The 72,089-nt window shown below is 37.0% G+C and overlaps 2 protein-coding genes across 8 annotated transcripts; one reads left to right on the top strand and one right to left on the bottom strand.

Moving 5' to 3' along the window:
- Positions 1-19,006: 19,006 nt before the first annotated feature.
- CEP44 (centrosomal protein 44) lies at positions 19,007-31,776 on the bottom strand. Of its 6 annotated transcripts, none has more exons than XM_041479967.1 (11): positions 31,645-31,776; positions 29,987-30,094; positions 29,250-29,397; positions 28,180-28,326; positions 27,180-27,287; positions 25,612-25,755; positions 25,040-25,249; positions 22,283-22,352; positions 20,289-20,416; positions 20,000-20,037; positions 19,007-19,207 (listed from the first exon to the last, which is right to left on the bottom strand). In XM_041479967.1, exons 2-11 carry the CDS (start codon positions 30,073-30,075, stop codon positions 19,099-19,101), a joined length of 1,191 nt encoding a protein of 396 aa, XP_041335901.1. In that variant the 5' UTR covers positions 30,076-30,094; positions 31,645-31,776; the 3' UTR covers positions 19,007-19,098. The 6 variants fall into 6 exon arrangements, with proteins under 6 accessions (XP_041335901.1, XP_041335902.1, XP_041335900.1 ...); XM_041479968.1 differs by having other exon boundaries at positions 29,987-30,091; positions 31,645-31,760; XM_041479966.1 differs by having other exon boundaries at positions 29,987-30,128; positions 31,645-31,690.
- Positions 31,762-46,372, top strand: FBXO8 (F-box protein 8). 2 transcript variants are annotated; one of them, XM_041479972.1, is made up of 6 exons: positions 31,762-31,998; positions 33,781-34,120; positions 36,298-36,424; positions 43,225-43,343; positions 44,806-45,002; positions 45,733-46,372. In XM_041479972.1, the coding sequence occupies exons 2-6, from the start codon at positions 33,792-33,794 to the stop codon at positions 45,918-45,920; spliced, it is 960 nt and encodes a 319-aa protein (XP_041335906.1). In that variant the 5' UTR covers positions 31,762-31,998; positions 33,781-33,791; the 3' UTR covers positions 45,921-46,372. The 2 variants fall into 2 exon arrangements, with proteins under 2 accessions (XP_041335906.1, XP_041335905.1); XM_041479971.1 differs by having other exon boundaries at positions 31,822-31,998; positions 33,784-34,120.
- Positions 46,373-72,089: the final 25,717 nt, after the last annotated feature.

The following is a 72,089-nucleotide window of genomic DNA, read 5'->3' as shown; positions in this document are numbered from 1 at the left end:
TTTATATTTAAAGGCATATACTGAGCAGGGGGAAAGGAAGTATAACACAAAATGACAAGCTGACTTTCACAGCTGACCTGCTCTGCCTCTGAACAGGCAAGTGGCACTAGGCTGCAAAACAAAGAAGGATGTTCGATTTCAAGAGGTCTGTGGAACAGAAAGAAGAAGACCCTGTAGCTCAGCTCTAGAAAGGAAGTCAAACAGTCATATTGAACACAGATCGAATCACTAAACACCACAAAACACAAAACTCCTTTGAACATGCACCAATCAATTGCAGAAATGCTATTGTTTAATTTAGGGGGGAAAAAAGCTGTAACTTTTTCTTAGGAGCACTGCATTGCATTTCACTAGGAATAATGGAAAAAGAGAGAACAGGAAGGAGACCAAAACTATTTTTCTCTGCACTCTCTGATAGGAAAGCGGGGATGTGTTCTCTGTGCTACCAACAGAGATTGTCAGATCACGCATCCTCTAAAAAATATTTGTCTCTATAGCTTATTTCACACTCCAGCATTGTACTGCCAAGTACCACAGGACACGTAAGCAGAACTTAAATGAAATCAAATTGACAAATCCCTTTTAAGTGTTCTGGTTTAACACAAAAGAATTATTCTGGTGTGCCACCAAGAAGGTCCTTCTTCCATAAGTTCACTGTACAACCACATTATTACAACGAACAAATGGAGATAAGGTTCACAATGAAAAATGCAACTGACTGTATTATTACATATCAGCTGTTCAATTCTAAGCTTAATAGTCTCTACTTATTTTTTTTTTTTAATCCACAAAGAAGGTAAGACAACAAAGCCTGGTGTGGAATCTGAAAACACTCTCGGAAGGAAAGGAATGCACATGAAATTACAATTTCTGGAGTACTGAATTTTGTATCCAAAACAAAGCTTCTCGGCATCTTGTTTAAAGACATCTTGCCCAAAACTTTCTTCACACATCTAGAGGAAAATCCTGTAAACACATCTTTCACGTGTGGATAGAGAACAGAAAACTTCAATTGCTTTCAAAAACATTTTTGAAGAAAGATAAATTTTCTTTTGCTCTCAAGTTTACACACAGAACCATGGTCTTTTCAATAGGTCTTGTATGTCTACCCTGACCAGGCCACAGACTCAAAGTACGGCGTAAAATGTTGTCAAATGGCATTTCCATATTTCTTCCCAAAATGCATTTTGTTTATAAAGAAAAATAATCAAAAGATGTCCTAGCCCTCCAATGGTCTCCTCACCAAGCTGACATACACACTTCCACACCAGTTTCTCTAAAGATGGAAGGATTCCAGAAAGTCTCCAAGGACAGATTTTAGAAGGAGGTCCTAGTTAAAATATTGGCAGCACATATATTTGTCTTTTTAATGGCAACCACTTTACATTGTTTAGCACATCTAGCAGGATTTAAAGATGAATTTAATATACTGACGAACTTTCAGAAAAAGCCTGTGAGGTGGAAGGCGGAAAAATGGTGAGAGATGAAACATATAGTCACTGCCAACAGGTCTTGAGCAAGCACTGCATGAGCAGGTGAAAAAAAATCTAGTGACTATGAAGAGCTTGATGACAGCTCTGGGTCTGCTCCCCTTATTCAACTGTTTCCACTTATATTCACTTCTGCATCTGTTATATATTATGGGGTGTTTTTATTAGCAGCTTTGGATCCTCTGAAGCAGGTGAGCATGTGTTCAAAAGACAACTGAAAGAATATAAGACATTAGAAAGAAAACATGAAACAGTTCAGACAAAAACAGAACAAAGTGTGATCTTTGCAAATAAAGGCAATTTCATTTTAATTGTTTGTGCCATTTGAAAGGAGACAAAATTAGTAAAACACTTTAAATTAAATCAGGGAAAGTAGTTGATGCATATAAGCTCTCTTGGGCAAGGACTGCTCAAGAAGAACAACAAATATACACACTTACCACCTGCAAGTATATATCATAAAATTATATTCCTTAACTAATTTTTCCCATTTTCCCATCCTTCTTATTGAAGCAATTATTTACAACTCACTTGCTAATCTTGCCTGTTTTCCTCTGTATTTATGTGTTGACAGAGGTCCCAAGTCAGAAAAGCATTTGAGATCCAAGTGCATGGTGGCAGGGGGAAGAGTTCATTCCCCACAAAATGTCTTCCCTGAATATAAACTCTTTGGCCAAGGATGATGAATTTATGCTTTTGTTTTAAAATGGTTCTTAGAGGGAAAAAAAGAAAAAAAGTAACCAACAGACTGTATCCAACGTATTTATCTCTTGGCCTATATGCAACTTGGGTTTTGTAGAGGTTGTTTGTTTGTTTGTTTGGGGTTTTTATCTATATTACTTATATTTTAATACCTTAATTGCTGATTATCAAAATATGCAGCTTTACATTTGGGACTATATGCAAAGGTATTAAATAAAAATGATTTATTTTTTTTTTTTTTGTTCTGCTAAGAGTACATAATTCTGATAGGGACTGTGAAGCACTCCACAGTCCAATAAATTGTAATTTCACATCTAAAAAGTTTAGAGGTGCTGCAGAACTACTTAAGCACTTGACCAGCTCCTCCCTCAAAGGAATACAAACATCTGTATTAGAGTGTAGTTACATGATTCATTGTCTTGTCTTCAGACAGTAAAGCCAGTTTAAGATGTTCCCATGCATTTCCTCCCTGACCCCAGCCATTCCTTGTTTCCTTTAAGCTGCTCCCTGAAATAAACCAATAATAGAAAACTCTCGTAAAAAAAAAACTTTGGTGCTTAGGTGTTTTACCTCCAGTTAAATGCTTCTTTCTATTTGTGATCACAGAAGAAAACACTCCATTACAAGTACTTTCTTATTATTGGAAGGAAGATATTTTTCTCTTAAACAATGTGGTGATGACATCTATAAAGTAATCCAGAGGAAATTGTCTGGGCCACAATGACAAAAAAAATCCATGAAATTCTGGTCTAGTCATCAGGAAGCTCTCAGAGAGACAGTTTACATTCCATTTGCTTTTCCCAAGACTGCTTACCTTGTAGCTGTACATATAACGCAGTAAGTGAAAAATTTTGTGAAGCAGGAAAAGAAACACCAAACCACGTTTCTTATAAGACCTTTTCTATAGAATGATGTTTAAGACAGTTCCTGAAAGTAGAGACACATATTTGCATTCCCACCATTGAGAAAACTACTACATGTCCTAAGCCATAACACAAAAGTCACAAAATCAGAACCATTTAAGTTGCAAACGACCTCCAGGATCACCAAGTTTAACCTCTCACCAATCACCACCTTGTCAACTACACCAGAGCACTAAGTGACACATCAAGTTACTTCTTGAACACTCATCACCACCCTGGTGGTGTTGTGTTCCAACGCCTAACAACCTTTTCCATGAAGAAATTCCTTCTAATGCCTCATGTCAACCTCTGCTTATGCAGTTTGAGGTAATTTCCTCTCGACCTATCACTTTTTCCTTGGGAGAAGAGGCCAACCCCCACTTGGCCACATCCTCCTTTCAGGGAGTTGTAGAGAGCAATAAGGTCTCCCCCTGAGCTTCCTTTTCTCCAGACTAAACAACCCCAGCTCCCTCAGCCACTCCTGACCATACAGCCAGTTTTTAACTCAGTGAATTGTGCATCGGTCCAGTCTGTGGGATGCCAGCTTTTTCCCAGGAGAATGCTGTGAGAGACAGTATCAGAGGCTTTGCTGAAGTCAGGTATACAATATCCACAGCATTTCCCTCATTTAATCCTGCCGCCAGCCTTGCTTGATCAGGGCAGTAAGGGCTCCAAGGACATCTATCAGACCAATCCCCAAGGAAATATGTGTAAATGAGCTGGTTGGTTTTGGATAATGACCGGGTGAAAAGCTTCTCAGCACTGGTTAGGACTGGACAAAAAGAGATGTTCAAGTTTATCGCGCTCTAGATTATATGAATTTATATTTTAATAATTCTTTTGAATTCTGGTGGCTCTTGAGAGATGGCTTTGTGCTTAGGTATCCTTATTTAAGTTGATCATAATTTTGTTCAAACTACAGTCACAGTGTAAAACTAAAAGCACAAACAATTACAACGTTATAATGTATATCAAAATAATTTATAGCACTTTTGCTGGCATGCAGTTAGTGCAAAAGTTTTCAAGGGAAACTAGAGTTGTTTTCATTTTTTGTCACTTATTTGGCAAATTTACAGATACCTCTGATTAAATTTAAGTGTGGGTCAGATTTGATAAAAACAAGTTTGCCAGCTGCTGGATGTGGGAGAGCTAAAACACTCAAACTACTGACAGGTATTCAGTCTATTTGGACAGATTGGGTCTAACCCAAATTGAAGCATGCAGACTGTGACCACCATAGGGTTACATTGGCTGCACAGGAATAAATCCTGTTCAGAGCACAAACGAGGATAGGGTCAGAAAGAATACAGGTTGAGAAGACAAGATAATGTATGAATGAGTCATGGGGATTTAGGCAAGAAACAAAGAGTGTATAGCCTGTTTAGATAAGATTTGTCGACTTTTGTTAGGCCACTCTAATACCTGAAAAAAATTTGGGTTTCTCCAGAACATATTTATTGAGGCAGACAAAAATAAGGCATCACAGCACCGTCATAAAAATAAATGAAAATTCAAATACATAATTTTTCATTTATTTTGTGGAGATTTTTAACAGCAAAATTTTTATCATTTTCAAGGAAGTTACAAAAGCAACTTTTGCTGACTGTCTTAATAGAATTTGCTTGCCCCTTTTGTGTAACCATAATTCATCACCTTCATTTTGAGGTGCAAGACATTTCGTGCTGCAGAAACACTAGAAATACTTGTTGCTTTCAAGTTCCTGAAGGCATTTTAAACAAGTATATCTCAAAATCTCTTTTCATAAAGAAAAGATCTTGAATAGAAGAGACTATCCCGAGACATATCTGTTTCTTATTCAGAAGGTAACCCATCTTGCTTAGTCAGAATATTCAAATCCATGAATGGACACCTCTAAATGGTGCTGTGGTGATTAAATCTACATTCTGCTGCATAGAAAGACAAGCATTATATTCTTAACAGATGTAGTGTTGGAATGGTTTTATATTCTTGAGAGAAATTGCAGAGTATGATTTATCACCCTGACTCAAGTGAAATGATACTGAATGGAGTGCTGTCAGTGGTGAACAACAATTCCAGCTGATTGAAATTTTCTAAAGAAAGCAAAAGATGGTATCATTTCACTATTTAACAGTTTGGAAAAGCAGGCTGGAGTGCTGAAACCTGCCAGAACTTCTATAACTCGTGGCCTTCTACTATCTACTTTAAGCAAGGGAATTACACAGTGTAGATTATGGGACCTGAGGCTACACACTGTAATTTTCATCATCTCTGAGAAAAGATTTGTATATGTGTACAACATTATGCAGACACAATTTTTCTAAATGATATAGCACTACTATACAGAAGTACTCAAAGCTAGATGTTTTCAAATCCTTCTAGCTTGAAATCTAGATTTGTAACATACTGGGTCTTGAATCTCTCTGGCACAAGAAAAGGCAACCAAAGGGCAATTTTCAATGAGATATTCCAATTGAGAAATAAACTTTGAAAAATCAGTTTCAAAGTCTGTGACTGATGCACATAAACTGTCAGGCTTTAAAATATTCACATACTTATTCCAGTGAAATAATTTCTATGGGGACTTAAGGTCTTTACTTTTCATACCAGATCAGCAGCAAATAAAGAAGCAAACTTTGTTCACATTACTATAATGTCTCACAAAAGTTTTAAAACTTGACTATTTCTTAACTAAAGGAGAATAAGTAATTTCCCAAGAACAAGTATTTAAACTTACTCCCCCTTCCTCCTCCCTTTTTTTTCCTTTTGACATTTTAACATTAATATTTGAGGGGGTTAAGTTCTAGTCAGCATTGCATTAACTGTTGCTCTAACAAGTGTTAATGCAGTTCCTGCCTTTCCTCTAAAGAGCTATAAAAACAAAGTACTTTCAAAATTTAGGTAAAGACATAAATCTTGGCTCCAGGTGTTCCTGAATCACTCCATAATCAGAAATTAAACTAGTCTTGACCAACTCTGCGCAAAGTTTGAATGCAGTATAGATTTGTACCAAGTTGAACTACCTGAAGAATGAGTATATAAAACCAACCAAAACTTACTGACATATTTACTTTCTGGAAGGCATGTTAAATGAACTTTAATACCAGATTTGAAAATCCAGCTGTAAAACGGGTATGCAAACATGATTAATGAGTGCTGAACACCATCCAGATCACATACTTACTTGTAAGAACTACAGCAAGCAAGAAAAATTTCCACCCTTAGGTAACAATTCAATTTAAATTAGAATTGCAGTTACTCTTCCATTTTAAGCCAGTCGTTATTCTATAGTTGCCATATATCAGAAAAACCTGCTTAGTGAGAGAATAAAACAGTTCAGTACAACAAATATAAGCAACAACCTTTTCAAATATCATTCCCGAGTCCAGAGTGCACAACTTCTTCACTGCCAAATCCTTCTGAGTCTGTACCCACTAATTATGTTTCTACTTTCAAGGAATTTGTGAATGTATCCCCTACCCCCCAATCACCACTACCACTCACTAGAAAATCTTCCCTCATTATCTTGACTGATTGCTTCAATTAGTGAGCAACTCAGTCACCTACATTATGTTCTATGTTTCAATTCCAGGAAAGTAAACCTTCACCGATACATTTCAGGTTTACTTAATTAGAAGGAAAATTAACTTAAATGCTCTGCGGACGCGGCGCTGGGTTAGACTGCCTGAATAGCGCTGATAAACTGTTTGCCAAGACCTTCCTTGATCACAGATTGCTTTCTCTGGTTGACAAGAAGCTCAACATGACCCAGACACGTGCACTTGCTGCCCAGAAACCAAGCACACCCTGGGCTGCGTCCAAAGAACTGTGACCAGCAAGCTGAGGGAGGGGATCTGCTCTGCTATGGTGACACCTCAGCTAGAATGCTGCATCCAGCTCTGGGATCTCAAAATAAGGACAAGGACCTGTTGGAGCAAGTACAGTGGAGATTACTAGGCTGCTCAGAGAACTGGAGCACCTTTCCTATGGAGACAGGCTGAGCGAGTTAGGCTTGGTCAGCCTGGAGAAGAGCAGGCTCTGAGGAGACCTTTAAGCAGCCTTCCAGTAGCTCAAGGGGGCCTGCAGGAGAGATGGAGAGGGACTTCTTGCAAGGGCATGTAGTGACAGGACAGGGTGGAAAGGCTTCAAATTCAAAAAGGGCAGGTTTAGATTAGATATTAGGGAGAAATTCTTCACTCTGAGGGTGGTGATACTCTGGGACAAGTTTCACGAGAAGCTGCGGATGCCCCATCCCTGGAAGGTCAGGCTGGATGCGGCTTTGAGCATCCTGGTCTAGTGGAAGGTGTCCCTGCCCATGGCAGGTGGGCTGGATCTAGATGATCTTTAAGGTCCCTCAGGATTTCTACCTACATGGTTGAGAAATTAAGGATTCTCATCGTATATACTCACTTTTCAAAAAAAATCCTGCCTTATGATGTCACAAGAGAGATTCACTCCGTAAGCAATTGCCAATTTAAATTGTTCTCAAGAGTTTGTAGATAGTGCTTGAAACAAAGAAGCAGGGATCCCTACAAAAAGGCTACAAGAGAAAACACTGGGTTTTTGCAATATAAGAAACACATAAAATTCAAATTTGAATAACAAAATTAACAACAGTATAATACATCTTCAGGTTCAGCAATAGTTTTAACACCTAGGTATTTACTTTAAAACTTTTTAACAGTAGCATCATTTAATAAAAGAGGAAAAAAAATGAAACAAAGATCATGTTTTCTGTGGGACTGAATTTTATTTCCCAAGACAACTCTAAGATTCAGGTGACTATCAGTAGAATATCAGTAATTACAAGGTGACATCCATCATGCTCTATAAACAACTGTTAATGGCCTTTCTTATGCTTTTTCCAAGTGAATGAACTATCCCATCTCGAGTCAAGAGCAGCAGTTAAGCTCTCTGTTGAGGTGACAATGATTATCCACTGTTTTGTTAAAAACAGCCCTTCACTTTACCCCTTTTGCCCTATTTGGAAATGCAAAATGAAATGTACTTATTTCCTAGTACTCAGCTTTCAGACAAACCTGAGCTTTGAAAAACTTCTAGAAGCATCTGAGTGCCTAAAAATGTGGGAAATCTAAAGGAAATAAACCCATCCTGTGACAAAGACTGAATTAGCAAACATACACATTACAGCAGAGGAAGAAGTCACAGGGAATATAATGGATAAATAGTGGAATATTGACCATTTTAAAAAAGGAAGGAAGGGGGTGCTGCTGCCTTGCTGTAGTACATAAGTATGGAAAGGAGATCAGAAGTCTTCTACTTATCTCAGAATTATTAAATGTTTAATTGCTTTACAAGTGAAAACTAGCACTTTAAATTTGAACAGTTTTAAAGAAAGGCACAATACATTCAGATGCAGAATTTTTTTATAATGTGAAGATAAACAACAAGGCCTAATGAAGAAGAGTTAATCAGACTGCATAAATGAGGTTGGACAGATTATTTCTATTGTCATAAGTGTGGCCTACCAATATATCAAAGAAGTGCTGAAGCTTTGTCTAAGCAAAAGCAGTTTGGACCAGGTGCCCCTCATTATGGGTTTCTAGCTTAGCTGAGGGTTAGACCTCAAGTCTCTGCTGACAGATGTTTGAGTAATACTTTATTTGGTTGCTTTGCAAGAAAGGGCTTAAGTGACTGCCTTTGCTGACAGGAATCTTAACATTAACTTGAATTTGCAGTGATACCTGTTTCTCGCAGGTCATCTGATGCAATTTTAGCTATGTAAGGAGCTTTGAATCTTCCTCAATTTCTTCAGACATTTCTGTTCAGCCCTAAGGTCTCAGGCAGACAAGCTGTTAAAGAAAGGGCCAGAAAGGCCCCAGAAACCCAAAGAAAAAGGAAAAAAATTCATTAAGTCCTTCATAGACAGACACCATGGTTAAGTGAGCTGTGCAGTCAGTTTAAGGTGTTTATCTTTTTAATGGGAATCTAAATGTAAAATCATTCCCTCCAAGTTAAAGTTGCTATTAAGTACCAAGTAATAAGTTATGTTACACTACTGACAGTATGAAATTCAATTCCCTTTGAAGGATGCTGCACTCAAAATTGTGCTGCAATTATGTGATAGCTATGCTCATTCCCTAGAATCCATCAATTTTTTTCTGTGGCAAATGTCTAATTTTCTTCATGTCATATAAATATTAGGTATACAATACCCTCAAAGGACTCAAAAGGAGAAGCAGAACCCTTCTTCAACATCTTCATTTGAATGGGATTTTTAGGTGAGAACTTCTTTTTAATATTATGCTTCCAATATTCTCCATTACAAGTCACATTTCATATATACCTAACATGCCAAAAAGAACCCAATGTTTGACCTAAGGAAGGTAAAAAAGAAAGGGAAAAGATAAAATTGTTTTGTTTGGATAAATCAGGAGGAACAAGTAAAGAAAGATAAATATAAGGATACAGAAGCCTGTAATTTCAAAGAGGTTCTGATGATTGTAGACATTCCTGAATTTGAGGAATTTTTCATACAGACAATTCTCTGAAATTTCTCAAATGACATTTTATTAAGGGTCAGAAAACAAAAAGCTGAAGAAAACTTAAAAGAGGCTTTTAGTACAAAGATTTAATGTCTACTGCTCCTACTGTTATAGTAGAAATATCAAATCCAAATCTAATAATAAATGTTCTGGAAGAGGTGGTTACCTTGTGGTATAATCATTTTGGCTGACAAAATTCAGGCTGTTAAGATCAGAAATACTGAAAAGATATTTACGGAAAATATTGAGTGAAAAAGCAATTTGCTGAAATAGTTCAATGCTGACAAACATTTAACAAGATATATGACAAATCTAACTTTGCAATGAGTTCTCAGCTAATGTTCCCTATGCAAAAAAGAGATACTGGATGTACGGAATCTCACTGCACGGAGGCAAAATAGTCCCTTTGGAAAATATCAGAGACATCCCATTTTGCTTTGAAGAATCCAGGTTTCAAACAGAATACAGAAGACAAGAATGTATTTGTATGATTATACAGAATCTCAAGCTAACTTCTACCTGTCCAAATAACATTGGAAACACTCAGGTTCCTTTCCTATTGACCAGTTCCTGTTCTACAGACATTGTTTTCATACTTGGTGTTTGCTGTTTTTGGTTTTTGTCTCTACTGTTTCCCTTCAGTCATGCTGATTATGCAAATATAGTCACAATCTTACTAGTATGCTCATCTACAGCTTCCATGGAATATTTCCCAGATTTACCTTTTCTAGACCATGACCTCTCTCATAGTACACATTCTGCCAGAGCCTGCATAATGTCCCCTGTGGACATTTTTGAAAAATTATCCTAATTGATATAGAATCTCTACAGTAGAATGGAATGAGGTAAGAAGAACAGCACTTTTGCCATGGCACTTGACTGAACCTGTTAATTTATTCCCTCCCATGTTCCTACATTCACTGGAACACAAAATCCATCACAACTATATGTCTCTTTCTGAAATTCAAGACATAAAAGAAAGTATTAGCAAGTAAAATACTCACAGATTGACCTGACACAGTAATAAACACCATTAAAAATTTCTTCTTTACTCAAGGAGAGAAAAATTGCTTAAGGGTAATACTACTCAAAAAAAGTTAACACCAGGGCTTGGAATAACAGGTACGTGTTAAAGCCACGTTACAATAATACAGCCAAAACAGCATTTCTGACACTTCTTAATGCTCCTGCTTTGGGATATTTTTATTTTTTAATTTCACATGATCAAAAAATGAATTCTGCTATTCTGCTTATACTGGAATATGAGCAGTGTTGATCTTTTTCTTTTTCAACAAAATGCAAATATATGAAGACAAAACTAGAAAGGAGAATCAGCTTTAGCACTGGTAGCAAAAGCAATGAGCCTGCTCTTCTCTCTTTCCCCAGATATGTAATCCAGACATTAAAGTGAAGAAGCAGTTTCTGAAACAGAAAAGCACAGCTTCAATTTGTAAAGAAGGAAAACATTAGTAGGCCAGACACAAGGAAGGAAAGTGAAAGGGGAGTAAAACTCCCTTTCAGCTACAAAACCAGTTCTAACTGAACATGCAGAAAGGACGAAATGGCATACATACTAATAATAATAGCAAGAGAGCTGGAATCATGTGCAGTAATGCATTCCTGACTGACATCAAGAAAATCTTGGCTAGCAGGGGAGTACATACAGTAGATTTAGAGATGCAAGAAATGTAACCCAGAAATTTCTATAGAGATCTTAAGGCTATATTTTTGGGTATCTTTTCTTAGACATTGGAAAATATTAAATTAGAGGGATTAGAGGGAACATAGACTCAATGTTACAAATAAGGGCCCACATAAACAATGAATATTAAATTGAATTTATCCTATAAAAACCACATCATTTTGAAATATTCTTTCTATTGCAGGCAGCCTTATAACTTTAAAGATTAAAAGCTTAAGATTTTCATATAAAGCTTTATAATTTAACATCTTTCTCTGAAGTTCATATTTCTAAGTGATTGAGAAATTTTATGTGAGAAAAAAAGGCAGATTGTCACATTATTGGGAAGTTTGGTGTTTCATCTTTCTCAAACACAAGGACCTTGTGGAGCACCACTGCTTCATTATTCAAAGTTGTTCTTATCTTCTCCATGACTCACAGAACTGCAGCTAATCCGTTTCCTGATAAGACAACTGGCTACTGTTATCTGGAAAAAGCAGCAAATGTCAATCTTTGCTGAAAAAAAATGTAGCTTAAAGACTAAACTGTTTACATTATAGTAGACAAGTCTGTCCACATTTTCCGGTAAAATACACCAAAATAGAAAATACGTATCCTACTTTATATGTTTTATTTAGGATCTCTTTGGTAAGAGTCAACTTTTAATTTTGTGCAATGACTAGCACTGGATCAACAAAAAAGAATGACCCTTTGCCAAATTGTCTGACTTAATGTTCAGACTTAAAAACATTCGGCTCTTGGGAATGGTCCTTCAAAGGGCCAGGATGATGATCTTTGTGGGCCCCTTCCAAGATTATTTTTGCTTGAACTATAGACTTACTTTACATGAAAACAGGATACTATTTTGTAAATCACTCCAAGCACTACTTCAATTTTTAACAGGAAAGCACTGAGCCCATTTAAAAATAGAAACCTTGAGTTCAGGTTATCCTTACCTGATTTTACCATTTCTGTTAAAAACTAATATTAATTATGTTTCAAATATTTTATTAATATTTATAAACATATTCACCCCTTCAGTTCCCATAGGTAGACAGAAAAGCACGCATACAACAGTCATGGTGGGATGCATAAGATAATTCAACTGCACAACATGAACACCATTTAACTTCAGCTCTCACATCCAGTTTGTGATGTATGTGCTGCTGTCCAAGATGTTAAGACTGGAGTCACCAAACCAGCCCAGTTATCAGCAAGAGCGCAGTTACGCAACAGAGATTGGCGTGTTCTGACTCACAAACTTCTGGGTCCTGCAGCCTCTGCTGACCTCAACATTAGCCCCAGCAACAAGTCAGGACCTGAGCTCCTCAAGTTACTGATAACTTAGGAATGCTCACACTGGCTACAGTTAACAATTTTTTTTACATGGACTTAGAGTGATTACCTGAGCGACCATATGCCTCTGAGTACAGCTGTGGTTTAAGTGTTCACATTAAACCTCACTCAGGTAGACAGAAAAAACCACACCAGTCATTCTTCACTCCTCTCCTCCCTCAAACATTAAATGCATAAGCATAACAGAAATAAATACTGTTAGCATGCCTGATGGGACTCAAATGGTGATAAAAATGCAAGACACTGTAAATGAGGAGCTAAATGAGTAATCAAGACAGCTCAGTTTAGGCGGACATTTTAAAGTTAGCTGTGTGCCAAAGCGTGTTGCTGAGATCAGTCAGCACAGGTCTGGAATTACCAAAAGCTCAAAAACCCTCTCTGACACATGTGCAGTTTTATATTAACCTGACAAATGAAGTTGTCACCTCTCATTTACAGGTCTGTGATTTGTACAAGAGTCAAGATACTGTCACATTCCATCTCATTTTATTGATTAACCGTTTATGAAACCATTTGCTGAAGCAATGTTTCTTTCTATGCTGGTTCCAGCCAGGACAGAGTTAATTTTTTGCAGTAGCAGGGAGAGGGTGTGATTAGGACAGAGAGGTTACTCTATATCACCTCACCTCATTGCTGAAGGCAGGGAAAGGGACACTTGTCCAGGGAGGAGTTCCTTCTAGGCTCAGTGAGCATTTTGCATGGAATCACTCTCTCTTTTGAACCCTTTGGTTATTAATCCTGTTGCTATTACTGTTTTTCTTATCATTGTTTCTAGTAAATTGTTCTTGTCTCAGTCCATGATCTTTGCCTTTTTTTGCCTCCAATTCTCAACTCCATCCCCCCCAGCAGGAAAGGGCAGGGCAAAATGGGGAGAACGAGCAGCAGCGTGGTTTTGGAGACTCTCAGTGGGGGCACTGAATTGGGGAATACCATTCCTAAACCAGGACAGCCTTAATTGGTGCCCAATGTAGGGCATGAAGAGTTGAGATAACAACAAATCTGCCCAGAGGATGGAAACAATTTTGATCTAAGCATTTGTGTATTAGGAATGGAGCCACTGGTCACAAGGTGGCTTGGTGTGTTCATATGGGTATGGTACCTAACCCTGTCTTATGCAGGTGACCACCATACTACAGTGTATTTTTCCTACTCATTTGAGCTGTTTTAATTTCAAATGGTTCTCAACATGAGTATACTTTTAATTAAATGCACCCCATTGGTATTTTGTGCTGCTTGGTTGCCAGACACATTACATTCTGAAGGTAACTTTTAAAGCATGATTTAAATAAAATATGTCCTGCTGATACCCATTTTTAGATCATCCAGAGCCTTTTCCTGCTTCCCTTTTTTATCTCCTCCAGATAGTTCCATTTTTATCTCCTCCAGAGGAATTTCCTATGGACCTTACTTCAATAAGAGGAAAGTTCTCCATATTCTGGGTTTTGATATTTCAAGGCCTCACCTCTATGAGGACTTTAGTTTGCTCTTTACTCAGGACAACTTCTCTCCTTAAGCAAGAAACTATACCTGTACAGCAAAGCTCACAAACTCTACTAGAACCCAGAACACCTACAGATCACTGGTGCTGCTTGTTCTTACTACTAGCACATATTTATGTCAATCTTTAAAATGAGGGCAAAACCATCATAAAACTCACTTAAAATCCAAACACTTATCAAAGACATTCCTGTAACAAAAATACTTTCACTTAAGGCTGAAGCCTTTAAAAGAACAAAGAAATAACATTAATCTCAGTGCCTTCTCAATCACTAGCCTGGAAAGAACAAAAGGTAATTTTTCTAAAATAACGTAACTATTGTATCCCTTCCCTCTGTATATTTTATATCCAAGACAACTTATGATCAGTGCATCAACACAGTCCAAGTCAGTTTCAAACAAAAATATTTATGTTTTGATTATGACATTCAATCACAAAATACTTAAAATAATATATTGTTTGCTGGATTATCTTCATGAAAAGGCTAAGTATAAGAAGAATACAGAAATGTTCCAACAGTAATACAAGAAAAAACCTACAAAAAAAAAAAAAAATTGAGTCGCTGATCTTAAATTATACCTCAGCTTAAAATGCAACTTGATAAAGCGTTCAGGCTAGTAATCTTCTGCCATATCAGCACCTATTTTTCTGTAGTTCACACAAAAGCACACCTATTTTAACTGAAATTATCACAGCTGTCAACCACTTTTGTAACTACAAGGAGGTGGACCCTCAGTTACCACTAATACATAAGCTCAAGTTCATGAACTTATCCTTAGTTCCTTCAATAGGTTCCAATGGGATGGTTTCAATTACAAGAAATTTTTTTCCATTGGCTTTTTTCCTCAGTAATTCTTAAAGTGGGCATAAACAATGAACCAAAACACATCATACCCAAGAGAAAAACAAGGGGAATCTCTTAATTTTGCAGTTGGAGTAAGCAGGCAAAGAAATTACTATCAGTGTCTTATGCAACAATACAGGGACAAAGACTATGCAATTCCAGACCATCAGTCAGCATGACGGGAAAGGTGTAGTGCTTACATTCTATTAGATCACCTGTGGAGCAAATGAACACACACTGCTAGAAATAAATGACGAGTCTTCCTGCATATTGAAACTTGCTTATATTGATAGCAATGAAATGCTTCAAAATCCATGAACTATATTGCCTAGTTTATCACTACAGTTAAACTAAGGTTGTAAGGAGAATATGTTTCTTATTTTTATAAATACAGTGATTGCCTATGTGAAATATTTTAAATGTGTTACATAGTCCTACATATTTATTCCTCAATACAAAAGATTACAAAGAATGTTCCCCAAGGATTGGGTTTGTATTTGCCTGTATATTTTATGGTCATTTTACACAGCAAAGAACGGGTTGAGTTTTTCAGGTATTTTTGAACATATGAAAAATATGCCTCTAAATCCAAGAAAACTGGCCAAGGGGAAAAAAAAAACAGAAAACAAAAGCACGTGTATTAAACAGAGCTATTTCAGCTCCTGAAAACTGACCCAATTCCAAATTGTAGATTTAGATTTCCTTAAATCCTATTTTCCATGTTTGTTTCAGACACACATTTGCTCTTTCAATCAATTCAAAAATACACTAAACAAGCTTTCATGAATATGTACACTGGGACTTTGCACAGGAACTTCTTCCCTTCTACTGCTCTGCAGACTCAAGAGAAAGATATCTTTCAGCAGTAAAACACCAACTTGATCCATTATCTCTCCTCTTGCACAGTTACTTGCTGACAGCATAGCAGGCTGCTCCAACTGAAAGTTCAGGCACAAACATTTGGATGCAATGTCATAAGCTGATCACAGAGCTGATGTAAATGAGAAAAAAAACCCTAAAAACAAGACCACCCAAAAAAATATAACCAATACCCCCTCACTATTTATTTTCAGAAGGGTATATTTAAGTCACATCAGTTACAAAACACAGTTGATAACACAGACAGATGGGAATGATCAGCACTGGGAGGAAATCCCTTAAGCTGCCAAAAACTTCAGCTTTGTGAAACTATTCTCAGCATTCATGGAAAGTATTCAAGGCTCTCTAACTCTTAATCCCAGTTCATATTTCAACATGCACTCAATGCAGTGCAGCAGCACCAGGTAAGAGAACAGACACGCAAGTGTGAAAGTTTATGAAGACCTAGCAGTATGTTTTAGAAACAGAATTTCACCTTTGATTAAAATACCCTGAGGCATAATATTCTTTGACATTGCTTATGCTAAAAATTTATCTTTATAAACCTAACACTGGAAAAATTATATTTCTGTTGATTTTGAGTTTATCAAGTGATTTTGCTTTACAGCATAAGTTTTCTTTAAAATAACTGCATAGGGAATGGGGAGAGGAAAACCAACACACAATGCTGCATTAGAACATCAGTGCTCCACACTACTGCTAATTGTTGTGAACCTGTAACTAGAGCAGTTTGCTCTTGGAGAATAAAAAGCTTCACCACTTCCAAATCAAGCATCTGCTCTAGATTGCCTAAAGAGAATGAGTTTTGCAATGACTGATACAGCTTTTTTCTATCAGATAAGGTCACATTGCCTAAACAGAGATACCAACTTTACTACTCCTCATTAAATAAGCCATAGGATGCTCAGGGGAAGGAATATCACAGTTGGGGAACAACTTCTTTTCCCCATTTGGGTCACTCAAGTTAAAAGTGTTTTAACTACTATCCTTGTATTGACTGCTCATCTGGCATAGGTGACACGAGTGCATCATCCCCAGTATCCTACAAAGACCACAACACAGATCTCTATCACACAGAAATCTGCTCACAGATCGCAGAGGCAAAATAGTATCATTTTATAACCATTTCTGCAGATATAATACTTTTCCTGAGGAAGGATAATTTGCTGTCTGAGGATTGTAAGTTATTTTCACCACACAGAGTTAAAAAAGATCCTAAAAAAGAAAAAAAACTGAACAGAAACTATACGTGGCATAAAGTGTTTGAAAAGATAACTGTAAATAATTAGCAAATAAATAATTTTAAGGTGGAATACATTACAACTGCAACTGCTTGCAATGATGCCTAACTTGTCAAAACAAGTAGTTGATAGAAAAAGGCTGTTTCAAGACCTGTTCACTAGTGATTACTAAAGAATTTTAAGCATCTGTTCTACAAAGTAACTAAATAATTCCCACAATTAGTAGTTTCTAATATACTTTGATTATCTTCCATTTCTCCAGAAAAATTAGCCTTTGCAAGACAATAATGCACTGCTCAAACTTCAGTTTGTCTTTATCCTTGATTTTAGCTTTTCACTACTATGTGTGTTGCTGGAAGAAGTAAATAATTGAACAACTTAGGATTTTCAATTTTATAGCACTAAATAGAGATGATATTGAATTGCACACACAGAGAAAGAGCTTTTTCTAACACTTGATGCATTCCCCAAATGCATTCAATGATAAGTCTCTGTAACTTGAATCAAGTATACTAACACTTCTCATTTTTGCCATGACATCAATAAACAAGTCATTCCTCTTATTCCTGCCATAAACTTTATCAAATATCACAGAGAAAAAACATCTCACTGAACATAAAAGCATCTTTGACTTCAAGGCAAAGAGGAAAATTAAGAGAGAGATTATTCAAAATATTTGATCATAGTGACTTAAAGCAGACAGAAATATTAATTTTTACTTCTTGGATGACTTTATAAAGATTTCCACAAGATGGTGCTGCAGTCTTATTTTAAGACATTAATTGTTCTAACATTTAGATGGAAACCTCATTTCATTTCATTGATAGAATAAAGAACAGTGATTTGCAAGGCCTATTTTCAATTAAGGAGCAAAACACATTCCTACGATCCAATCTTTATAGGTTCTTTTATTTTTAAACAACTGAAAAAGTAAGTCCAATCACAGAAGTCTAAAAACCCCAGAACTAGTTTATATAACGCAACAGATTGCCGCAAGCTCTTCTGTTTCTGTGCAAAATAAATTTATATTCCATATGGTTATAGAAAAAAAAAATCATAATTATTGTAAAACATAGAAATCACTTTTTACAGCATGTTAAACAGCTGCTTTTACCTTCATCTGCAAACTTTGCCCCCCGAAAAATTCCGATTGGTCTGTAATATTAAACTCCAAAAATCTTTTAAAGTGAAGTATTAAAACACAAAGGAACCTTGATATGACAGGCTACCAATTTATAAAAAGCAATAAACAATTAAATAAATCTAATCAAGTCTCACACATCTTTGGTTTGATCATATGTTTATGGAAGTCTTACATCTACTTATGTCTCTAAACAGAAATATTAATATGGCTTCAAATAATGAAAATGTTGTGTTTCTTTGTATACTGACTGGTCTCCATCTGTGCTGCTGGTCTTAAAATGTGTTGGGTAAGAGCACTAAAACACTCAACACATCTCTTGCAGTCAAAGTCTGTGGAGTTCCTTGCACATTTTTGTGTTTAGGATCAAACTGACCCTCACTTTGTCAGTGTTAATGGAAGCCATAAAGTGTTGGCGCTCTCCAGCTCAGCATGAAAACTTATATTTAAAAATCCAGCAAAAAAGGTACGTATTTGAAACTGTGTATGTAAGTTTTTTATTAAGACTTATTCAACAGTACAGATGGTAAGATGGTATGTAAGAATGCCTCTTGGGTGTAATATGCAAGCTCCAGCTGGAATGTTTCCAACAGGATGTAAACCACAGTCCTCAAGCCCACACTTTAAAAAACATATTACTTAGCACACTGCTAACAAATGTCAACACAAGAATACACTGCTGTAATGACTTCAATTTACAAAAGTGCAAGGAGGGGGGAAGAAGCTATTTGAACAGTCTTGAAAACCAAAAATTGTGATCGTGGGGAGGGAAATCAATACACAGATGCATGAGTAAAATATTTATTCAAGGCAATAAAAGCACTGGTGATCATTACAAATCCAATATATTAAGAATTGAACGCTGTATAAACATACAGATTATTTCGGGTATCCGTAGGTCTGCAGAGACCAGGTCTGAAGACCTGTGCTTCCAGGTATTCCCAGAGGTGGGCTTGGTGTTTTGAACAATTTGAAGGTTTCTTCAATTCTAAAAATAAATTTTGTTTACATACACTTAATAAAATAGGGTACAAAATAATTGACTAGATTTTAACTCCCTAATTATTCAAAATACTAATAAGCAGCCTGACCCCATACGTTTTCTCTCATCCCTCCCTTTTCCTCTGCAATTGTTTTCTATTTTAAATGCCTACCATATATCAATAAACCTCAAGCAGACAAAAAAAGAAGTAACCCACACAATAAAATTAAAATCACAGAAAAGGCTAGAGCTTTTTATAGGCCACACACTTAGAGAAATCTCTTGCTAGAGAAACACAGTAAAGCAACACATTTCTCTTCAAGTATAATAAAAATATAGCAAAAAATGTTATTCTAGATCTCAGAATTAATATCAAATACATCTTAATATAGTTATTATAATGCTTAGGCTGAAATTAGTTTTACTTTTCCTTAAATAATAAAAAAACAGTTAAGATAACAGGTATTTTTCAGGAAGAAAAATTGCAAGCACCAGGGAATTTCAATCAGGAAATAAATAATATTCCTATTTTTATCAACCAAATTCTAAACACTCTTTAATCTCTAGTTAACACTCTTAAGAGTGCTTTCTATTGCTTTTTAAAAACCAAAACAGTGACTCATCCCACAAATACAAAATTGTAAGTGGATTTATTATCCAGTAGAGCCATAAGGAAATGCCACACCTGATGCAGAGACCTTTGAGGTTTGGAACACATATGTACATTCTCTGTGTGCCTTAGTCCAGTACAACTCCCTCCTGGGAAATAAATTCCTGTTGCCCTTTCCTATTACTTACATTTTACTTATCTTTTCCATTCTTTGTCTTATTGTCTCCTACAATTTAAAAGCAACATAGTTAGTGAACTCTTCAAAGCTTACATTCTTCAGATGAACTTTCAATTTCAATTCAGAGAAAATGTGACTTTAGCACTGTTTACATATGAGAAGTATTTTTAAGAAACAGATCTAGACGTAGTTTTGCATAGTTTCCTTGTTTTTCTATCAGTATATACAACTAAAACCAATGCTTACTTGTTCTCTTGACCTCAAAGGAAATCAACCGAGCATTCACCAGCTTTACTTACCTTTGAAATGTCTGTCAGATCATGAGAATTAATGGTCATGTCTTTGGGAGACTGGTCTGTGGGTAACAGTGAACTGCATCCAGACGACTGAAGATGACTTTCTGGCATCTCCTCATTCCTCTCTGTATCTATAGAGAAATGCTCAGTTTTATGTCACCTTTGCCTTTTTGCTCTCTTTTGCAAGGTCAGCTATCAAATAACTTGATTTACAGTAGGCAATACCAGAAGAGAATGCATTGTTTAGAGAAGGGAAAGAAAAAGCTACTATGAGAGTCCAAAATAGGCTTCTCATTTTTTTTAAAACAAGTGCAATATGACACTATGTATAATATATTTAATATACAAAAAGCAAATTCCAAAGATGACTACGAAGATTATTTGCTCCTAATTAGAGTAAAACCAAAACTTATGAAGATCTGATTACAGTGCCAAGCATTTAATAGTAATTTCATACAGTTTACATTATTTTTATTGTGAACAGCCATGTTCACATCAAACATGTCTTCAATTTGTGCTAAGTAAGCTGTCTTCTAAATAGCAGAATTTTTGTCTTTTTTTTTTTTTTTTTTTCATTTGGAAGGCTGTGATCTCCTTTGCAATTTTAGATTATTATTGTCAGGGAAGAGAACTTAGTATCTTGAAAAAACACATGTTGCCATACCCATTTTTTAGTAAAGTCACCATCTATATATCATACCTTTGGACCAAACGTAGCTACATTATTTTGTATCTAAAATTCATATTAAACCATTTTAAAATACCTAAAATTAAAAATTTTTTATTTGGTACAGCTGTGATTTCTGAAGAGTGCTACAACCACAAAGAGCCTGAAGGGATTCCAAGTACTATACTCTCACATAAAAGAGTCCTCATACCTTTTTTCTGAATTTTAGGAAAGCAGAAATAACAAATTCAGAATTGGGGAGTCTGAAAATTCTCTTTCAAAAACCATCTGCCTGTTTACTTATTGCGAAGTCCTCAAGTATCAGTAACACACCACTAAACTTATCACAGGAAGTAAATATGTTGCAAGCTTTCTGAGTCCTGTAAAATGAAGGTCCTTTTTCTGAGACTCCACGATAAAAACAAGCTTTGATATAACCAAGAACTGCCTTCCTAATTTCCATGGAAACTGGATTACTGTGTCTCCTTTTTAATTACAATTCAAAAGCCCAACACTGGACAAAAAAGCCTAATATGTGAGAATGGAAAATAGAATATCCTCCTTACCACTGGTGGTAGGAATAACAGCTGCCACAAGGGAAACAGGCCAAATCAAGGAAGAGAACAGAGGGAGCTAATAGAGCTAAGGGCTAAAGAGCTACCATTGAGGAAGACAGAAGAATTACTCATGGCCTGAGCAGTGCTTTTAACTTCTTTCCCACTCAAATTTGCTTAATTTACTTCTTGTAGATTATCAAAATTAAGCAGAAGTTGGAAATGGAAGAAAAAGATTTTGACTTTTGCTTCAAAACAAGAAAATTTATCAAAAATGCCAGTTGGACAGCTGCTAACTGCTTCAGAGATGAAATACAGAAAACATTCAGCAGTGAGTTCAAAACCAACAAAGATTATGAATCATGATTTGTCTGAGCCCCATTAAAAAAGAAAACAGCAACCTAAAAGATATTAGTGGCAGCAAAAATAACTCCATTTGTGCTTGAGAACAGTGCATTTTTAAAACATGATAACTGCTTTGAAGTCCAGATGACAGTATTGTTATTCATAGCTTTAGTAACAGAACCTTAATTAAAGTTGCATCTTTGATATTTTTAGTAGCTATTTTAAACTATTATTTACTATGCTATAGTAACTAAATCATCTAAAGAATAAGTTAGAAACATGAAATTATGAGGAGGTTAACTTCTAATCTGCAGTATGGTTTTAAATTCAGAGGTGATTAAATTGCAGTTACCTACTTAAACTATTTTAGTCAAGGTCAATAAGAAGTTTTTAGCATATTTACATTAAAAAGGAAAATCATTAATACTCACCAAAAGAAACTGGAATGCTACTAGAAGTTCTTTTTTGATTTATATTGCTGAAGTCTTTAGGTAAGTCTCTCTGAAATACAAGTTTACTGCATTTTAGGCATACACCCTGTTTAAATCACCTTCTGAATGAACAAAAGTATATGTAAGTACTAGGTATGTATGTATTTGCTTGCTACACCATCCAGATATGCTGGCACTGCACCAACATCTTCACAGGACTAAAAAAATTCAACATTTCCATAAATGCACTTTGTCAAAAAACTAGTCTATTTAATGGCTTTTTTTTTAAATATCAATATTGCTGTTCATGAAGAGGTTGAAACCAGGCCAAAATACAGTCCATACAACTCATTTATGAGTAGAATGGACAATCAGAATGTTCTTAGCCTTTACTAATCATTTCATCTCAACGCTGGTTGCCATTAGCTTAAAGTAAGTGTGCCTTCTTCTACTGCTGGTTGATATTCAAAAATACAGTCCTCAGTCCTAGAAAAATAGCCTATAGACTAACTGAAATTCATTGCACCTAAGTGCTTAGAACCCAGAAGACTATTTTAAGCTTGTTTCCCAGGCTCCTAAATGAGAGAGGGCTCTTTAAAGAAACATTCTCAGTTTAACTTGATCTAACTTTAAAAAGGTTGTTCATAAACAAGGAAACAATAGTTTTTTGTAAAAAATGCAACACTCAAACAACATCTAGACTTTTTTTACCAATGAGTTATCATTATGATTTGACATCGCAGCCTTTCAAATATGTCACTTTATATACTGGAGTAACTGCATCAGCTAACAGAGGAATACTACAACCAAATAAATCAATGAAGGAGAAATAGTAGGTATTGTATGGGAAAATGCTGGAAAAAAAAAAAACTGTATTAATCTCTATCTCTAAAAAATACAAAAATAGAATCTGCACAGACTATGTCTGTTCAATTCCTTTCATTGAAATGGATTTGGTAGCTTTCACACTTTCCCAGAGCTTAAATGCACAGCTGCTGCTACTCTGGCAACAGCAAAAGACAGATCTTAGTGTTCCTGCTATGTTGGCTAGATGCCAAAAATTCCCTGTAAAGTGCAAGAGTAAGAGAGCAGTAATTCTGAACTGTTTCTGTATGTGTGAAGCACGACTTGGATGCAATTTCATTAAACAAAAAAGCAGCAATTCTGTGGCCCAAAGGATTATTTCTTAGCAGTTTTCAAATGTCTATTGCAAAACAGTTAGCTTTGAAGACTATGTATACATATAGATACAGTCTTATATATTTGTATATACAATGCCACACAGAAACTATAACTGAACTTGTTTCTGCAGGTGAATTCTTTCAGTAACATACAGTACAGAAATATAATTATCTCTGGAAATTTCTGAGTACTTTTTGAGAGTATTTTCCAAATATTGTTCCAACCATACGAACAATTGCAATAAACATGTTAGTGAAGCAGTAATAAACCAAATTTTAAAAACCAAAAGAACTAGTCTAGTCTGAAACATAAGCTATGAGCTTTCCCATGTACTACAGTAATTTCTTGAAAAGAATACATTTGAAACAGGAGAAAAACCGTCTGTGGCTGTTCACCTGAAGGCCTCTTGAGACTGCTGCCAGAAAAAAACCATTATCATTGGTGGTATTATTTGGACACATGTCTACTGATCCATAAGAATCTGATTTCAGATGGCAAAATCACAGGAGCTACTACTGACCTAAAACTTTTTTTTTAAGTGATTGAGAATATCTATCCTTATTAATTGAGCTACAGCTTTTAGAAATAACCTAGTGATCAGTCTGAACACCTGTCTATTCCAAGATTTGCATAACCACCACAGTTGCAAGGCACAAAGTAAAACATGTAAGTACTAGCAAACATACAAGTATTAGAAACATTTTTAAATTTGTGGGGTCAGCAAAATGTACAGGGCTCCTGGTTGTGAATAAATTCAACAGTTTTACAACTGCAAAGAAAAATGCAACATCCATCAACTATTTTCCACAAGGATTTTCAACTTCTGGAAAGCATCTGACAGTATCCGAAGGATACACAAGATGCATGAGAGAATAAAATTTCTGGATCACATGACTAACTTCAAAGTGATGCTATGGTTCACTGCAACTCAAAATATTTACATGTGTACATATATCAAAGTACATTATGTGCACACAAGGAACTTTCAACACCATGAAAAATAACCCAATCTTAATGCAACAAGAGGCTTTATTTGCTATGCCAAATGTAGCCACATCACAACTGTAGTGCTTTCACACATTCAAAAATGCAATGAACATCACTGACAAAAAACAAGAAGTGGGGGAAGAGAGTGGGAATAGGAGAAAAAACCCCATTGATTAGACTAGAAATTTCAAGGGCCCATAAATTACACATAGGACTAAAATAAGAAATAACTCTTTGATTAACCCTGTATTTTCCACCGTGCATGCCATCTATTTTTGTCACTGTCTGTTGTAGAGAATGAAGACTCCATGTTCAAAAACGTTCTTCTATAACTTTAGTAGCAAATAAAATGACACTGAATGATTACTAATGAGAACAGATGGAGAGCTTTGGTTCATAGAGGCTCCGAGAATAGAATTTAACAGTTAAGAAAAAAACCTCATCAACTTCATAAACAGCACTTGCATTCAGATTGTACCTTTAAAACCAGTGAAAAAAACACATCAGGAGGCAGGGAGGGCAGAAACAGACCAACAAGATTGTGTTTGCATAATTTTTGTTATAGAATTAAACAAGAAGTTAACACACCTTTCTGGATTGTAACAACAGTTCTGTTTCAAGAAGCAAAACTCGATTCAGTAAGTTATTCCAGTCCTTCTCATCTATGATCACCTTTCCTTGCAGCTTCTCTTCTAAAATTTGTAGCTTATCTTCCATCCAATCTAGCTTATGAAGCTTTTCCTGGAAATCCGCAAGCTGATTCTTTAAAAACTCAATTTGTGAATTTTCTTCTATGTCCTGAAAATACCGATAAGAACATATCTCTAATTTCAAAACAGAAACAATTCATTGTTTGATCAAACGAATTAAGTGCAATCTTCAAGTTCAGTAAACACATCCTGCTACATTAGAAAATTATTTTTCTTCCAGAATTACCAAAATATGCCTACTCAGGAAACACAGCTTCTAAAATAAGCTGTTGACAGAACTGTGTCTTGAAAGAGACAGTACAATTTAACTGACTTTTCCTTTTTCCAACTTTTTCAATACATTTATTAAATATCAGCTGCATGCTCTTGAAGCATACATATAATGTAAAAATTTTTATCCTTTTAGACAAATCCTGTAATAAAAAGACATCTTAAAATAGAAGTTCTTACTTGTTCACATTTAACTTCCACAATATCATAATCTGGGCACAATTCTTCCTCAGTCTCATCCTGTGCTGGAAGGGGTAGGGGACAAAGATTACCACTAACTTCATTTCCTGAGTGCCGTTCGACTAGAGGCTTCTTCTGAGTGTGCTAAAAAACAAACAAACAAACAAACAAACTGCTGGTGTTATTCATAACAAGAATATTTCAATTCATTAGCCAAGTAATAACACATAAGATCTATTATTTCAATATTTATTTAAATCTAACCATCTTATCCCAACTGGTTACAAAATACAGAAAGGAATAGCAGGCAGTTTAATTTTAAAAAATCACACAGACTTGAAGGAACTGTAAAACAAATATGCATGCACTTTACCATACATACTGTGTACCTTGTTTCCTTTCCATAAAAAGCAATGAAGACATGAATGTCCTCCCTTAATTTAAAGGTTGTTAGATTTCTAAGTGTGGACTGGAAAATACGTTATTACCTACAGCAAAATTCACATGTATAGACAGTTTCTACATCAAAACCATTACTAAAACATTAAGAACAAAAAAGGCTTAACTAGGAAAATGAGAATTCTTCCTTTTTCTTGATAATTGTCAGCAAAATAGCCCTATGAGAAATTCATTAGTTTCCCTTAGAGAAAACAAAGAGAAATTTTGCAATTCCTTCTAGGTGGATTAAATCTTATCATACTATCACAAAATGAAACACTTAATGAGTAACAATGCACAATTACTGGTTCTGTGCAGCATCTTAACATGTACAGATTCCTCAATGTTTTAGTTAAGCTGAAACTCTCCTCTGCTAAGGAATTCTTAAAATACACTTATCTATCCCATTCAGTGCTACTATTAAACAACTAGAAAAGATAGAGAAGCCATTCCAAATACTTTCTTCACAAAGTTTTCCTTGATAAAAGCAATATTTTCCTTACAAGTAGAAACCACCAACTATTAACAGGCAGTCATAGTCCTAAAAGTTTTCAACAATTTTATTCCGCACCCTTTTAGCAGATAATATCAGGAAAGCTGCCTCCTTCACACATCAAGAGTGGCATAACGTATAGACATTTTTACTTAATGCATAATCATTTTACCTTTGTAAAACCAAAGCCAAAAGGAACGCTACATTATGAAAACTTGCTGAACAGATCCAGATAAAACACCAGTGTTTTCAAAGCTGTGTTGAAAACACGTGCTAGGCCAAGCACACTTCACTCTTCAAACACCATACAGCTTCTTTGTCCCCTTGTATCTTTTTTCATCGCTCTCCCTTACACTTGATTTAATTCACATATAGCACTAACAACGGCACTAGGTCATTACCAGCAAGACTTTGAGATCAACTACTCAGTTAGAGAGAGGCAACATCCTCCGTATTTCAGCTATTATTTCAGCCAACCACACTTTAGGGAAAAACAAACAAACAAACACCAGTTCACCTCAAAACTGGTTTGATTAAGTATTAAAACCTAAATGAAAGTAAAAAATTTCAGCAAGAGCTTGACTAACTACCAACAAGATTAACCTTTAGACATAAAACATAAAAATTATTTTCATACCTGTTTGGAATTCAGAGCACTGCGACTTGGATCAGCAAGACCTTTACCACAATTTGACCACACTTCAATTTTAAAAGGTTTGATTTTTTTTCTCGTTTGGGATTTAACCTCCAAAGTGAACAGAAGAAAATAAACAGGAAAATTTTCAGGATTCCACATCCCACTTTCTAACACCATCACTGACTGACAGGAATATTTCACGGCGCCCCCACACAAACACATTTAAACCTCTGTAGTACAATAACATCTAAAAAAATTAAATAAGACCCCTATTTATAAAGAATACAGATCCAGAAGTAAATGCCATACTTTTACACTCATTAACACCTATGCTAGGTTGCATCAATAGATGGTTATAAATAGAGAAGACAACTTGCACTAGAGTTGAAAGTAAAACAAATTTCAAAAATGTAGTTATGTCTTCAAAAGTGACAAATTAAGTATGCAAAAGTCCTGAAGACTTGTTAAAACCTCAAAGGAAACAAAATCCTGTAAAATATAAAGACTGGAAATTCCTTTCATTAAAACAGAGACCGATACACTACATACACTGATAAAAAATAATGCCATTACAACTATCGTTAATGAAAATAATCAGATTTGAGAAACAAATACAAGTGTCATTTTTGAATTGTTACAGAAATTCAACATGTGAGATTATTTTGTTTTGCCTTTAAATTTATCTGATAAGTTTATTAATTCATATGTTCACTGCATCAAGAAGTATAAAAGAAAATATATCACTTACTGTAAAAACAACAATTAGATTTTTCTTCATTCTAATTTTTTTTCTACTACTACATTCTAATTTTTTTTATACTGAAGTATTGGCAGCTTCATGAAAGCATTCAAGCATCTTACAATGGAACTTCATACTAAGTTTCCATTATTTGGTCCCTGAGCAATGCTGCATCTTCAAATAGAAGCTGAAGACCAGTTTATCTGCAGCACCAAACATGTCAAAAGAAATTTATAGAAAAGATAACCACTTGATCAGTACCTTACTAGAGTTACTCAACTCCTTATGTTTCTTCACCACACTGTTGATAATGTCACAAACAATTTGCATTTTTCTTTCTGCAAAGCCAACCTGAAGAAACTGCTCTTTTGTTAAAATTGGTTTATACTGAAATTGATCCCGAAGAAACTGCAACAAAATAAGAGTTTACTTCACTTTCAAAATCACCTCACAATTTGCTGTAGAAATGGCATGCCCATATTCTTATTTTACTACAGTCCTGTCTTTCATTCTTCACTTGAGAAGTTAAACATTCTCTCGTATATATAGCTGTTTCTTTTAACTAGGCCTTAAACATATCTCCTCTATCATTCACATCACTCTTGTAAACTTCAACTCACAGTCTTTAGATTCAAGAAATAACTGACTACAGAATTTAATACTAAAAAACCTTAAAACTAAGAGGTTTTAAAGTGAATTTAAAATAAAAAGTCACATTAATCTCAACAAGTACATCAGAGGGCTATATAAGGCTCCCAAAGAAGCCTGTAAAGCAGTCTCTCAGATAGAAAACTAGTCTGAATAAGACACTATTTCTTAATTCATCATTCCACCTTTCATAAAGACATGTTTTTGTATATTTTAAGGATAGTTCAAAATTATTTTCAATCAGTTAAGATATGATTCCGATTTATAAAAGGTTAATATTCAACTTTATGTATTAAAATGGTATAGTGTTTCAAAATAGCTGTATTTCTAAACTGTGCTTACAATTTTTTGAGTTCCTTGTGATTTTTTTTGGTGGTTAAGATTTTTGCCAAGGTCACTTCTATAAATCTTATTGTCCAATAAACATTTCTGTGTTCTTCAAAACTAACATCTAACAATATTACTGTTTCTGCAAATGTCTCAAAACTGAGATTTGCCTACCCCCACCTATCCTTATTTTCATTAAAATCTTAAAAACTTGCACACAGTGTCTTACTACTCACCTTAAATCCTAACAGAACTAAAATTCATGTTCATTACCAAAAACTTTAGGTTTCTAGTAAAGCTCATAGTAAATGTTTAATTTCTGTGAAGTTTCTTTAGCAAAGAACATGAAGAGATACCTTATAAACAGCTTCGATAAAACGCAAGTCGCTCTTGGCTGTCAGTTCCACATCACACTTTACCAAAAGCTCTGCTATGCAAGTCGAAAAAGATGTAAAACAATAGCTGATGATAGGTAAAAATGCAGCTGGATCACCCTTTACTAACCTATAAAGAAACAAAAGTATTTTACACCGCAGAAGGTAACAAAAGCTTTTCATTACATGAATTCCAACATTTAACTAGAAAGGAATAAATACACAGCATGTTCTGTCTAAGTATCCTTCATTAAGGCTTGTTTGTCCAGGCGTCTCTCACTCAGCCATCTTTGCTGTTATCTGTAAAATGCTCAAAAAAAAGTTTTTGTGATCTAAATACAATTTAAACATTGCCAAGTCTAAAGCCCACCAGCATTTCCAGCTCAACATTAAGACCATTGTTTTTTTGTTTCTAATCTTTATAGGATGAAATTTCCTGAAGGAAGTTTTGCAAGCACTTCTGAAGAAATCCAAAAAGTGAGAGTAACCAAAACAAAGAGAAGAACAGCAGAAGAGGAGCAAGACAGCCCAGGACTGTTCTCAGGATTGCTCAGAAGAGCAAAACTGCGTACTTTTATATTCCAGTTCACACAGACCACACCCCAACTTCCCAGTTATGTTCTGCTTATCACTGGGTGCAATGCTAATACTTATGCATATCTTGTTTACACATCTTGCTGTCACCATGTATTGGCATAAGTTTTCACACTGCTACTTACACTGTATAATCCACATCTCTTGGATAATTTAACAAGCGAAGTCCTTGTTCAATTTTTCTTAAACTTCCATTTAGGTCTCCTGTTGCCATTATTCCAAATGCTAGTCTTCTTTCAGATTATGAAATAAACGCAAAAAGTGCATCAGTTCAAAAAAAGTATGTACACAAAAATTACAAAATGCAATAATCACTTAAATTCAACTTTCTGCTAGAACCTGGGAGATAATTACCTGTCACTATCTTCACTAAATTTCTTTTCTTGCTACAAAACAAGTATTTTGAAGCCTACCAATGCAAGGAGTGAAGAGGCACAGTCACACAGCTTTTAAACTGTGGTCTCAAGAAACAGTTAAAGCTTCCATTTACAGGAGGCTGAGTTTGTTGAGGGTGTTTTTCTTCTTGTGCTTCTATGGTGTTTAATCAGCAATCTTCAAGATTAGGCTCTTCCCATGTGTTCTGCCCTTGTTAAAAGGATTTTCTTCCTACTTAAACATCAGGTTCCTTTATTTTAATCATTAGGTCCTGGATTATTAATTGCACTAAACAGAAGTACACAATACTTACTTTTCAAAGCTTGGGAGAATTTAACCAATTATTTGAAAATTGAGGCAGCTATGCTTCCTGCATTATGTACAATGTGATCCATTCTACAGTTTTGCAATTTTAAATAGTTATTAAGACAAACCTCAAAGAATCTGACATAAAACTGAAGATCTAATCTGCAATGCAAATTGCAGATTAGACACTCTGACAGGATTTTGTCTAATCATATATAGGCTGTTTCCCTAAAGTATCAAAAATCCTTTCTTTTTACACCAGACCTCTGGATGTAAAAACTGGTAACTACTATCACTAGAAAACAGCCTAAGAGATCATAAAAGTAACAGTCAATTTGGTAGCAAATCTTGGGAAGGTGAACCCAGTAAAATGGGATACATAGCTTTTGTCTGTAGAAATCCATAGCAGAAGTTACAGTGGTAGCTATCAAGAATAAAATCGAGTATAACAAAGTTTAATTAATTAAAGAGACAATAATATGGAACTTTGAGGAAGTAGCTCAAAGAACAGCTCTCAAAACTGTGCATGCCATTCAAAGGATCAATGTAAAAACCTAAACAAAAATACCAAAACAAACAGAAACTAAAAAAAACTACCCCATGCAAGTTACCAAGTATGTCAACACTGTAAACGCTGTCTTTGAAATGCCCAACAACCAGACTTTTTATTTCTTCCAACTGAATCTAGACTCTCCTGTCGCACAGGGCGGGGAGCTGGGGGAAATCGCACCATTACGCCGAGCTGCACAGAAGTCACCGACAAATACGGCACCTCGGCGCCGTGCCAGCCGCGGCACCCTTGGCGCAGAGGCCACCTGCACACCAGCGAAGGGCACAAGGGACTGCGCGTCCTCGGCTGGTTGCCCTGGGCACCAGCGGCAAAAACGCGTGTCCCAGCCAGGACACGGCAAGGCGGGCTGCGGCAAGCTCGCCAGAGTGGGACCGGGGCCAGCTCCCCACCCGCCTTTCCTCGCCCCTACAACAGCCGGAGTCCGGGCCCTCCCCAGAGCTCGCCGTCTCCGCGGAGCGGGAGAGTCCCGGGCTAGGAGCCGGCCCGCACGGCGGGGACAGAGCCCGGCCCGAGAGCGATGCTGACGCTCACCCGCGCGGCGGGAGCACCGCTTTCCCTGGCAGCGCGGCGGCCCCGCGGCCGCTCCCGCTCCCGGAGGCGGCGGGCGCAGACCGAATCTGCCGCCGCCGAACCCGACGGACACTTCCGCTCCCCGCGCGTCCCTCCCCGCGGACGTCACTTCCAGCAACAACAGCAGACGTCAGAGCTGCCCGGGCAGGAGTCGGGGCGGCGGCGGCGGGCTCGGCCTCCCTGCCGAGGCTCCTTCCCTGGGCCTGTCCGCCTGTCCCCGCCGCCGGGCCCGCGCAGTCCCCCCCGCCCGGCGCGGCCCTCGCACGCAGGCGGGCCGGGCTCGTCGCGGCGGCGGTTGGAGCGGAGCTGGCACAGGTAGGGCCCGCGGGTGCCCCTCCGCGGCGCGGACGGACGGGCGGCGCGGCCAATCGGCAGCCGGGGCTCCGGGGGCGGCCCAGTGGGGCCGGGGGGCGGCACCCGCCGGGCCGCGATCGCCGGTGCCCCGAGAGCGGGGCGGCCGTGCCCGGGCCGGGTCCCGGTGCCGCTCTGCGCGGGCAGGAGCGGCTCGGGGGCGGCACGGCTGCGGAGCTTCTCGGGACGCGGTGCGGCCTTGGGCGGCTTCGGGCCTCGGCTCCCGGGGGCGGCTCTGGGCCTGCGGGACGGGCTGTGCCTCCACCCGCCAGCTTGGTTCCCGGAATCGGGATTGAAGGGTTTTCACGTTACCGGGCCGGGGGGACCAGCCGGCCTCGGTTGCAATGCAGCTGCTAGGGACGAAGCTTCAGCTTCGATGGGCTTGCGTCGAACGTTTTCCTGTTGGGATAATCGTGGCTGCAAATCAGCAGCTGTAGGGCTCAGTTACTGTAAAGTGGAGAGTGTTTATATCTAGAATGCATGTTGGTCTTTATTGAATAAAGTAGAATCCAGGACTAATGCAGCATTAATCTAGATTACTTTTAGCATCCTATCATGCTTGTCAGCACTGCAAAAGAATTTATTATGCAGTAGCAAAGTAACATGAGGAAGACACAATTAGAATTTAAATCAGAGTTTGATAGATAGCAGACAGAGCTAGAGAAGATCAGCAATTTATAAATATATAACAAGCTCGATGTTATTTTTGCTGTGGTAGCTGCTCCAGCCAAGCTATCAAGAGGTTTAAATTACTAGATAAGATTACATTATTAGAAGTTTGAAAACATGCTTTTGAACCGTGTACTAAATCTGAAGATTGAAAATACAGGTTCAAAATAATTTTAAAATATAGTCTTTGACGCCATTACTTAAAAGGCTTCATAACAATGGGTTTACTCATCTTTTATTATGAAAGCATTCATCCTGGATTATTACAAAGCTGAAAGTAATTACGTGATTGGGAAAATTATATGTGTTCTAGCAAATGGCATATAAGCTGCTGAATAGCTACACAAATAGCAGAGCTTGTGGATTTTTGGCAGCTGGTTCTAGGCTGTTTTAAATTCTGTCTCATTTTGTTTCTTCTGTGAAATTTCTTCAGTTTGTCCTTAAAATAGAAAATATTTTTAATTTATTTTTTTTTACATTACAAAAAGGCTTTTTACACTATTTCTGCAGCGATATTCTCTGTATAAGTATGTGTGTGTCTTATTATCAAGGCTTTATGTTACACCACTAGGTAAGAAAGCTTGAAAAGATATTATTCTCTTGTTTCTGAGCACTCAGAATTCTTACTGCATTATCACTGAAGTCATTCAACTTTGTTTCAGTGTCAGTGACTGTGTTATCTAATCACTGACTCTAAAGAGTCCTTCATTGATTCTCAATAAGGTCTTTTTATGAAATTTTGAAGGAAGTCTGAAGGTTCCAAATGTTCTGAAGACTAAGGTTTCTTAACCTTCCATGTGATATAGATAATATTTGGTAGTCTTTGAAGAAGCTTATTGTTAGCTTTGTAGCTCTTCAATCGTGGAAACTTTTGAAAAAAATCTAGGTTTTTTTAATGGGTTTTGTTTTCAGTATTTTTCAGTTCCCCTATGAAGACTGATTACTTGGTCAACATAACTTTGCCAGAACTCACTTTCTACCTATTCAGATCAGTCGTAAAATTTTACTTACATGCTGAGTCTGTCTTACAAATGTTTACGAATAGCTGTCAATGTCTAATTTGGATTTTATGTCCAGCAGGCTCGCAGATGGGTCAGGGACTCTGGAGAATTGCTAGAAACCAGCAACTGCAGCAGCAAGGATACAGTGGACAAGGCTATCTTACCAGAGAGCATGGTAGGAGGATACCTGCTAACAATGTTTCCAATACAAGCCATCGCAAACAAGCTCAAGGAGGCATTGACATCTACCACCTGCTGAAGACAAGAAAATCTAAAGAACAAGAAGGTTTCATTAACCTGGAAATGTTGCCACCAGAGCTCAGTTTTACCATTTTGTCATACCTGAATGCAACTGATCTCTGTCTAGCATCATGTGTCTGGCAGGATCTTGCTAATGATGAGCTTCTCTGGCAAGGGTAAGCCCGAAAAAAGAAGTATCACCTGGGCATAGTAAAAAGTATTAGATTTTAAATTTGCCTCAGTAAGTGCTTTTTGTCTTCCTAACCTAGCAAAGGTTTCCCGAGTTAAATGAGATTTATATAGAGGAAACATATATCGTTTAAAAATGTGTTATTCTGGATTTCTAATTAGTATGGGGTATTACTGGAGATTACTGCATACACAAGCATGCTTGGCACAAGTATACATGTGTATTATTAAACACCTGGTGTTTGAGATAGCACGGGGTAAAAACAGGGACCTGTCTTCACTTTTGTATTAGCTCAAAGCACATCTCAGGTGTTTGTATCATTACTTCTCTGAACTTGGAACTGTTGTCTAGCTTAAGCAAGCAAACCTATTCAGCCAAACTTCCAAAGGTGGAGAAGTGAGAACTCATCTACTACACTTGAAGCAAATTAGGTGTACCTTTTTTGGAAGATGGTCATGGAGGGAGGAAAGAAAAGGTTGTTTTTTCTCAAGTGAAATTTCTTCAGCCTAACACTTGAAACACATTTATATATAACATATGCAGAATTTGTATGTCTAGGAAATAAATAAAGGAACATTTTTAAGATAAAATAGTGTAATATCAAACTGTAATTAACATATTCTTTGGTATTTTATGTTTTACAGCACTAGGAAACATTTATGAAATCATATTTATCTTTAGAGTAGGTGGTCAGCAAAACTTTTAACTTTTTTCACAATATTTTCTGCTCCCTTAACAGACAGTATTACTACTGTAGCAGTTGGGTTGCTGTTCAGGTTGTGTATTTACCTTTCATTATGCTGTACATCTGCTCCTCCCCTCATCTGTTTCCTTGCCCAGCTGCATTTCAATTCAGCAGCTTCCCTTCCTATCATGCTTTTGAACCTAGCAAAAGGATAATGCAGCATAACTTCTTAGTCACAATTGTTCTGCTGTTGGGGACTGTTCTATTGACAGGAAACAGGAATTCTAGTGAAGGATACCAGTAAGCCACTAAGTTTACCAATATGCATTGTACTGTGCTCAGTTCTTGGTATCAAACTCAGCCTAAATAAAAATAAATTCCCTAGGCCAAAGCTTGAAGATAGTAGAGCTTCTTAATTACATGGAGTATATATTCTTAACATGTGGGGTGGAAATACATATTTTCCTTGAAGTTCGTTCTGGGAAACCGTTCAACCATTTTTTGTGCAATCTTACCAAATAATACATTCATACCTCATTTCTTTTGGTACTGAAAATGGGTCCTGATTTAGCAATAAATAAAAATCTCAATTTGCATAATCTCTGTAAGAATCTTCACAATTCCACACGTATGAGGGTGTGTTTAAGCTTTGGCAAGTACTGTGGTTGCAGTTCCAAACTCAGTCCAAATAACACCTAGGTTCCAGAATTGAAAACAGAATCTTTGCCATGTCTCCAGTGACTACCTGCTGTGTCCTAAACATTATTCCTAGTTAGTTACAGGGCAGGTGTGTTGAAGCAGAACTACTTACTGTTCAGTAAGGAATCTAGAGTGTGTAGAAAGGCGGTTGCAGATGGTATCATCAAAGAAACTGAGATGAGGGACAGAAACTGATGAAACTTGTGGAGTCAGGGTGGAATAAAAAGGAAAGAAGCTTAAAAGTTATAGAAGATAGAGAGGGATGGGACTGGATCTAGTCGTTAGGACTGGCCAATTAGGACAAGAGGAAGAGGAGTTGGGTGAAGAAGGACAGACGGGGAAAGTGCTGAATTAATGGCATAATTGTGCAGATACTGCACAATTGTGTCCAATTCACTGCACAACTGGGGCACAGGAAGAAAAGAAACACAATGTTTTAATCTGTCATAGTACCCCAGGAGAACTACTTGTTGCTGTTCTCCAGGTTCTAGGAGTGCCAGAGGTCTCTGCTGTGTGGTTGTCATGATGCCACCTACTGGGATATGTTTTGGTGTTGCACTCAAAATACACCAAAACCTGTATGAGACGAAAACATAAATCATATAATTGAAGATTTCAGAAAAACATGGCAAAAAGACTTAATAACTGTTACAGCAACCTACTTCTAACTTTTCCTATAGCTCAAGTATTAGCTTTGCAGTGTTGATTACATTTTGCTTCTGTAAAATCCATGAAATTCGGAAAGGAATTTTTATAATAGATTAATTCTATTTTCATAGGTTGTGCAAATCCACTTGGGGTCACTGTTCTATATACAATAAGAATCCGCCTCTAGGATTTTCTTTTAGAAAATTGTATATGCAGCTAGATGAGGGCAGTCTCACCTTTAATGCCAACCCTGATGAGGTAAGTGAACTGTTGCTGACAATAATAACCAGTTACAATAATTGTGTTTGTTTTTTTAATAATTATAGCCATATAAAAACAAAGTTTTAATCGTTGTTTGTTTTACTGTAGGGATGGTTAATACTGGGCTACAGCAGTATTCTGGTCTCTTTTTTGAGTATTGTACTTGTGTACATCATTTACATGACTTGCCTGTTAAGTGCTCCGTACACTTCTGTGGATGCCAGAAATTCATTACCAGGTATTAACTTAGGAACAAGGCAGATATCCTAACTGAAGAGACAGTGGTGAATTGTAAGAGCATAGCAATGAGCTTACGTAAATAAAAATGTTGAAATGCAGAGTATGAGTTTGGTTCACTTTAGGCAAAGCAGGATGAGGTATAAAGTCTGATTACTTCTATTCCAATCACATTTTCTTCTGGAGGATTTTCACCTATTTCCACTGTCAAGGAGCAAATCTTGAAATATGAAAAAGATCTACTGCTGAACTATCCTGAAGATCAGGTTGATTTAATTTCTGTAGGTGTTTGTTGTGCATAATCTTTTCTTCTAGAGCAACATAAATTTGTCTTAAAAAAAAATCCCTTGTCAGACTGAAACGTTTCCATTTGTAAGTTCATGTAACTAACTGGAAAAGTCAGTTTCTGCTTTCAGTCTGTCACCTTTCAAAGAAGAAAACAGTTTGAGAGTAGACAGCTTTTGCCTAGGAGATAGACAGTTAATGCCCAAGTGGCAGAGAGAGCCTTTTGTATATGAAACAAGACTCCTGCTTCATGTTTCCTAGGAAGAGAGTGTACACAATACTGAACAAAATGCTGTTAACTTCCTGCATATAGTTGCACATATACATGGAAGTAGTGATTGAGTAAATCCCAAGTAGAAAACAGATTGAGATATGAAAAGAAACACTTCTAGAAGCAAATTTCACTTAGCTGAAATGATACAGAAAGTGTGAACTTGTGACCATAAGGAAAAATAAATAAAACAGTTCTATGAATCATTGCAATAATGTAATTTCGTTTAAGTTCTTGCTTCATCTCATATTCTGCTTGATTAAGAGACCATTAATTTTATCAGTCACAAATAGACTATTTTGTAATTTTTCTGGTAGAACTCTGCCTTGATCTCTGTTACACAGCATTGAGACATCAGCACCTGGCCACTTGAGTGATATTGTTTTCTGCAGAATTTTATTGTTTTCTGCAGAATTTTCACAAATTTGGTAATAAATGTGAAAGTTTTCAAACTAGATGCAATATTTAGGTAACTTACATGTTTTCAGTGATATATCAAGTATATTACTAGCAGCATTGTCTGTCCAAATTTTTCTTTGTATTTCAATTTTTTAACACAATTTTTCACTCAACTATATCAGTTTATAATGTATATTTCAACCTTATTTATAATAATCTTGGTATGTTTAAAGCATTTGGAACCTTCAGAAAAGGCATGTAATAGAAGATTCATTATTTTTAAAGGCAATTAAGATGTGCAAATTAGAGCTAACTTATGGCATACCTAAAATAGGTATTAACTTTATTCTGTTACTTTTGCTTCTTCATTATGGTTACATTTTACAATAGAAGTACAAACACTCTGCTTCAATGAGAGATGAGAGCCTCAGGGTATCTCCTAAGGGCTCTGTTCCTCTCTCCCTGTGGAGCACCGTAGCCTGGTAGGAGTCACTCAGGGCCTGAGTTTCAGGAGAATTCACAAATACCATTGCTTTTACTGTTTACAACTGTGATATTGGCAGAATTATTATTATAAGGACACTGTGACTGGAACGTATGATATGACATTCCACTATTACAAATTGTGTCTCCGAATTTCCTGCCAAACTCTGCTTTACATTTGATAACAGACCTGATCAAAGTACTATAAAAATAGGAATACTTACAGCCACAGGAGCAAGATTCTCCAAAGGACACCGCCCATGTCATGAAAATGGGTAACCAGGCTCCACAGCAACAGCTCCAGTGCTAGCGGTGGCTCACGGGGTAGGGAAGAGCATCTGCACACTTTGTGGTAGGATTCTCTGGTTAGCCATTGTTGTGTGCATGGTGTTGTGATATCTGCTGTAATTTAACGTGTTGATTGTGTGCATGAGCTTGCATAATTCATAGCAGGTGCTCACATTCTGCTAAAAGGATGTGCCTAAACACATAACATGTAATCTGAAAAAAAAAAACCTCCAGTGCATGTTTGGGATGGGCTTTTTTGTTTTTTTTGGTTTTGTTGGTTTGGTTTGGTTTTTGGGGTTTTTTTATTGGTTGGTTGGTTTTGTTGTTTTTTTTTCATATGGCACCGCCATTGTAGACAAGATTTTGGAACCTAGTTTTTTTTGTTTCTTTGGCAAGAGGGGATAGTTTAGCGTTAGTATTAGCACATGAATATAAATATGTTGTTTAATCTGCCTACCTGGTTTCTGCTGTATTTTATTTTAAAGAGTGTATGTGAAATGTTTCTCATGCAGTGCTCATTTCATCTTGTGTGCTTATGACTCAGAATTTGTAAGCAACCAGAAGTTAATTCCCATTGTTTTGTATCCAGTTTCTAACTCCCTACAAAATATTTTGTCAAGTTTATTACATGGATCAATGCTATGTAGCTAAAATTGAAACTAAAGGTACGAACAAGAATCTTCTAGTCAGGAAAGAAGATCTATTTTTTTTTCATCCTTAATGATGAAAGGATGGTTCTTAGTGGTTCTAACTGATCTATTTAATAGCATTATTTTTATGGACCTTCTGGAATCTGTACTGTACCAAAACTGTCTGTCATTAGTGAGGTCAGTATTTCCTTTGCATAGCATAATAATAAAGTACAGTAAGACAGTGCTTATACTAAACCTGTCTTTACACTATTCCAGTTGTCTCATTCTGCAAGCTGCCCTTACTTTTTGACAGGGAGGCCAGGTTTTTCTAACCTTTTCCTGGTTATAAATTGTTAGCTGCTTGTGTAAAGCTACCTTACCTGACTTTTAATTATAGATAGTCTGTGGATGATGGATTGTTTACTGTGCTGTATTTCTAAGCAAAGTTTTTTGAAACTTACCCTGTTTCACAGTGATCTACTAAGCAAGCCAGTTTTGAGATGCATTGATTTATTGGTCTGAGGAATAGTATAACTATGTGTATGTTGTAGAGGAAAGAAATTCTTTTGTGTGATTTATCAAAAAAGTTGGAAAGGAGTATTGAGCTGAAACCTTTTGATATTTCTATGTTAAAATCAGAGTGGTTTAATCTTGTAAATTATTAGTTATGGATTCTGTGTAACATGAAAAATATTTCTGCATTCTATTTGCAATTACTGCTATGCTGTTTGAATCACTGAGACTGTATTTTAAAGACATACAGTGAAAGAGACACTGGTTGAAATGTATGTTACATATTGTGTCCACATTTGTTTCCAAATGACTTGATTCCTAACTTAGTAAAACAGTCTTAAAAATTTGTATTATACAATAGTTCATCAATACTCTGCATTGTTCCAGAAGATACACCATTAGATTTTTAAGATAGTGTACTTCCCTAGAAAAATGAGAACAATAATACCATATGTATCTAATTATTATTTACTAATAATGTCAGTGTTACCTAGAATCACCAACAGAACCCTACTATACTAGATACTGATTGCAAAATTTCTGTCATTCCAAAATTTCTGGCCATTAACTTAGAGTATGTCTTTGTTTTGTATGCATATCTAAACAGAGGTGTCAAAGGCAACTACAAAAGTTTTAATGTTGACTGCTGTACTGAAGTGCTCTGAGAGTACTCTTAGCGAAGGAGATAGTCAATGCAGAAATGGAATCAACACTGAAAATGAAAAGTTTTCCATTTTAGAGATCCTATATGGATGTAAACAAATCCAAAGACACTTGGAAACAGGTAGAAAACAAGCAAGGAGCGTCAGTGCTGTAATAGAATAGGCTGGCAAAACAAGCATTGTGTGCGAGACAAAATAAACAACTGTGAAAAATAACATACTGAGATACAACAAATGGCTTTTGTTGTTACTGTTAGTCTATATTTAAAGTTGTCGTTTGCATGTGTAATTTAAATCAACACTTCCATACGTTAATATTTTCTGCAGAGCTGTCTGAAATTCAGAAATAACATGCTTGCCACAGAGGCAAGGTTTAAGGCATCCTTCCTAATTCTCAAATGCTAAGAATATTACAGTCCTCTGAATTAGAATTTTAAAAATACTGTATGTGCTCATTCTGCAATGTTTCCCAAGTGTTAAAAAGGTCTCTTCAGAGCTGATAGATCATGGCACAGAATAGCCTACCTGACTGCAGTCAAATGTTTCCTAAGAGACTCACCAGCTGACTGATAAGTAATCTTAGCATAGGTTTTAATAGTGTGTAGGGCTACCTACTTCAGCTAGTATATATGCCACAAGCGACCATTTTAGCTACCAGAAGTGATTTATTTGAAACAAGGTTCTGAGAGGTTTTCAAGGTAGTATTTACGGTGTTACGAAAAACAGATTCAATGACATGCTGTAAATCTTGTAAAAAAATTTCATTTGTTGTGAGACAAAATTTAACAACTTAAGAGAAATCAGGCTTCTGCTGTTGCAAAGTATTTTTGATAGCTTAGGATTAAATGAAAAGCAACTAAAAACCATGGCATGTGGTGAACTGTATTTTATTTATACCCTATTTACTTGTGAAGGAGCTGAGGAAAATGCATTCACAGGGGAAGATATTGTCAAGCGTTATGCGTGGTAGGGGAGAAAGGAATTAGAGATAGAGAATAATGTGAAGTCTTTGTAGCCTGTCAGATGGAGATCCTGCACTGAGCTGCAAGTTAGTGCAGGAGAAAGAAACTGCAGCATTTACTGTCACAGAGAAACAAACCCACTGTCTTAAAGAAGGTGTTATTTTCATCCTGCCTCTTCTATGTCATGTTAGGTATTTTCTGGATGTGTTGCAGAAGTGTTTGGTAATTGAAGCAGGAGTGCTATTCAAGACTTCCCCACCAGGCTTCAGTTTGTATTACCTTAAGCTAATACTTCTTACTGAAGCAAACGCATAAATCTCGTTAACTCAGGATATATGTAAAGGAGATACTTTGCTGCTCATCTTACATAAATTGCCAAAATCCTTGTTGTTGTCTCCCATTTTTAATTTCTTATTTAGCTGTGACTCAAGAAAGTACTTAACATGTGGTCCATGACAAATATGATCCAATTTGGACTGAAATGCAAGATGGTAGAGCCATACACATTACACTGTCATCCTAAATATAGATTTTTCTTAAAATTGGGGCATAACACTGCTAGATTTTTTGGTTTATCTATCTAAAAAACTTTATGTTTTTATTTATTTGTATAAACCATTATTTTAACAAAATAAATGTATCTTGATCAACTGCTGTTTTCTATAAATATATAGGCAAAAACTATGGATTGGTAAAAACAGCTAGTTAATACTACACGTGTTTCTTGGCTTTTAATTTGTGTTCTTAAATGTATATTCTAACTATTTAGCTGCTTGATGCAACTAAGACTTTGCTTTACTAAGATACTTCACAAAATGTTCCAAACCTGCACTCAGTCCTTTATTTCTTTTTCACACAAAATTCAAGAGCACTGGGAAGTTTAGTTTATACACTGAATGACAGGTTTCCCCTACATCTTTGTGGCTGTAAGGTAAAACTGAAAGGGCAGACTTAGAAAATATTGTGACATTTGATATCAGAAGATTTAGGAAAAAAATATGTCAGAAGTATTTTAAAGGTGATTTAGGTTGTGGCCTTGGTACATTATTCTATGCAGAAATAAACTGTCTACTCATTTTGCATTTCATCCTTATGCTATAGTCAATCTGTTGTACTTAAGTATTGCAACACTTCTTGGTAAGAAAAGCTGAGAACTGCTCCCAGGCCCTGCCAGACTGAATCAGAAGAGCTTTGTTAGTTATTCTCAGGTTTAGATTTTTGCTGTTGAAAAGTGCGAACATTTTTTAAATCCGTTAGTTTGGTTTGATTTCTGAGATTGTAAGGAAAATAGTTTTATGCTTTGGGATATTTCAATGACCAGAGAGAGTCCAGAATATCACTGAAATACTTTAAATTTGCCATGTTTATTCTGTAAGAAATGTGTGTTTGGTAAAAGTGTAAAATTCTGGAAATCATGACTATAAATTATATACAATTCTGTATTTTTAAACTATCTTTATGTTAGGCATAGTGTTTTTATTTATGTGTATGCATATTTATATATGTTGATACTTACCTATGCTTTGAAATCAGCGTGCTTGTGTTTATTTGCATTATTACACATTTAAACAAATGCATTAATGCATCTATTTGAATGTGATACATTGTATACATGTGAGAACATTACTGTTTTAATGAAAGATTTTGAAGACAAAACACATTATGGCTAAGATTTTCTTATTTGCAAAAGTTATGAAATTACCAGTTGTGGTCCCTGCAACATTTTAAATACCATTACAATAGTATGAAAAGCAAAATACTGATACACACTGTAAAGAACTTAATAAAGAACCATCATGCTCATTATGGGGTTCATAATTTAAAATTTTCTACTATGACTGTGTGTAAAATCTCAACCATAACACTAAATTGTCTCTTGGCATTTGATTTATAATTTTAGAGCATATTCTGCATGTTGAAATGTGATTTAGAGGAGGAGGAGTCATTCTGAAAAACGAACCAGTTAATTCGTAGGATTACATTCCTACATTGTGAAGTAAAATACTTGTTCCTAAATGCATTATGAAGATTAAACATATTTTTATGTACATGTATTTTATCTCAGGGAGTCAACTACTTTATGTCCAAAGGCATCCTAGATGATTCACCGAAAGAAATAGCTAAGTTTATCTTTTGCACAAGAACACTGAATTGGAAGAAGCTGAGAATCTACCTTGATGAAAGGTAATTAAAATTTCTCTTAAGACATTTTCTATTCATCTTCATTGTTCTGTCCCATTTGTCAATATTTTGAATGTAGAGATGCCACTTCAATGATGTAAAAAGGCAAAAAAATGCAACTAGGTAGTGATTCTTTTAAATCTGAACAGTGACTCCATTTAAGTATTTATGTGACTGTAGCACTTAATAAGAATCCTCAAAAATACCACCTATAAATGATAAATCTCACATCCTCACAAAATCTTATAAGGATATTTTGCTGGATTTTTTGACTTGACGGTTTGTTTTCCCTTTCTTGTGGGTCTTATTTAGAAAAAGTAATTACCACTTTACTAAAGGATGATAGCTTTTTAACTAATGTTGAATCATCTCATCATTACTTGGTTGTCTGATATTTCTTGATTGGAAGTTGTACACACCTTCTGACAGGGAAGGGAGCAGCCTGTTGGAGACATCAGGAGCTGCAGAAGGGAACTCTGTCCCTGCTGTAGCGTGCTGTTCTGTCTCCACAGTGCTTTCTCATGCCATCAGGTTGGGGCAGGGCAGTATCATGAAGGAGAGCAATAACTGCACCTGAATAGGAAAAACAGAGGGCCAACAGCACTTCAACAGGAATCTTCTCCTGCTTCTCTCATCCTTCTCAGACTGTACTACTAAAGGAATAAAAGGAGTCTGTAATGTTATCACCACTGGCAGTCCTGTGCAGTAAAACTTCAGATTTATAAATCTCTTAGACAATAATAAAAATGCAAAACCATTTAATGGGTGAGATTGCATGTTAAGGTTAGCGACTCCTACTGCCATTTATCTTCCCTTCATAAACAGAGTGTGATCAGACACTAAAAATAAAAACTACTTTTTTAAATGTTGAAACTCACAAGCAAGGTAAAAATCAGGTTAAACATAGGAAAATATTCTTAGGTTCACTTCAAATTTGCTTCCAAATTTTTTTCTACTTTCTTTTGCACATCTGGTAATACAGGTATGGTCTGAATTTTTTATATGTGTTTGTGTTTAGTGCAGAATGCTTGAGAACATCACATTCTGATGGACTTCCATGAGCAAATTTTGCCTAGCTGAAGACTGGTTTTTTAACAAGACAATCCTGTAACAGCTTCTACTTAGCCATCAGAATGTGTGACACACATCAATTTATTCCCTTTACTGTCTTTTTTAATGGTTTTGTCACAGATTAAAGGAATCAAAGCCTCTGTGTAGACTTTGAATTGAATACACATACAAACTTTGAGTTCTGATTCGTGTATGCTTTTATAGTATTTGGCTACAAACAGGAAAAGAACGTGTGTATATTATCTTTGTGCTGTTAGTGATAATTTTGCCGTCTGGCAAAAACAAAAGCTCATACTATTTTAAAGCTTTAATTTTTATTTTTAACATCTACACATTTTCATATTGAAACAGATAAAAGAAACTTTTCTAATGATAGGGTTTTTTTTTCTGCCAGGAGAGATGTTTTGGATGACCTTGTGACGCTGCACAACTTCAGAAATCAATTCTTGCCAAATGCACTGAGAGAGTTCTTCAGACACATTCATGCTCCTGAGGAGCGTGGGGAGTACCTTGAAACTCTCATAACAAAGTTCTCTCACAGATTCTGTGCTTGTAATCCTGATTTGATGAGAGAGCTTGGCCTTAGCCCTGGTAAGCAAAAATGAGCAGTGGATCAGTCTTTATACTTCTGGATGATGCTACTGTTTCTGATAGCTTTGAAATGAGCACCTAAATGTGTATATCTAAAAGTACAAAATGGTTCAGTTGAAAAAAAAAAACCCAAAAAAACGTACAGATTCTTTTTTTTAGCTGATTAGTTTGGTTTATTTCCGTGGTATCTTTCCTTCATTTTTGTATGTACTTTGAGCTTTTTTTCTTTTCTTAAGTTACTCTTGCAGAGTCTTACACTGCAAGACTTGCCTTGTGGATAGTCTCACAGAAAGAAAGGGGATATTGGACGACATTCAAGTTAACAAGCATTTCTAATTGGTTGGAGGAGGCAGTTTTCAGCAGTGGAACTGCTTACATATTTAAAAGAAAAGCTTTTGCAGGATGTTGGTTTTAGTTTATACAAACTTCAAGAATCTGTTTAAATGAAAATATATAAAGCCCTTAGTGGCTTTTGGATTATGTAGAAATATTAAGAGATTTGTAAATTCTCATTTGGCAGTGTGCTGACATTATTACTTTGAAAGTTGCTGTATTAAATTTTATTTCTATGGATATCCTTATGAGTAGTTGTATGTATATGTGTATGTATATATATATAAAATTATGAGCCTAGATGATAAAGACCATAAGATTCCTAGACAGGGAATAATACTTTTAATGATCACAGTTACTTTTTTAAACTTTTTTTTATTTATTCTCTCTTGTCTAGATGCAGTTTATGTACTGTGTTACTCTTTGATTCTACTTTCAATTGATCTAACAAGCCCTCACGTGAAGAACAAAATGTCAAAGAGGGAATTCATCCGAAATACCCGACGAGCTGCACAGAATATTAGTGAAGATTTTGTAGGGCATCTTTATGACAACATCTACCTTATTGGCCATGTGGCTGCCTAAAAGCACAATTTGCTAGCACTTAAAATTTGTAATTTTAAAAAACTACATCAATTCAAGATATTAATTATTTTGTAGAGATGGGGGTTATTTTAGTGCTGGTCATTCTAACCTCTGTATGCAATCAAAGTTTGTGTGTGTAAGTGTGTGTATGTGTAAACTACCTTTTCTATCTATTTACTGTGGGAACAGAAGGATTTTTTTCATAAATTTTTTTTTAGTTTTGCACAAAAAAATGCCATTAGTCTGACACAGCCATTTATGAATGTTAAACTGACATTACAGTCTAAGCTGAAAAAGTGGTGAATTTGTGCATTAGATCTGCTTGAAACTTTAATAAGTTCATTCTTTTTAGAATACCATGTAATGTGTATATATTTAACTAAAGAGATTTATAATCATAATTATTTTATTGTAAAGTATTTTAACTAAAATTTCTCCTTTTATCTCTTAAATTAGTGTTTGACTTTCGTTTGCATTTTTTTACAATGCTAACTACCTCAGATACTTAAGTTCAAGGAACATTGATCTGAATACTACAATAAAGGTTATTCCAGGAGATTATAGAACACTTGTAAAATATATAAGCTAATGTTTTATACTATATTTATTAACTTGAATTAGCATGTTGCCAATCTGCTATTCACTCAGTTTTGAAGATTACAGTCTCTATTTAAAGATGAAAGGGTTAGCCAGGGGAAATCATGCAGTGTACAGAGAGGTTTACATTGTTTACATACACAACCTATTTTGCAGATACTGGTTTTTGGGAAACAGAGCAACTACAATCACCTGTTCAACACAGTAAGCAAGAAAAAATCTGAACAGAGAAAGTGGTAGGAGTGAGTAACGTGTTGCTGCTTTCAACTGGTTCCCTCAGTCTAGAAGTGTCAATGATGGAAATGCCTTGGCAAATGTATACCAGATGACTCGTTGCTAAAGCTGTTAAAAACTGACAGTGCAAGATTAGAGCAGTGACTGTGCAGGATTGGAGAGCTGTTTCAGAGTCAGATACTGAATTACTTTCTAAGTTGGTCATGTAGCTGGATTTTAAACAGCTCTAAATTTGTGGAAATACTTCAAAAATTACTTGGTCAGGTTGTGTCTTGACATTTTCTGAAGTGTGGAGAATATGGAGCTGCTGTGCTTGTGCAGAAATTGACTAAGGATTTGCCTAGTTTTTGTTCAGACAACTCACGGAGCAGTTGACATAACATGTAGTTGAAGTAAGAGCTGTTGCTGATTATGTTTGTTTACATAATATTCAGCTATCAGTAGCATCTGGATACATCATGGTAACAAGTATATTTCTTCTTTGTCCCTACTGTACCATGAGGTGATGTGGAAAGGTATTCTTAATCTGTAAAACAGAACTAATCTGAGTTTTTACATAGAAAGCTTATTGCAGAGCCAAGAATTTAATTCAGGAATGACCCCTCACAGCCATGCCCTTTGCCTATGCTGCTGCTTTCTCTTTAGCACCTAGGGAATGTTACATTTGTTTTTAGATGTGAGAAGGACAGTCCATACAAGGGCTACGTATATGATGGGAAGATGTAGCTATTACTTCTATTTCAAGTGTTTATAGCTCTGCTCCACAAACCAAAATGCATGCAAAAAAAGTACTTTTTTTATTGCATTACCTTTGATTAAGTGTAAATGCCATTGCATTTATGTAGCATACACAGCCAAAGCCAGGAGCCAGCAGTGTTGTGGTGGTCATGTTCCAGACAGGTTTACAGTATCACGTGCCTTGCTCAGGATAACTACTCCTCACCCAGTGTTGTTTCATGTATTGCAGAAAGTCCAAGGATGCGTTCTGCAGTGGTCAATTAATCTCAAACACAAAGTAAGAGTGTGTGGCACAGTGGAGAGCTTTGTTTAAGGCACAGGTGTCTGCTCCTCTATTACAGAAAAAATAATTGAAAGCTTTTAATGTAATTTGTAAAACCAGTTATAAAGGACAACGGTCTCTGGGCTCTTTAAAGTGATCTGAAGTGGAGACAGCAGAATATAGTTTTCTAAGAAACACTCCTCAGAGGTTACACATTTTAAAAGAAGAATTCAGTGAATTTTGAAATTAGAACTTTTCTTCTTAGATAATATTTTCTTCTCAAACCACAGATGCAGGGCAAAGTTTAATTCTCTTCTGACATATGCTTAGGTTGACATTAGTGATACTGGTTTTGATTTTGCACTAATAAGAGAGTATGAATTGTTAGTCTGCATTTCTCCTAATTTCCTGTTACCCTGATACAATACAAAACCTTCAGGCAGACAGAACATGTTTGTTCTGGAATGGATGAGTACATCTATTAGCAAGGTCTAGAAAACTTGTAGGCCAGTGTAGCAGCCAAGAAGATAAATTAGAAACAGGATGATACAATTCAAGTTTCCGTAAGACAAGGCCAGAGCAAAAGAAAACAAAACCCTAATGACATTCAGATAACAGCATCTGATCTTCACAACAGGATTTTGAACAGTGTTAGAGGATTAGCACCCAATTCATGCTCTACATTATGTTATTAACTCAGAGTGGAACAGAAAACAGCAAATGCAACATGCCAAGTGTGAATTCTCTCAGAGGCAATCACGAAGCAACTAATTAATACAGACATTTTGTCTGTCCTTTTTCCAGTTTGAGTCTAGCTCTAAAGTGGCTGAGAAGTAAATTTTGCATTTTAGCAATCTAGACTTTACATGAAGTTAAACAATGTTCTGTCTTAAAAGGAAAAAAGAAAGTCAATCAGGTGTAATAGTACTCTTAAAAATTGACCAAAATTTTCTTTGTTGTCCTCCAAAAACTCTTTAAAAACCAAAGTTTTATGCAGTTTTCTTCAATGCACTCGGTGTCTCCACCCACATTTTAAAATAATGATGCTTCATTGGTCTGTGTGTCACTAAATGATGGATGTGGAAATGGCTACTTGATCAAGCCCCCAAGAAGACTTAGGCAGAGATCTCAAGCCAAATCACATGAACATGATCATGCTTATAACTGTGAAGTGTTTCCCAAGCTCTTGTGATTCCACCACTGTATGTCCTTTGAATTTTGGCCATGTGTGTGTGTTAAGTTGCCTTAACTCTTAACTGTATGCACTGTACACAGCACTGAAGGAAGAAGTGAGCCTACAGCCCATTCCCCTGCAAACACTCACTGTTCTGTCCTAAAAGACACTAGAATTGTTCTGAATGGCCATTTCTGAAAGTTTGGTAACTTCAGTTTACACAGATGTGACAGAAGGAAAACTTTTCTGTTTGTGTTGGGAAAATGAGTGTACCTGTGTCCATGTAAAGTGTCACACAAATGCAGCTCATGTTTGCTTTTATTATAAAGTCTGAGGCTCTGATTGCATTTATTGAAGGAATATGGCATATATTAGATATTCATATAGCTTAGCTATGGACAGCATCTGATATTACCTCTTTTCTCAAACTCTATTTCTGTCTAGAATACTTTCCATTCAAACTAAACAACACATTTATACAGCTTTGACTTTTTAAAATAAATCAAAGCTGCTGCAACACACAGAAGCCCAAACAAATACAAGTTTGAGACATGTTTGTTGATTCTGAAGCAAGTGAGATATTTGCATTCGGGAAAAAAAAATTCAATTTGTTCTCTTTAACCTTTCACCCCCCACACTGGAAAAAGAAAAAATGTAAACAGTTTCAAAATACAGCTTTAAGAAAATTAACTGAGTAGCTGGACAAATAAATGTTACTATTTCTTCTTCAGTATTCTGCAGTTTATTAATGTTCTTAACATAAACAAGTTTATCAACAAGGAATTGTTCAGTCTCGAGGTGGTAATATTTTTGTACTCTGTGTAAAGATATCATTGTGCAATCTGATACTATTTATAGCTCTGTTTTTAGAAAACAGGTATTCTTTTAAGCCCTTAAACAAAATTGAGGTATACCTCCTTGATCATGTTAAAATGTCAAAATTATAATAAGTATTTGGGAAAGTCAGATTTACTTGCCCTCTATTGAATTAGGATTTTTGTTTCCTTTTAAAATATCTCGTGGATGTAAAACTAATAAACATTGAGGCTGATGACTTGTTCTCTGCCATTGTAAAATCTCCCACTCTTAGCTCAAAAGCACTATTAAAGTGGGCAAAGAACAGATTCCTGTGTCTCACATTGGCATTTTATGGTTTCATTTTGCCTTGAAAGAGAAATACAAACTTTTATAATCTGCATTTAATAGTGATTTTAGTAAGATAAAATTTTATGTGATAATCAAATATTATTTATGAGATATTTAATGTTCAAACTTGCCATGTGTGATTAAATCATAATCAAATAGCTAGGAGTTTTTACAGAAGTGTGTCTGTAAAAAACCTAAAAGAGATCACATTGCTTCTTTATCACCTCAGTGTTTTTACTAATATTAATGTTAGTAAATTTGCAGTTTTCCTTTCTTATTCATATAAATATGAATATTTAGCAAATATTTTAAATGGAATAGAGAATTATTAGAGAAAATATTTAAGTGGAATACTTCCATTTCCTATGTGAAATTTACTTGCAAAAACAAACTTTCTGTACTTAAAATATTAGAAAAGCAAAAAAACTTCAATTCATTGAAAGAAAAAAAGAGGCTCGCTCTTTTCAGTTGTGTGGTTCACTCATAGACCCTATTAGAGAAAATAAGCAAAAAGCACTTTTCTGATTCCCAGCAATCAAAAAAATGCATTTTTTAAGCTTAAGAATAGCGTATGTGTACCTAACAGAAATCAAGCATGTTTTTGTGAAAGCAATATGGTCAGGATACCAGTTATTTTCAGAGAGAGTATTCATTTGTAAAAGTTAGCTTTCTTCTTGGCAGTGTTGGAGTGGAATGTTGGATTTAATTTAAAATGATTAATGAGATTTTGTCAGACTCCCTGCCTTTACCACCACTGCAGTTTGTCAGCACAACAACCTGGGAAACCCGGACGCCACTCTGTCGCCCAAAACTGCTTTCCAGGAAAAAATAAACCCGAGTAACTAGTGCCAGGTACGTGTCGATGGTATTGTCTTTCAGCTGTTGAAAATTTAACTCTAAGCTGGGACATTTACACATTCTGAGGAAGTGAACCTCATTTGTTATTTCAATAGTCTGTTTTTGACAGTGGATACCAGTGTGGACTTAAATTTTTAGAGCAAGCATAGCCATTTTTTTAACCTTGTGGAAAATCCTATAATCCGTGCAGAAGAGAAAGAATTTAGAAGGGAAAAATATGTATCAAAGCTTATTTAGCTAAGTTTTTCTGGAGAAAGACCATCTATTCAATCTGCATACTGTATTCTGTTAGGAGGAACTCATCCTTTGGGCACTATCCATGCCAGTAGCTTGCTGAGTGGCAAGGAATGTTCTGTTGGACTTGAGACAGATGCATCAGTGTGTATGCCAAGAGCCAAAATCTGACAAGTTTGCAATACTTCTTATATATGACCATAACATAAACAGTGAGTAATTATTTTAAAATGTAGGGTTGATATTGAAAATTATTTACAATTTTTCTTCTTTGTTTTCCTTGTAGAAGTTTGTTCTGTTAGTCTGCAGCTTGAGTGTTCTGTTTTCTTACACATGAAATACTTAAAAAGATTCTTTCAATTTCAAAAGCAGCCTTCCCCTTCTGAGAAAACATGCCTGCCTGTGCTGTGCGAGTCCTGCAGGCACATAATGCTGTATCAAAAAAGTGACCTTGAATTCACTCCTATGGACCCCTTTATACACCAGTTCTACCCATTAACTCAGCAGGCAAAAAATCCTGCAGGCTTCACAGAGATGTAGGCGGTGAAAAAGTTTGTACTGCTCTGCTGCACTAGGCAGAATGTACTCCTTTAAGAGGCATGATGGCACATGTATTCTTTGCATTACTTTTATCTTAGCTGGTTTTTATATGTTAGAAAAATATTTTCACAACTGCAGTTTCCCTGTCTTTATCTCCAGAATTCAGGCTAATTGTCATAATTTCATGTAACACAACAGAACTGAAATATATTTTTATAACTGGAGAATTTCTTGAGTTTACTTGCCTTCTGCAGCATTAATCACCTGCATGACAAAACAAACGAGGAAATCACAGAAGTTCTTTACAAGTGCTAAAGAAGTGCATCTCTCAGCGTGCTTCCTAGTAACAATCAAGATGCTGTATTTTTTCACATTAAATGTAACTTCTTGTTTCTATATTTCACTTAGGAATTTATACCAATAAAAGTATTTATTACTGTTCCACACTGTCTGAAGTCTGACAGTACCATTTCTGGTATGTGCTAGCAAAAGCTGACATTTTTTGGGGTTTTTTCCCATGGAATAGCAGAAAAAATTAAATACTCAACATCCATCTATCACTGCAAAAATACAATAAGAAATACTTGAATCCTTTTTTTTCCCTATAAATAAGGTTTAGATATGTAGTAAAATACAGAAGTTACATGATTAGTAATCAGCTTTTGTTAAATTCTTTTTCAACTTTTTAAAAGTAAAATGCAATCTCCCTTTCTTGGCATTAAGTGTTCACAATGTGCATAGTGCTTCATAACATATACTGAAAATCACAGCACTTAAAGGACTAATTTGAAGATCTAAATGGAACATAGACATTATTCTGGCTTCCTATGTAAGATAGATTTTTATTTAAAATCATAAAGACTCTGAAATGTATTGAAAATGACTTTAAATTAGTGATATTTATTAAGTTAAATTGTCAGTCATAAATCAAGATGTATAGCCTGAGTCTGAAGACTCAAATTAGTAAAACAGAAAAAAAAGCAAAGGAAATTTTCTGTGATAAGACTTCATTAAAGCTAAAATTTGTTGGTTTTAACATAGATCAAGACAGAAGTTTTGAAGAGGTGAGATTGGTGGTCTCTCTAAGAGGATACTGGGTCCCAGACGTATTCATACCTCATCCTCCCTCTTTCCTGCAGTAACATAACAGCTTTTCTGCCCTACCCAATGCATCTGCACCCCTCCACAGCTCTCCACAGGGAAACAGAGCAGTCTTTCTCTGCAAACTATACCTCTTCCCCCCAAATTAGTAAATAGCATGTAATCTTGTTATGTTTAAAATATAAAGTGTTCTCTGTAATTTCTTCACAGTGGTTAAATAACAGAAATGAGAAAATAGCAGTTAAGAGGTACTCTCAGTATCAGTGTTTTCTAAGTACAGACAGCTCTATTATACAATACTAACAGAAAAGGAAGCCCATGTTGCAAAGTGTACAGTTTTATGTCAATAGCTTCAATCCATTCCAAAACCATCCGCTAATTAATTTCATGCTAATTAATGATCTTTAGTCTGTTTTAGAAGTTGTTCACCACAAATTTGAGCTAAGAATTTTATACAGAATATGGGAAAATACTTGGAGAAGCTTATCGCATTTTCCTTGCCACACACACCTAACAAGTTACACCCCAGTAAAGTTGTTGCCCTACCTCTGTCGAAAGCAAATTGGTACCTCATGAGAGGAGATTCAGGATATTATTGCATTGGAAGAAGTAAAGGTTTAGAAGTATCTTTAATGACTCACCTCCTATCAGAGCCATGGTCAGTACACTGTGTAAGGTAAAAGATGTCCTGTGTTACCAACTGAAACAAAGCAGTATTTTCACATTTTCTTGGATGACGTATTCTCAATAAAGAAGAGGAGTCAAAAGCAGACTGAGACTTTGGAGGCTTCATGGTTACTACAAATAGTGCTAGTAATACTGTTACTTCATACAAGTAGTGCCAAAAAGCATTTAACCTCAGAGAAAAGAGAATTAGTAAAATTCAATGATCATGATGCAAAGGAGATCTGTAAAATAAATAGCAGTCCCACCTGTACAGGTGCAGCAGTATATTGGTGTAAAAGGAAAGGTGTCTCAGTTTTACTATGTAACTATATATATTAGATTATAACTATAATTTTCTCAAGCAGCTATTAAAGCACCCATTTGGCTTCACCCCTTTTGTAGCCAGGCCTCAGTACATAGGTGTACCACATAGTGGAGCACAGGACAATTTGTGTGTCAGTAGGCTGGTGAGGTAACCTGTCTGCCATGGCAGGCTCTTCTCACAAACAGCCTTTGGTGAATCAGTAGCATTGTAAAACCTTCTGGAAAGACGTTTGTCTCTTGCTGTATTACAAAGTTTAGAAGGATACTCAAAGGCAGAAGGAAGCCAGGTTATGGTGTAGAAGGGGTGGGGTGTTCATACTTTCAGTACATATGGTATATTTCTATTCCCCTTTCTTCCCTTTTCACTTTCTTCATTTCCAGACAAGTTTGTTTATATTAGTATTAACAATTAGTCTGGAATACAAAAAAAGCCCCAACAAAACAAACTGAATCTTTGAGGGTAAAAAAAGTGTGTGAGCTTTCACAGTTTTTCCACACATTAAAATAACATCAAAATTATTAAGAATTTACAGAGTCTTCAGATACTACTTTAATTTCTATTTATTTCATATGGTATTTTAACTGGGGATTGTCAGTTAATACATTTATCACTCATTGTGTCAGTCTTACACACCACAAATCAAGGCAAGTTTTGCTGAAAGGCCTCCATAATATACTGCTATGAAAAATAATACATTGGATCCACAAGAATAAAGTTGTAATTGATTAAGAATTCACTTACATGGTGATAAGCATAAATTATTATATAAAATTGAGACTGCCTTTAAACAAGTAAGTGATCCCATCCATTTTAAACACAAGTCCTTAAAAGGGGAAGGTCTTACATGTAAACCCAATCCCTATTCTGCTGACCATACACATCTTTAAACACATTAAGTTTCTGAGAAGACAGTGACACAATTTTGTAACTATTTATAACTCCAAAACCCAGTCAGCTTGGAAGGTCATCACCAAAACCCATTCTCCTGACATCAGTAGTTTTTGGCTTAGGCTCTTTATAGGATTTGTTTTGACAGATAAAAACCACAGAGTGAAATGACCAAATACCAAGTTTACTCTTGATGAGAAAACTTACACAACAAATGCAGTAGTTTCAAAAAAATAAAATTGTTCCTGACAATAGTGCCATAGAGGCAATGAAGTCACAATGTCTTTCCTGAGCAAAACCGATGCTCTGGTACTCAATTTTACAAGCTTGTTTGGCAGGTTTTACCAGCTGGTAAAAGCTCCTCTTGATGCTCTCTCCTAGAGCACAGCTTCTGCTCTCTGAGGGTCATTGCCCAGGCTTTCCTCAATGCTCACTATGCAGAAGAAGGAGCCGCTGTTTTGGATCATAGCAGCATAAGAACAACACTCAGTTTCTGCAGTACCAACCAGTCATCTATTTCAGTGGAACTCCTAATTTACACCAGCACAGAATATGTCCTTCTCTTGTAAGTCTGGAAAGGAAACTTGATTATCTTTCTCCTACCTTAATATGTAACTATTCTTTCTGAAATACTGGGATGTTCAAACCTGTTGCACTCTTCATTTTATGTGTTTCTCGTTCACACATGTACATTTGCAAGAAAAGATTCAGTGTCAGAAAGAAAGAGCACAAACTCCATGCTGTGCAGAGCTCTTATTATCAAAAGATCATTTAAAAAACCAGAACAAAACAACACAGTGCATTTGCAGGGACCTATCCCTAGATACAAAATATGTTTCAAATTAAGACTAGAAATGACTGCAACATAAAGAATACTTTGCTGACTAGAAAATCTGGTAAACTCATGTCTTTTGCAGATATATCTATTGCATTGTATTTTAAAGTGGTCAGGTTTCATGTTTTCAGCCACATATTCTTGAAATTGTCTCTCTGACTGTAAGCATAATATTTTATGGTTTTTTATAAATCTTCAACTTGCTTAGACACTTTTTTCTTTCTCTTTTCCAATATTTCTCTTGCTGGTATTAAAACATACAATGTAACATAACTTCCTAATGATACCTTCTACTTTTCCACTGTGATTTCCTGACTTGTCAGAATCTTTCTAGATACGGTTTCCCTTAGGCTTATAGAAAAAAAATTGTAACTACTCCAAAATTGACAGGGTTTATACGTATGTATTTATGCCTTGTATATATCCTAGGCTCCTGGTCTGCTTGCTTGCCAGCATGATTGATTGACTGTGTCCTGAAAGTTGTTTATGAAAACCGGCAGGCCCCGTATTTGTACAGATCTGCAAACGCCCGAAGAAAACCCAGCGCCCGGTGATCCCGCTGTTGGCTCTATTCCTGCAGCCTCAGATAGGAGTGCTGTCACGGCGGTGCTTATAACTAATACCGCCGGCGAGCTGCCCTTCCTCCTCCTCCTCCTCGTCGCCCTCGGGCTGCAGCTGAGCCCCGCAGCCGGACGGGTTGCACGGTCGCCGGCCGCGGATGGCGGCAAAGCGGAGCGGCCCCCGGGGATTGCCAGGGCGACCTGGGAAAATTAATCGGCTTGTCCTCGTTTAGGCTCCGGGGAGACGGGGGGATGGCGTGGGGGGCAGTGAGATGGGATTTGTTTTTTCTTCTCCTGTTTCAGGAGGGTCCCCTCTTCCCCCAGTGACAACCGGGTCACTTCACAGCCGCGTCACATGGAGCAAAAATAAAATGATGACAAGTTCCCCGCGGGTTAAGGAGGCTTAGTCCAATGCTTTATTTATGTTAGAGCCCCGCCCCGCCCCGCCCCGCCCGTCTCCACCTGCCAGGCCCAGGGCCGGGAGGATCCCTGCCCTACACCCCCATCCGGGGGTCTTTCCATGTGGATCCCATTATCATCATTTGCTCCTAGTATGAGGGGGATTAAGGCGATTAGAATTAAAATAATTAAATGATTTTTCAATTCACCCCTTCATGCAAAGGGAAAGAGAAGGGAATCTATCTGAAGAAACAGAGATAGGGGCTGTGATTCCCTTTTGAAAGGGGTATCTTTTAAAGGAAAGGAAGGAAAGGGGGGAGCCCTTGCAACTGTCAAGTATTTTCCAAACACTAGATTGATTAATGCTGGCCAGACCTTTGCTGCAACGTGGCCCTACTGTTTTCAGATAGGTTTTCCAACCTGTAATTGTTAAATTCCAGCACTGAATAACGAAATCAAAATAAAAACAAAAAATTCTTTGACGCTTTGGGGTTTTGTTGTTATTTAGGAGGTAGGAAAGTGAAAAAATCTTTTGGGGGTGGAGTAGTTTATTTCTTTGTTGGCTTTGCTGTTTATTTATTTGTTTTTTCCTGTTAAAAGTGAAATTCCTCTATTTCATAATTTGGAATACAGCCATATTCCTGATGAAAGGATTTAAACATTTAAAAATAACAGATGGCTTTTAATCTGATAAAGGGATAATCATTTCATCAGTTTCTCTTCTTTTTCAATGAAAGTACTCTAACAAAACGGCTTATATCCATATGAACACAGTCACACTTTGTGTTCATTTAGGTATCTTTAAAAATCCATACCTCTGAATTTACTGTTTTTGTTTGCACGGATAAAATTTAGAGATTAAATCCGTGTCCGAGGAAAAGCAAAAATTCAAACGTAATTAGTTACAAGTGCCTTTGCTTTCCTCTCTCTCTCTATCTCTCCCCCCCCCCCCCCCCCCACCTCCTCCCCCCCAAGGTAACCTTAACATTCCAGAGTATATTAAAATACAGTTGTCCACCTGGGAAAATTCGCTTGAGATATTTTCAAAGACAAGAGGAGATCTTCCCAAGGACAGTGGAAGTCGCTCCGATGGTCGCGCCATCCGATTTTGCCAGCTGCGCCTCGGTGCTTGCCAGCCCGGCCGCGGCGCTGGCCGGGAGGCAGGACAGGGACTGCTCGCCACGAACCCCGCCTCTGCCTTTGCCCGGAGAGGCAAAGTCGCTGCAACCTGTCTATTAACTTCAAGTGGGCAGAGACGGCGACATAACACATCCCTTCACAGCTTACAAGGAACTAAATTAAAATTTAACCCCCCTGAAAGGACCGCTGCTGATGGAGGAGGAAGGCGAGCCGGAGATATGCAGAAAATGCGAAGTTTACAGCCCTAATGCCTCTGGTACCTGAAGGCACAGCGCCGGAGTGGGTAATTCCTTTTACTAATTACTTGACAACAAGCAGATCAAAAAGAAAATCTTGTAGGAAGGACTTCAGGAACTGCAGGAGAGAATAACATTCCTGTGCTCCTTGCATACCCGAAAATCCTAACATAAATATTGTGGATGCTCTGCTCTCACCGGCTTTAAACACGTCTGCCCGCAGGCAATGCTGCGGTTTTGGTTTTAAAAGTTCTTCTACATCTGGAAAACTGCCCTGCAGGGTGCTGTTATTTTTAAAATAGTAGATCTTTTAGGGTAAAATTTAAGTTTAGACGTTTCTTTGAATGAACGAGAAGGAGAAATCCCCCTTGTTGTCAAAAGTTAATTTTCAGCTATTAGAGAAGTTTGTAACTTCAAATATTTTTCTTTCCTCTATAAACGTTATTGGCCCGCTTTCATAGTTACTAAAAAATTTATCCGTGAGATCGAAGGCTGAAATCCGGCATTCATTTGGCACTAACTCCTTTAGTAAATACTTGTTCCTAGCGCGTAGCGCCCTTTGCCCGCCGGGTCTCGCCGCCAGCCTGGCAGTGTAATTCCTACCCGCCGAAGCGGTCATTAATGCCAAACCTGCGGCTGCGAGGCGCTTCTCAGTTACCAATAAAACCTTTACTGCCACTCGCCTCGAAGCGTCTTTAGAGAGCGCACTTGTAGGCGCCCGGTGCCTGAGCGCCGCTCTGCCTAATGCCTCCCTTCCTGATCGCATTACCGGCCGCTCCCCCGGTACTATTTATGGGCAATAAAAGCTCCCGCAGGCCCCGGCCGGGCCGGGCTCTCCTCCGGGCAGGACGCAGAGCAGGTGACCGAACTCGCGGCTTTTCTTTTTCCCCGCTTCAATGCCAAACAGATTATTCCTCGACTTTCCTCCCCTTCATTTCTGCACGAAGTCAGAAATGGAGCTTCGGAGCGGACGCGGAGTGCCCGCGGTGGCCGGCAGCAAAGGGATCCCGGGGCCGGGCAGAGCCGAGCAGGAGGAGGACGGCAGGCGGAGGGGCCGCCGGCGAGGGCGAGCAGCGCCGGCACTCGGCGTCCCCGCGCTGTTCCCCGCGGGGACACACAGCTGGCGGGGACAGGGCGGGATGCCGAGGGCTGCCTCCCCACGGCAGGTCCGTGCGGTTCAGAAAACGACGAGAGGAGGGAAAAAGAGAGAGAATGAAAAAATATACTTTTTTTTTTTTTTTTTAATCACAAACACACAGAAAAACTCCCACAACAAAACAAACCACCAGTCCAAACAAAAAGTTCCAAACAACAACAACACAACCACAACAGAGACCAAACCGCGTTTACCTTTCGTGGCCGGGAAGGTTGCTATGGTGCTTCCTTCTGGCGGAATGGGATCTGCTCAGAGATCCCCGTCTCGTCGGCTCCGTGTCTCCCCTAGATCGACACAAAGTGCGTGTACCCCGCGGCGGCCCCGCACACGCTCCCCGGGCCGGGGCTCGGCCTCGCAGCCGGGCCGGGCCCCCCCGCCCCCGCCATATAAGGCGCTCCGGGAAAGCCCCGCAGGACCCGCCGGTGCCAAGCGCTGTCCCCGACACTTCGGGTCACGCAACCCCGCCTCAGCTCCTAAAACACGGGGAAACCCTCCTTCTCCAGCCCTGGTGGGTTTGGTGTGTTTTCTGTTGTTGGGTTTTTTTTCCTAGTGGCTTTTCCCCCTAAGGGTATGTACTGAGGCTGAGCCCCTCCCAGCCAGCCGGGGCTCCTCGGTCACCCCCGCAGCCCCCGCACCGCCGAGGCGAGGGTCAGGCGCCCGGCCGGAGCGGCGGGGTGGTCGGGACGCGTCTGTCTGCTGGGTGTAGGAGTCAGGCTGGATGGAGTCCTCCCTTACACAAGCATTAACCAAACCCACAAACAAAAAACAAAACAAAACAAAAAAAAAACTTCATAGGGAGGAGGGGGGGGGGAAAAATCAAAAGAATACCCAATCCCAAAGCTGACAGGAGCTACAGACACCAAATACGTGTAGGGACGGGAGAAAGAGTAAAAGTAAATAAATCTCGGTTACCTAATTGAAAGGCAGAAGCGAGCCCTTTGTGTACACAGGGCTTCAGGGAGAGGAAAGCCAGAGCACGGGGAAAGCGGGGGGAGCTCAGGGGCTCCCCTTGGTCCTGCCCGCGGGAGATTTCCTTTCGCCCGGCCGTCTCCCCATCCAAAGACAGACAGACAGAAAGAGAAAAAAAAAGTGTTAGGAGAAGCCCGGTAACTGGGGCGAAAAGCTGGGCGGCGCGGAGAGCTGTCCCGAGGCGGGGAGCGGGTCAGACTTGGCCGCGCCGCTGGGGCGGAGCGGGAGCGGGACGCTCCTGCAGCGCCGGGGACAAACGGGCAACGAAACTGGAAAAGTGCAAACAAACCTGGTGAAAAGATATAGCACTTCTGGAGTTTTTCTTTGTAAATGAGGAGCTTTGGCTTCTCTGCATAGAAGCCAAAGAATCAAACAGGGTCTCCAAAACCAGTTATATTTAATTATTTGTAGACAAAACTGAAACTTTGTCAATCCAAGCTAATATGATAATTGACTGGAAAAAAAAATCTCAAGACTTTTTGGTGTCTCAACTACAACCACAATTTTTCTCCCTGCATTTATAATCTATGCCGAATAATTCCCCAAACGTAGAGAATAATGAATATGATCAAACCCTTTCATTAGAACTGTGAATGTATTCACAATGCACTTGTTTGAAGAATTTAGCTCTTTAACTTGAGGGAGTGCATAATACCAAAGGATGCTCTGGACACGTGCTTGTGTATAAACACATGCAAGTCAATCTTACTCCTTCTGTTAATCCCTCATTCACCCACAGCAACAGCAACTGTGATTAACAGCTCCAATTTTCTATCTATTAGTGTTCCCCACATAAAAATATACTGATGATCTGCAGTTTGCACTTTGCAGTGTTACTACCACAACTCTCAAACTTTTTTTTCTCAAACGTGACCTTTCAGGTAACCCTCTCCCTAGTATCAAGTGGAGCCTTTCCCCATCAGTCCCAAACTTATTTGCAACAATCCAGCCTCTTCACAAGTCAGCCTCTTCCTGGACAATGCTTCCAGCATCGTTTCCAGAAAAGCATAAGGCTGGTAACTCCAAAGACAGTACAAGTTGTTCCATTCATCTGTTTCAGTAAAGAAAAAAAAAAAAAAAAAAAAGCAATCTGTTAATGGATCCTGAAACTAAATGTACACATATGCATATTTCTAACAAATATCAGTACTTTTTCTGATACCTCCCTTGTACATTGTGGATGCAGTCAGAAGTGTCTTTCACAACTGGTGTGGAATATTCTTGATGAGTAGGTGGATATCTGGGCTGAAAAGGGCCTGTTTAGTGTCATCAGGGCTATCTAGAGCCATGCCTACCCTGCAAATCAGATGGTGCAACAGCAGAAAAGCAATGGCCTCTCTGTTTACTCTAGGTCATTACAACTGTGACTGTAGAAAGTCTCCAGAAAATAACTGTCACCTTCATCTACTGTCATAATTTCCTATCATCTTAATTTTCCAGCTACCAGAAATAGTCCTTGGAAAATGCAGCTTTCATGTAGAAATCTGAAGCTGATAAGATAATAATAAAAGAAGGAAATATAGTATTAAAATAGATGTCTCCTTTCTCATGAGATCTGAAACCAAAAATATTTAAGGTGACCGTTTTAAAAATTTTAAAATATTCTTCTTACTAAATTTCTCACATTCCCATTTTTAAAATTAAAGTGTGGATTTAATTTTTAGTTAATTTATAAGGTTTAGTTATGGAAATGTTATCAGACTATTTGATGCACAGGCAGCTATAGCCTACAAGAGATCCCATTGGTGACTTCCAGTCCTCCTCGGGGAGCACAGCAGCAGTTTTTCAGTAGTTAGCAACATTAATCAGTGGTCCACATCCCACAGTTTAAAGCAGTGAATAGGTAAGGTAAACAGATATAAATCCTCATGTCTTAGAGAGAAATCTTGCATTAGTCTGTCATATGAAAGGGCAAGAAAAATAAGGGGAAGAAGGTCTTTTGCGGCTCTATTGTCAATATGGAAAGTTTCCACACTAGTCCTAGCACTGGGCAAGAGAGTGGCTGAAACATTTGCTGCTGTGGGTCAAATTAGCTCTTTGGGCAACTGAAAAGGGCAAGGTCAACAGAACATTCACAGCAGAAATTTTATGCCTAAGAAGAAGTCGAGGGAGAAGTGGCTACTTGTAGGTAATTGTAGTGTCAAGTCTGGCTATCCAAAATCCTTATGTTTTCCTCCTGTTTTTCTGGGAGGCCAATCAGATTTGCCTTAGGTCCCTGCCAATGGCCCCAGGTGGTCCCTTACTGCTCTGTGTGGTGCAATGACATATCTGGGCACAGGACACTGCAGGAGGTTTCCTGAAAAGTCAGGAGTGGGTTTTACTGCTGATTTCTCAAGGTAGTCTGATCTGCTGCCTCACCCTCTAAGCTGGTACCATTGTGGTTTCTTTTCTTGCATCTGTACTACTGAAATACACAGAGAAAGAGGGATTTTAGAGTTATCATTAAAGCCATTTTAATGGCTGGGCGCTCAATGTTCTCATCTCCCTGAAGTCGGAAAATCTCTTTTCTTGATACAGCACTTACTACCTAGCTACTGGAGAGCTGATTCCTAAAATGGTTACATAGGAATTTGCAAAATAAAAAGGCACAGCCCTGCCCTCCATGTTTACACTGGCCAGAGGGTTGTGTTTATCATCTAACTTCATCCCCACTCTGGATACTTGCTTTCTGCTCTGAGGGGCAGGCACTGACATTTCTTAGCCAAACTGAGACCCCAGCTCATTGCCTGACCTTATGTTGCTGAGAAACCAGGGGCAGTTACTTCATGTTGCAGCATGCAAACTGGAAAAAGCAGAGCAAAAGTGAGGCTGTGTATGCCAGAGAAAGACTGAGGTGCTCTGTGAAAGCTTGGGCAGCACCAACAGCAGCTGGACAAGCAATTGTAGCCCTACTTTTGGAAAGAAAAGGCAGAGTGTCAGATGGCCGTCAACCAGAAGAACTGAGATCTAAACAAAACAGTAAAGAAAAAAATCCAAAACCAAACCAAAACAAAACCATATATAGGCAAGAAGCCTTTTGGAGTAACACAGATTTTATTAAGAGGTATTTAAAAAAAAGAAGTTGCCTGTAGTGTCTCTTGCTTTTCCAAAGGGCACATTTTACCAGATACCTGCAACAAAAGTACCATAAAACATTACCTAGCTTATTCAGAAAGCCACTAAGGGGGAAAAAAAAAATCTTTCTTCAAGGGGAGTTTGATGTGCTGTTTAGCCTGCTCTGTCATTTTTCTTGTCTCTCTTCATAATCTCTATGCAACCCAGAAACAGCTAGTAAAAAAGAGAGACCCTCTGCTTGTTTAATTACTTCCTGAAAATTTGACAACTACTACTTCGGTCTCATTGGATAATCTACTTTTAAATTACCTAGTCTTTCAAAGACAGCATAATTTGAGTACATTTACTTCCCTAGCTATACATCATGCCTATCAAAATTAAATGCTTCCAACATACCAATGCAGAGTTTTAACATTTCACTTCTCTAATACATTTAACAGTAAATTTAACTTTTTAACAGATTTTCATACCTTTAGCAGTAAAGCACAGCTAGAAGTGGATTATTTTTTTTCTGATGACAAAGTAAAATTTTGTAAAAAATTATAGCAGTTTATACAATGCAAAGCTTGGTGTCAAATTTTGTGGTAATTAAAAGGTTTTTCTTTATTCCTTCTTAAGACAAAACCTATTTTATTAGTACAACTAATTTCTGAACAAAATATGAACACAGGCAAAATTCACTGAGTTTGCATTTTTGCTCTAAATATAATCAAAATTATAAATCTTATCTCAAAAGAATTCATATGGTTTTCTTCTGAATTTTTTAAGATTTCTTTTTCAAAGCAATAAAATTATTTTCAGAAATTTAGAATAAACTGTTCAATGCTCTCCTTTAACAGACTATTCATCTGCCATTTTAACTGGTGAATATGTCGTTTTTAGAAATTTCTGTTTTTCTGTAACCTCTACAATTATTTCTACTTCTTTATCAGAAAACCAAAGATTATCTTAACAACACGTATTGATTATCACCAAAATATGCAATGAGCACGTATTTGGGGTGCGGTCTCTGCAGGCTGTGTGTGTTTTTCAAAGCTGAAAGACTACCCCACACAGTACTGGGATTCCTCCTGTAGAGAAACGGGAAGTGAAAAGCAGTCACAAAAACAGACCTCTCCCCCAGATATCAGCATGGCTTTTGAGCATTCCTCTCTCAGGAAACACTGAATTTGAGGTTGTTCTTTTCTTTTCTTTCGTTTGACTGTAGTGACACATGTCAATAAGCCCTATTTTTAAACGAGAGCAGTTTTAATTGCAGGGGCGCATGCAGATCTCGTGGTGGATCCTCTTGGTACAGGCACCACATGTGCGTGTATGCATGCAAGCCAGAAGACTGTCTACAGCACATGTGCAGGTCAATCCAACATGAGCTAAACCAAGAGCAAAGGAGGTAAAGAAACAGCATGTAAAAAAAAAAGGAAAAAGAAAGAAACCCCCCCTTGCTTCTAAATCATCACAAAGACTGCAATATCCTGTTATCTGTTGTAGTAAATTCATATACAAAAATAAAGAAACAAATGTTGCCCTTCTGTGGAGGGAGATAATAAGAGATTGATCCTTCAAACAGGAAAAAAAAATCCAAACAGAGGAGAGGAGAAATACGTTGTTTTAAGCTATACTGAAGAAAAGCACAGACTGACTGACATAACATTTAAGCAGCTCAAACCTCTTGATATTGTCTGTTGAAGTTGTTTTGTGGAGTAAACACTATCGGCATTAGATGAAAGGCAAGTAAAAGCCACTGTATATCTGCTGCCACTAACCTGTTTCTAAACCATGCCACTCACCTAGTGAAAATAAGATTTCTACGCTGATCCTAATTTGTTTTTCCTACTACAGAGCTGAAAGAGACTAAAAAACACCAAATGAATATATTTTTTTACGGAGTCCATAACAAATGCATTTTATCTTAAAGAAAGATTACTGCTCACCAAGAATTTGTCTTGATTTAAAATATCTGTCCTGAATGCCTCCTTAATTCTGTTATTATGGTTACATAATTGTAATTAGATAGATATAAGAAGTGCAAAAGTGTCAAGTTATAACACTAAATGATGATAAAACAGCAACACCGCTTTAGACACCAATATTTTTTAGTTTAAGGTCAAGAATTAATATCAGTTACCTATCTGTTTCTGCAATGTTGGTTTCTGATTTCATTGATCTACCACCTCAAGTTCCCTCCTCTCTCACACAGAAACACATTTACACGTTCAGGAAATATTAAAAATTACATATCATATTAAAACTCACTGAAACTTTCACTGAAATACCTTATAAAATAAGAAATAGTAAGCACAAATAAATCTTCCTCCTTTCTCTACTGCAGGATCACAGCAAAACGTGCAAAGTGAAAACTGATACACATCAACATTTTTAGGCACCATTTACAGAACTCACAAGAATAATCTTTGGAAACAGGAATATTTGGAAAGAATAACAGTAATCAACCGTGAATAGATGAAGAAAGTTTAAAAGTTAAGGCTGCTGAACAAAATCATCAGAGGTGTATGCCTGTGCTTGAACTCTCAGAATCTTATTTAGCCCCCAGCTGAAGTCTGGCCAACAGCTCCCAGTAATGGTGGTGGAAGTGTCCTGCACATTTGAAAACTGCAATACTTACTGAACTGCCTAGCTGAGGTGCTTGGTTGGGCAGAAGGCACATTGAAGGCAGGGAGTAGCCCTCCAAATCCTAACATTTGCACACATGATTTCAGTGTAGTTGGTCTGCTCCTGTGCATAGCTGATGCTATTTTTTCTGTGGGTAGCACAGTAACAGCTTTTACTCTTATATGTTATTCAATGGCACACACAGATTGGCTCTGCTTCCAAACATTTTATTAATTTTGTTTTATTTTAAAGTGTGGACCAACCTTAGCTGATACATTAAAAACACAAACCAAAACATGATCGTTTATTTGAATGTAGTGGATTTTGATTGTATTTAGTTGGTTTTGCATAGCCATTGTCAAACTTAGAAAATAAACTTCAAATTTCTGTGAAAATATAATTTATGCCTTTTATTTACTTAGAAAAGTATTTTACTTACTATCCCAAGTTTGCAAGTTATTTAAGGTCAGAACTGTCACAATAGAATTAAATCACTCTTGAATGAAGCCATGCTCATCCAATGATTTATAAAAACGGATTAGATCTTAAAAATCAATCATTATAAATGAAAGAATTCCAGGCAACATCCCACCTGGAATTAATATCTAATTAAGTCCTACAATCTCTAAAGGAAAAAATAAAACTTCTTAGTGACTTATGCACTGTACCTGGCATTTTCAACTTTTCTAATATAAAGCTCTTATATGGTAGCTGTCACTCAAGACCTATACTTTGCTTCAGTATGAGCTTTCAAATTCATGTTACAATTAGTATCCCTTTAAAATAATAACCAGCCATTCCTTAACTTCTGGTCCATCTTAAAAAGCGTGTACTAAAATGGACATTCCTGTAGAAGTTTGATCCAGAAGTTCTTAAAAATACCTGAAAAGATAAGTTGTCCTGATAGTGGTTTACAGTATAAATAAATAAAACTATAAGAAGTGGACATTTCCTTTATTTCTTTTTTTTTTTTTTTTTTTTTTGCATGAGCTTGATATTTTTCTGGTAGTGTCAGAATGCTATTTGCTATCCTCTCCTTTAACCACATTTCTCTAATGGGGCATTGCAGGACTGCTACACAACAGCCTCATATGCAACATAAAAACAATTTTCTCCATTTGAAATCTGTCCTTGCTTCATGCACACTCCTCCAGGCAAGACCCAGGTGTGAAGCCTTGCTTTAGTGAAATACATTTCCCAATGATCATGACAGAGTCAGCATTTTGTAAAGTACGTTTGTGAGAGATATAAAGCTCCTCTAGAGGTAGAGTGCCATGAAAGTAGAAACAACTCAGTTTAGTCAGACAAACATTTCTTTACCCTTAGAAAAATAAAATAAAATAACTTTATAAGTAAATGTAATAAGCTCTGTCCAATATGGGGTGATTCTTTGACAATCTGCAATAAAGAGCTCATCGGGAGAGGTTCCTCTTCTCCTTAAGGAATTTCTTCTTACTTATTTATTTTTGACTTTGAAAAAGGCTAAGAATTATTTTTTTAAACAACTGACTGCAGATTAAAATTAACACTGTACATTTCAATTATTATCAATTCATCAGGGAGCCAAAAGAATTGGTATCTTTTTAATTAAAATATTTTTATCAGATAACCTAAGCCTCTAAAGCCATATATTTGATTTTAATTAAAAAAAATTCTGCTTGTGATCATTGTTCAGAATTAATATACCAAATAAAATATGGGAAGAAAGGAGGCAAAGGGAGGTTATATAGTGTTACCTGATAAAAGGAGACAGTAATATTTAAAATGAGGTAAGTGTTACACCGATTTATGATGTATTTTATCTTCTAGAGAAACCCTAGTTTATCGTAGTGTCGTTCAGTTCGAAACGTCAGCTGTATATCTTTCTGCTTTTGAATGTAACTCTAGGTTGAAAGGAAAAGGTTTGCAGTGATGTGATGTATAAGCAGATCAAAAGCTTGGCATTTTTTCTGGGATAATTCACTTTGATACTGAAACATTTTTGTTGTCATAAATACATAAATATTATAAATATCTTATAAATAGATTGAAATAATATTAATTAATAACACTTAACGTGCCTCTCATCTTCATGGTGCTGTACAAACACCTATTAATCAGAAAGGATGAAAATGTTCCTTCTGTTTTAGTCCTTTTAGTCCCCACTCAAATTATCCCGTAAACATCCTCATCCCTAACCCAGTAAGTACCAGAACTTGTATTTTTAATTTGTTTCAAAACCAACACAAAATATCTTCATTCATGCTCTGCTTTCCTTTGTATCCATAACATATCTATATCAGGAGCCATGCCAGTAAAAAAAAAAAAACAAAACCAAAACCAACCAAACAAAAAAGTCCAACACGCAAAAAGAATCCACAGAAACACCAACAACAACAAAAAATTCCCACCACAAGTTTTTCCAACTAAGGAAAAGAAGAAACTTGCATAAATCTGCCAGGGACTCAGCTCACAATTTAAGCTCATCCTGGTGGATAAGGAATTAATAAATAACTGTTGAGCACTCCTATACATTCTGGGGATTTAAATTAACATAATTTTGACAGCAGGGTTTTATTTATGCATATGCAATCCCTTAGCTTCTCATTACATCAACTTGTTGGATCCATTGGGCCCATTCCAAACCAGTCAAATGCAAAAGGAGGGTCTCCTATCAGATTAGGGTGTTTTGAGTTCGGCCTGTTGAAAAAAGCAGGTCTTGAAGACATTTTCAGACTTTCTCTTGGACAGGCTCAGATACCTTGGGAGTTTGGAACAAATTTATAGATGCCACTTTAGGCTTTAATTCTTGTTTGTCATTCCACTGAATGGCTTTCAGGTTATCATCTGAATCATTTATGCACACACCCAGGCAGATGCACATGCATAGACACACACAAACATGAAGAGTGTGAAGACTTATGTAGAAAATTAAGCATTTGCTTTTCTAATTCCATGTTATGGTTCTGAAAAGGAAAAAAAAGATCTACTTTCTTTCAAAGCTTCCCAGGACAAAAAAGATTCAAGATTCAAATCAGAGCAGTGACCAAGTTCATTAATGATCTGACTATGAAACAGAAGACATCCTTTGAGTCTCCCTTCAGTGGGTTCGTGTTAGGGAAACATCTTTGTCTTCTGTTTACTAAGTTTCTGTCAAGCCAAAAATATATCTAGAAATTGGCAATACTCAATGCTTCACTAGCAACAATTTACAGTTTATAAAAAATATTTAAAAACAAAGAAACAATAAAATATGTGTTTGTACAGGTGCCAGATTGCTGTATCTTTCCTTTTCTTTTCCTCTTTCAGAAAAAACCATTATCCTTTTCTGAAACACTGCGCTACCCTGGTGAAAAAAAGAGAACAAATACTTTAACAGGATCTCACTTTTCTCTTGTTCACTGTTTTAGCAAACTGACTCTGGAATTTTGGCAGCTGAGGTATAGGAAAGGAAGTTTGCAGAAAAACCCCTCTTTTGCCAGTAGGAGTTGGGTGGAAGACAAATTCGCGGGCCAAATTGGTCCTTCATAATTGACTGGGGTGTACAAATTATAAGGGACTCCAACAAGCACATCAAAAGACACCATGAATCACCAGGGACAAGAGTAATTTACCTCTGCACAATTCTGAAAGGAATTTTACCGTAACACACTCCTTCCCTTGTGTTTTTTACTATTCATTTATTCATAGCATCCTCCAAACCAAAAAACCCCACAAGCCTCAGACATTCAGCACTACAGTAGCTGTCGTCAGCCCCAACACTTTATCACCTGTGCTTTACAGAAGGTGAACCTGGAGCACAGAGTCTGCCATTTACCACAGGCAAACCAGCAAGTAAGAGACCTAAAAATAAACCTTCCTCTCAAGCCTCCTATAACCAGCTGCCAGGGCTCTAGGTGCAGATCTATATTTTTCCAGTCACAAAGTGTGCCCTTAGAATCAGAGGGCAGCAAAGAGCCTTTCTCATTTAAATCCATTGCAGTTCCAAGAAAGAGAATCTTTGACTTGTTTGCTATGCTTCCCTTGACATACTGCCTCCAGGGCAATGTTCAAAATGACCTTACATAACAGTTTACATTCATAATCCATCACTGCAGAGGGAAATCAAAACAACAGACTCTTTCCCGCTTCATTATGAAGGGCTGCTCTTGTTCTATGTTGTGTCCTTGGGAAAGAACCAGTCGGAATAGAACTATGAAAAACACAGAATACCCCCAGCCCAAAAAAATAACCCTTGTACAGTGTGCATTTGCAAATTAACTGCACATTGGCGATGTGCATTTACAAAGTAGTTGCAAAAATTCAGTGGCTGAAAAATTAATAAAGCAACTTTTCTTCAAAATTTAAAGGCCTTAATGCTTATCAAGTGACAAATCTTACTGAGTAAGTATCACATTTAGAAGATTCCAAATATTAACGTATGCACACATTATGATGGTTTTGTATGTAAAAATTACCTTTTTTTTTCGAAGACTGCATTTAATATAGATTTCTTTTCCCTTCCAAATTCTTTCTTTACCTCTCAATATGATATTTCAGAATCTTGCAAAACAATGTTGTTACTTACCAGAACAGAAGAAATCTCACCATGTCTTACCTTGAGGCTGACAATGAAAACCCCCTTCATTTTACTTGTCAGTCAACTAAAAAAAAAAAAAAACATTCTTACCTCAAAAAGTGAGTGAACAAACAAACATGACACAGCAGGTTTAGAGATAAGAACTCAATGAATTGATAAAAACCTTGAATTCTGTAGTATTTTTACTATCACCAGATCTAAAACAATTTTGCTAAGCAGCTCCCCTTCTTTGGTAAGGGAAACAAGGATGGAAGCTGTACAATAACCTTCAGTGCTTCTTGATAAATAGCAAAATAGCTCAGTGGAAATATTCAACTTCTCTATGATTAAAAAACAAACCTTTAATGTAGTTTTTGTTTACTGTGTCATAAGTGCAGCGTTGGAAGTTGTTGCCAAAGAATCATTGGAACAGGCATCACTAAGGCAGTGTCAGCCAGCCAGCTCTTTGAAAATGATTCAGTTCCCCTAGTCTTATGACTAAAATAATATGCAGTGGCTCCAGCCCGAAGCCTGGTTAATACATCTGTCCAGAACACATAATTACTTGGTCATAACATTCCCCCGGCCACCAGCCAACAAACCAATCAGCATTTCTTCTTAACTCACTAGAATTTTTGCTGTGTCAAACTGTTTGATCTCTAGGTAGTAAAAATGCAAAAAATTGAAGGACACTGCACTGGAAGGTTTTAATTTAACATAGTTTCTCATGGAAATTAAAGCTGAAGAGAAACATGTTTTTGTTGACATTGCTAGAGTTGAGATTTTTTACTCTGCTTCAGGAATGATATTGACATATTTATCTTACAGCTCTTTTTCTTATCTCTTCACCAGCTAAGATTCTAAAATGTAATCTCCCTTTCATTAATTACTTTCACAAAACCCTCATGTTTATGAGAAAGTTAAATGATACCAGCAATTTTAACAGGCCACTATGTGTGCAACTATCAAGTTATCAACTATGCTTGTGTACACTGCGTATGGAAATGAAACTGAAAGAGGTGAAAAAGTCTGTATTTACACAGATACTACTATCCAGTTCTCTAAACTCTATTTGTAAGTGCATATGTTTAACTTTCTGTAGCTTGATTTTGTAAACTCTGATTATTTTGTAAACTCCTGGGGCACTTTGTACCTATAAAAGCTTTATATTTACTTCACCAGGACACAGGACCAGGAGAACAGTAGTGTTATACTTGCTTCCTATATCATGTGCCAAAACCACATTCAGGAAAGCACTCCGTGCACATTTCAGAGTAATTAAATCTTTTCTCTACGTAGATATGGTATTTCTAAAGTAACAAAATAAATTGCTACATTTCCTACTGTGAACAACTTAGGCATCACACTCAAATATGCAACCTTAAAGAAACTGCATAATTTCCAAGCTCGTACTATATTTATTGGCTTTAGTGCTGTAGTTTCACACAGTGTCCCTTTTTTAATCAGTGTCTCTAGACAAAGAAACACCTTTACTTTGGGCCAATACGGAGACTTAAAGGCACTACAAGAATACAAATGAAGAACTTAATAAATTTCTGTTATAAGTTTTCTCTCCCCAGGTCACAGAAGGAGGAAGGACTGGGAGAATCCCTCTTTCAGAAGGAACTAGGGTGTGGTTTGAGTTGGTTTTCAGAGAAACTCAGTTGCTTTCCTGCCACAGGCTTTCCTGTTTATTTCCTATCAGTATCAAATCTCAGATTCACTACCTTGTCTGTGCAAAAGGGGAATTTAGAACACCCAAACAGCATATTCTGAATTCTGGGTGTAGTACAATACAGGGATAGTTAAATATTTCAAGGGTCTATACACATGTTCTGTGTGTTTATAATAGTATCATGCATTTCAACATTAATAAAGATTGTATGCATTTAGATGCATTTAGATAAAGA

This window comes from Pyrgilauda ruficollis, unplaced genomic scaffold, assembly GCF_017590135.1.
Source record: "Pyrgilauda ruficollis isolate IOZ18807 unplaced genomic scaffold, ASM1759013v1 scaffold5, whole genome shotgun sequence".
Classification (NCBI taxonomy): domain Eukaryota; kingdom Metazoa; phylum Chordata; class Aves; order Passeriformes; family Passeridae; genus Pyrgilauda; species Pyrgilauda ruficollis.
Note: the sequence above shows the minus strand (reverse complement) of the source record. Positions and strands in the feature narration are given on the sequence as shown.

Excerpts from the sequence above, each read along its gene's own strand:
- CEP44 (XM_041479967.1), bottom strand. The coding sequence starts at position 30,075 with ATGGCAACAGGAGACCTAAATGGAAGTTTAAGAAAAATTGAACAAGGA. Across the intron at positions 25,756-27,179 it reads GTGCTCTGAATTCCAAACAG|CACACTCAGAAGAAGCCTCT; the intron begins GTATGAAAATAA and ends TTTGTTTTTTAG. Across the intron at positions 22,353-25,039 it reads TGTTGTTACAATCCAGAAAG|AGAGACTTACCTAAAGACTT; the intron begins GTGTGTTAACTT and ends CTTGTATTTCAG.
- FBXO8 (XM_041479972.1), top strand. The coding sequence starts at position 33,792 with ATGGGTCAGGGACTCTGGAGAATTGCTAGAAACCAGCAACTGCAGCAG. Across the intron at positions 34,121-36,297 it reads GATGAGCTTCTCTGGCAAGG|GTTGTGCAAATCCACTTGGG; the intron begins GTAAGCCCGAAA and ends CTATTTTCATAG. Across the intron at positions 45,003-45,732 it reads AGAGCTTGGCCTTAGCCCTG|ATGCAGTTTATGTACTGTGT; the intron begins GTAAGCAAAAAT and ends TCTCTTGTCTAG.